This window comes from Gymnoscopelus braueri (genome assembly GCF_963280865.1).
Source record: "Gymnoscopelus braueri genome assembly, chromosome: 17".
Lineage (NCBI taxonomy): Eukaryota > Metazoa > Chordata > Actinopteri > Myctophiformes > Myctophidae > Gymnoscopelus > Gymnoscopelus braueri.
Window position 1 is genome coordinate 16,679,034 of NC_137617.1, and position 67,018 is coordinate 16,746,051.

The window sequence follows — 67,018 nt, forward strand, 5'->3', positions numbered from 1 at the left end:
TTATTATTCTTGAACCCGAAAATATCTGTAGGCCTGGCTATATTCTTCGCATTTAGAAAATTGATGTGACATGGCCTATCTATAATGCTTAATTTCGGGTCGCAAGCTTAAAATAAAAAAGCTAAAACAAGAAAACAAACAATCAGTGGTGGAAAAAGTAGGCTACTCGTAAAAGTATCAATACTGCAGGGTATAAATACTCTGTTACAAGTAGAAGTCCGGTATAAAAAATTTACTTGAGTAAAAGTACAAAAGTATTGATATGAAAATTTACTTAAAGTACCAAAAGTAGAAAGTGCTCATTTTGCAGAATATCCCCATTTCACAAGTTTTCAAATGTATAAAATGTATAATTTTGTTGTTGAAAATAGCAGATCTACAAGCTCACAGTGCCTTGCATGGTGAGGCATTGTGAGCTTGTAGATCGGCTATTTTCAAATGGCCAAAATGTTTATAGGGTTAATGTATGTTTTGTATAATAAAAATCAACAAAGTTGCTAAAGTTTTCAAATAATTATAGTGGAGTAAAAGTATAATATTTGCCTCTGAGATGTAGTGGAGTAGAAGTAAAAGTACAGAAAATTGGAAATACTCCAGTAAAGTGAAAAATACCTCAAAAGTGTACCTAAGTACAGTACTTGAGTGTACTTAGTTACTTTACACCACTGCAAACAATGACAACTTCCTGGCCTGACTGGGTGAAAGTAACGACCACCACACCCACCGCAAGTTTGCTAGAGCTGCAGCTCAGCTGTGCTGCAGCTGATCATTCTTCCTCATATTGAATATACACATGTATACCGGACATTGCACCATGACAGTTCACACAACTGGAACGTTTACTTCAAACGTCGTTGCACTTCCTTGTTAGGGTATTGTTTATTCATGCAATTATGCAAATCAACACATCTAATTAATAAGACTGCTGCACCAAAGGTATTGCATCAAGAGTATCCAAGTGAAAGATGGACCCATTGGACCCCTCTCCTCCGAGTCCGTTTGCTAGAGCTGGGGGAACGGTCTGGTCGGTTTGGGTGAGTTTTTACATTAACTTAGTTTTTCATGGGATAGTCTATTACTTCATGGGGTATTACGGTAACAGGATATGTGGGCACCAAGGGAGAATGGGCACCTCGGTGTTAAATTGGCTATTTTTTTATGTTAAAAAATAAAGTACAATTTCTACAAATTGCTACAAAACCTGTATACCCAGTCATTTTGGGGCATAAAAAAGAAGTTGAAGGATACATTTAAGTCTGATAATGATGTGCGTGTTCACATCATGTTTACTTTACATTACTTAAGACCATTTTTCTAATATTTAATTTATTTGCATTTTGGACAAAATAGCCAATTTTACATAGAGGTTCCCAGATGTCCCTATAGTGCCCACCTATCCTGTATCTGGTATTACTGCCATGTGTGACGTGTGTCATGATCATTTAACATTATGCAGGATGTAAAATAACTGTTTTATTCCTCCCCCTCCCTCTCTCTCTCTCTCTCTCTCTCTCTCTCTCTCTCACCCCGCCCCCCCCCTCTCTCTCTCTCTCTCTCTCTCTCTCTCTCTCTCTCTCTCTCTCTCTCTCTCTCTCTCTCTCTCTCTCTCTCTCTCTCTCTCTCTCTCTCTCTCTCTCTCTCTCTCTCTCTCTCTCTCTCTCTCTCTCTCACACACACACACACACACACACACACACACACACACAGTACTACGTAGCAGAAGCTGTGGGAAGGTTCTTGAGGCCACAAGTTATTGATAATGATGGCCAGGAGCCTGAAGAGAGTAATGTCAGAGTTGAGGGAGCAGAGGAGACACGGACAGATCCTACAACCAGCTCTGTGGAGAACAGACCTCAGTCAACTGTTACCTGGGAAGAGTGTGACAGCAAAAATGGCTTAGGGCCAGCCAAAGAAAATGTACAATACACAGTGCAGTTCACTAGAGGGAGCGATGGACACACATTAGAAAATGATGAGGGTGAGATAGAGGAACAGATTGCAGACACTGGACCGCATGTTGCCAAAGAGATGGCAACAGAAGAAGAGGAAGTAGAGAATGATGGCAAACAGCACTTAATTGTAAAAGTGACCAGGACTCTCAAAACTGATGAGAATGAAGAACTTGATTATTTTGGATCTTCAAATCTTACACATGAGACGTTGAGTGACAACATGGAGGAAACTAACAGAAATAGTGGTCTTGAGGAAATTGGTGGGATAATGGCACACGAAGAAAGGCAGAATGTAGATGAAACCTTGAGAAATGTCCAGGTGAAAGATTGGAACGAGGGAGAGGAAGTCCTCATTGAAGACGAACCACAAGATTTGAAAGATGCATGTACTGCACGTTGCTCAGGGTCCGAAGATTACGCAGGCCAATTGTGTACATCAGTGAGTCCGGAGAAGGACAGTAGCATTTACAGAGAGGACTTGGCATTGGCGAGACAAGAGGAAGGTAGAGGAATGGAACATGAAGCGGATATGAGAAAAGAAACAGAGAGACATACAAGTGTGTCAGAGCAGGCCAGCGCTTTGTCCGACTCAGAGGATGAAAACGACCTCACATCTGACGAGGGATCGGTGGAGCACGGCGGAGCAGGGGTCGAGGAAGCAGTGCTCCTCTGTGAAGAAATATTACATGAGAACAGCGATGTTACTGCTTCAGAGGTTGCTCAAGATGCTCAACTACAAACAACAGGTGCTGTGGAAAACAAAAATACAGAGCTTTCAGGAAAATCTGAGCACATCGACCATCTGACAGTAACTGATGGGAAAGCCCAGTTGACAGGGATAAACATTCCAGTTGATGAGGAAAAGACCAGACCAGATGAAGGAAAGGTAAATAAAAATGAAACTGCACCCATTGAAGTAAAAATTGAAAGCAACAATGGAGGGGAAATAACTGGAAATCTTACACATGTAACGTTGAGTGACGACATGGAGGAAAGTAAAAGAAATAGTGGTCTTGAGGAGGAGATTGGCGAGATAATGGCAAATGATGAAGGGCAGAAAGTAGATGAAACTTTTAGAAATGTCCAGGTGAAGGATGGGAATGAGGGAGAGGAAGTGCTCACTGAAGACGAAGCACAAAGTTTGAAAGATGCATGCACTGTCCATCGCTCGGGGTCAGAAGACAACTCAGGCCAGTTGTATACGTCAGTGAGTCAGGACGATAACATTTACAGGGAGGATGTGGCATTGGTGAGACTGGAGGAAGAGGAAGGTAACCGAATGGAACATGAAGCAGTTGTCAGAAAGGAAACAGAGAGACATACAAGTGTGTCAGAGCAGGCCAGCACTTTGTCAGACTCTGAGGATGAAAACGACCTCACATCTGATGAGGACTTAGTGGAGCACGATGGGGCAGACGTCCAGGAAGCAGTGCTCGTCTGTGAAGAAATATGTGATGAGAACAGCGATGTTACTGCTTCAGAGGCTGCTCAAGACGCTCAACTAAAAATGACCTACAACAAGAGAGCTGAGTCAGATCATGACATAACTGTTGCCGCACAAGTGATGGGTGAGACACTTCTAAAAACTGAAAATGATGCAAATGACCTGGAAGTGACAGAGGACGGGAGCATAGCAGTAGAGAGGGAGAAGGATGTTGAGATTAAATCCCAAATTGATGACAAGGGGAAAGAAATGACAAAGAGCAATATATTAGATTTTGGCTTTGAAGCAGAGGTCATTGCAGAAGATGACATGGGCACAGAACATATTCAAGTCAGTGAGCCCGTCACAGAGAACATGGAAATACAACTTAAGAGAGCTAAGTATGAAGGTGGAAATCAAGACTGTATCGCAGCTCTGCTGGGAACGGTAACTCAAACAACTGAAAATGTTGCTGTGGAAAACCAAAGCATGGAGCCTTCAGTAATGTTTGAGCACATCGACCACCTGACAGTGACTGACGGGAACGCCCAGTTGACAGAGATAAACATTCCTTTTGATGAGGAGAAGACCAGACCAGATGAAGATAAGGTCTCAAGTTCAGAGGAAGATATAGTACATAAAAATAAATCTGCATTTACACCAATTGCAGTAAAAAATGAAAGCAACAATGGAGGGGAAATAACTGGAAATCTTACACATGTGACGTTGAGTGACAACATGGAGGAAACAAACAGAAATATTGGCCTTGAGGAGGAGATTGGCGCGATGATGGCACATGATGAAAGGCAAAATGTAGATGTCCAGGTGAAGGATGGGAATGAGGGAGAGGAAGTGCTCTTTGAAGAGGAAACACAAAGTTTGAAAGATGCATGTACTGTCCTTCGCTCAGGGTTAGAAGAAAACTCAGGCCAGTTGTACATGTCAGTGAGTCCAGAGAAGGACGGTAATATTTACAGAGAGGACGTGGCACTGTTGAGACAGGAGGAAGAGGAAGGTACAGGAATGGAACATGAAACGGATATGAGAAAAGACACAGAGAGAGGTACAAGCGTGTCAGAGCAGGCCAGCACTTTGTCAGACTCTGAGGATGAAAACAACCTCACATCTGATGAGGAATTGGTGGAGCACGGCAGAGCAGACGTCCAGAGAACAATGCTTCTCTGTGAAGAAATATTTGATGAGAACAGCGATGTTACTGCTTCAGAGGTTGCTCAAGACACTCAAATGACCTACAACAAGAGAGTATCTGCATCAGATCATGACATAGCTGTTGGTGTACAAGTGCAGGTGATGGGTGAGAGGCTTCAAAAAACAGAAAACAAGGATGCAAATTACCTGAACGCGACAGAGGACGGGAGCATAGCAGTAGAGAGGGAGCAGGATGTTGAGATTAAAGCACAAATTGATGACAAGGAGAAAGAAATAACAAAGAGCAATATATTAGCTTTTGGCTTTGAAGCAGAGGTCATTGCAAAAGATGACATGGGCACTGACCATATTCAAGTCAGTGAGCCCGTCACAGAGAACATGGAAATACAACTTAATAGAGCTCAGTATGAAGGTGGAAATCAAGACTGTATCGCAGCTCTGCTGGGAAAGGTAACTCAAACAACTAAAAATGTTGCTGTGGAAAACCAAAGCATGGAGCCTTCAGTAATGTTTGAGCACATCGACCACCTGACAGTGACTGACGGGAACGCCCAGTTGACAGAGATAAACATTCCTTTTGATGAGGAGAAGACCAGACCAGATGAAGATAAGGTCTCAAGTTCAGAGGAAGATATAGTACATAAAAAGGAATCTGCAGTTACACCAATTGCGGTAAAAAATGAAAGCAACAATGGAGGTGAAGGAACTGGAAATCTTACACATGTGACGTTGAGTGACAACATGGAGGAAACTAACAGAAATATTGGCCTTGAGGAGGAGATTGGCGCGATGATGGCACATGATGAAAGGCAAAATGTAGATATCCAGGTGAAGGATGGGAATGAGGGAGAGGAAGTGCTCTTTGAAGAGGAAACACAAAGTTTGAAAGATGCATGTACTGTCCTTCGCTCAGGGTCAGAAGAAAACTCAGGCCAGTTGTACATGTCAGTGAGTCCAGAGAAGGACAGTAACATTTACAGAGAGGACGTGGCACTGTTGAGACAGGAGGAAGAGGAAGGTAGAGGAATGGAACATGAAGCGGATATGAGAAAAGACACAGAGAGAGGTACAAGCGTGTCAGAGCAGGCCAGCACTTTGTCAGACTCTGAGGATGAAAACAACCTCATATCTGATGAGGGCTTGGTGGAGCACAGCGGGAGAGATGCACAGGAAGCAATGCTTCTCTGTGAAGAAATATTAGATGAGAACAGCGATGTTACTGCTTCAGAGGTTGCTCAAGACGCTCAACAAAAAATGACCTACTACAACAAGAGAGCAGTGTCAGATCATGACATGACACAACACACTGTTGCCGCACAAGTGACGGGTGAGACACTTCTGAAAACTGAAAATGATGCAAATGACCTGAACGCGACAGAGGACGGGAGCATAGCAGTAGAGAGGGAGCAGGATGTTGAGATTAAAGCACAAATTGATGACAAGGAGAAAGAAATTACAAAGAGCAATATATTAGATTGTGGCTTTGAAGCAGAGGGCAATGCAGAAGAGGATATTGGAACTAAACACATTCAAGTCAGTGAGCCCATCACAGAGAACATGGAAATGCAACTTAATAGAGCTCAGTTTGAAGATGGAAATCAAGACTGTATCACAGCTCTGCTGGGAACGGTAACTCAAACAACTGAAAATGTTGCTGTGGAAAACCAAAGCATGGAGCCTTCAGTAATATCTGAGCACATCGACCACCTGACAGTGACTGATGGGAAAGCCCAGTTGACAGAGATACACATTCCAGTTGATGAGGAGAAGCCCAGACCAGATGAAGATAAGGTCTCAAGTTCAGAGGCAGACATAGTAAATAAAAAAGAAACTGCACCCATTGAAGTAAAAATTGAAAGCAACAATGGAGGTGAAAGAACTGGAAATCTTACACATGTGACATTGAGTGACAACATAGAGGAAACTAGCAGAAATATTGGTCTTGAGGAGGAGATTGGTGCGATGATGGCACATGATGAAAGGCAAAATTTAGATATCGAGGTGAAGGATGGGAATGAGGGAGAGGAAGTGCTCTTTGAAGAGGAAACACAACGTTTGAAAGATGCATGTACTGTCCTTCGCTCAGGGTCAGAAGAAAACTCATGCCAGTTGTACATGTCAGTGAGTCCAGAGAAGAACAGTAACATTTACAGAGAAGACGTGGCACTGTTGAGACAGGAGGAAGAGGAAGGTAGAGTAATGGAACATGAAGCGGATATGAGAAAGGACACAGAGAGAGGTACAAGCGTGTCAGAGCAGGCTAGCACTTTGTCAGACTCTGAGGATGAAAACGACCTCACATCTGACGAGGAATTGGTGGAGCACGGCAGGGCAGACGTCCAGGAAGCAATGCTCCTCTGTGAAGAAATATTATATGAGAACAGCGATGTTACTGCTTCAGAGGCTGCTCAAGGCACTCAACCACAAATGACCTACAACAAGAGAGCAGCTGCATCAGATCATGACCTAACTGTTGGTGTACAAGTGCAGATGATGGGTGAGAGGCTTCAAAAAACTGAAAACAATGATGCAAATGACCTGAACGCGACAGAGGACGGGAGCATAGCAGTAGAGAGGGAGCAGGATGTTGAGATTAAAGCACAAATTGATGACAAGGAGAAAGAAATGACAAAGAGCAATATATTAGATTTTGGCTTTGAAGCAGAGGTCATTGCAGAAGATGACATGGGCACAGAACATATTCAAGTCAGTGAGTCCGTCACAGAGAACATGGAAATACAACTTAATAGAGCTCAGTATGAAGGTGGAAATCAAGACTGTATCACAGCTCTGCTGGGAACGGTAACTCAAACAACTGAAAATGTTGCTGTGGAAAACCAAAGCATGGAGCCTTCAGTAATGTCTGAGCACATCGACCACCTGGCAGTGACTGACGGGAAAGCCCAGTTGACAGAGATAAACATTCCAGTTGATGAGGAGAAGACCAGACCAGATGAAGATAAGGTCTCAAGTTCAGAGGAAGACATAGTACATACAAAAGAATCTGCATTTACACCAATTGCGGTAACAAATGAAAGCAACAATGGAGGTGAAGGAACTGGAAATCTTACACATGTGACATTGAGTGACAACATGGAGGAAACTAACAGAAATAGTGGCCTTGAGGAGGAGATTGGCACGATGATGGCACATGATGAAAGACAAAATGTAGATGTCCAGGTGAAGGATGGGAATGAGGGAGAGGAAGTGCTCTTTGAAGAGGAAACACAAAGTTTGAAAGATGCATGTACTGTCCTTCGCTCAGGGTCAGAAGAAAACTCAGGCCAGTTGTACATGTCAGTGAGTCCAGAGAATGACGGTAATATTTACAGAGAGGACGTGGCACTGTTGAGACAGGAGGAAGAGGAAGGTAGAGGAATGGAACATGAAGCGGATATGATAAAAGACACAGAGAGAGGTACAAGCGTGTCAGAGCAGGCCAGCACTTTGTCAGACTCTGAGGATGAAAACGACCTCACATCTGATGAGGAATTGGTGGAGCACGGCAGGGCAGACGTCCAGAGAACAATGCTTCTCTGTGAAGAAATATTTGATGAGAACAGCGATGTTACTGCTTCAGAGGTTGCTCAAGACACTCAAATGACCTACAACAAGAGAGTATCTGCATCAGATCATGACTTAACTGTTGGTGTACAAGTGCAGATGATGGGTGAGAGGCTTAAAAAAACTGAAAACAATGATGCAAATTACCTGAACGCGACAGAGGACGGGAGCATAGCAGTAGAGAGGGAGCAGGATGTTGATATTAAAGCACAAATTGATGACAAGGAGAAAGAAATGACAAAGAGCAATATATTAGATTTTGGCTTTGAAGCAGAGGTCATTGCAAAAGATGACATGGGCACTGAACATATTCAAGTCAGTAAGCCCGTCACAGAGAACATGGAAATACAACTTAATAGAGCTCAGTATGAAAGTGGAAATCAAGACTGTATCGCAGCTCTGCTGGGAACGGTAACTCAAACAACTGAAAATGTTGCTGTGGAAAACCAAAGCATGGAGCCTTCAGTAATGTTTGAGCACATCGACCACCTGACAGTGACTGACGGGAAAGGCCAGCTGACAGAGATAAACATTCCAGTTGATGAGGAGAAGCCCAGACCAGATGAAGATAAGGTCTCAAGTTCAGAGGAGGATATAGTACATACAAAAGAATCTGCAGTTACACCAATTGCAGTAAAAAATGAAAGCAACAATGGAGGTGAAGGACCTGGAAATCTTACACATGTGATGTTGAGTGACAACATGGAGGAAACTAATAGAAATATTGGCCTTGAGGAGGAGATTGGTGCGATGATGGCACATGATGAAAGGCAAAATGTAGATATCCAGGTGAAGGATGGGAATGAGGGAGAGGAAGTGCTCTTTGAAGAGGAAACACAAAGTTTGAAAGATGTATGTACTGTCCTTCGCTCAGGATCAGAAGAAAACTCAGGCCAGTTGTACATGTCAGTGAGTCCAGAGAATGACGGTAATATTTACAGAGAGGACGTGGCACTGTTGAGACAGGAGGAAGAGGAAGGTAGAGGAATGGAACATGAAGCGGATATGAGAAAAGACACAGAGAGAGGTACAAGCGTGTCAGAGCAGGCCAGCACTTTGTCAGACTCTGAGGATGAAAACGACCTCACATCTGACGAGGAATTGGTGGAGCACGGCAGGGCAGACGTCCAGAAAACAATGCTTCTCCGTGAAGAAATATTTGATGAGAACAGCGATGTTACTGCTTCAGAGGCTGCTCAAGACACTCAACTACAAATGACCTACAACAAGAGAGCAGCTGCATCAGGTCATGACATAACTGTTGGTGTACAAGTGCATATGATGGGTGAGAGGCTTCAAAAAACTGAAAACAATGACGCAAATGACCTGAACGCGACAGAGGACGGGAGCATAGCAGTAGAGAGGGAGCAGGATGTTGAGATTAAAGCACAAATTGATGACAAGGAGAAAGAAATGACGAAGAGCAATATATTAGATTTTGGCTTTGAAGCAGAGGTCATTGTAGAAGATGACATGGGCACAGAACATATTCAAGTCAGTGAGCCCGTCACAGAGAACATGGAAATACAACTTAATAGAGCTCAGTATGAAGGTGGAAATCAAGACTGTATCGCAGCTCTGCTGGGAATGGTAACTCAAACAACTGAAAATGTTGCTGTGGAAAACCAAAGCATGGAGCCTTCAGTAATGTCTGAGCACATCGACCACCTGACAGTGACTGACGGGAAAGCCCAGTTGACAGAGATAAACATTCCAGTTGATGAGGAGAAGCCCAGACCAGATGAAGATAAGGTCTCAAGTTCAGAGGAAGATATAGTACATAAAAAGGAATCTGCAGTTACACCAATTGCAGTAAAAAATGAAAGCAACAATGGAGGGGAAAGAACTGAAAATCTTACACATGTGACGTTGAGTGACAACATGGAGGAAACTAACAGAAATATTGGCCTTGAGGAGGAGATTGGCGCGATGATGGCACATGATGAAAGGCAAAATGTAGATATCCAGGTGAAGGATGGGAATGAGGGAGAGGAAGTTCTCTTTGAAGACGAAACACAAAGTTTGAAAGATGTATGTACTGTCCTTCGCTCAGGGTCAGAAGAAAACTCAGGCCAGTTGTACATGTCAGTGAGTCCAGAGAAGGACAGTAACATTTACAGAGAGGACGTGGCACTGTTGAGACAGGAGGAAGAGGAAGGTACAGGAATGGAACATGAAACGGCTATGAGAAAAGAAACAGAGAGATATACAAGCATGTCAGAGCAGGCCAGCACTTTGTCAGACTCTGAGGATGAAAACGACCTCACATCCGATGAGGGCTTGGTGGAGCACGGTGGGGCAGACGTCCAGGAAGCAATGCTTCTCTGTGAAGAAATATGTGATGAGAACAGCGATGTTACTGCTTCAGAGGTTGCCCAAGACACTCAACTACAAATGACCTACAACAAGAGAGCAGCTGCATCAGGTCATGACATAACTGTTGGTGCACAAGTGATGGATGAAACGCTTCTAAAAACTGAAAACAAGGATGCAAATGACCTGAACACGACAGAGGACGGGAGCATAGAAGTAGAGAGGGAGCAGTGTGTTGAGATTGACTCACAAATTGATGACAAGGGGAAAGAAATTACAAAGGGCAGTATATTAGATTGCCGCTTTGACGCAGAGAGCAGTACAGAAGATGACATGAGAACTGAACATATTCAAGTCAGTGAGCCCATGACAGAGAACATGGAAACACAACTTAATAGAGCTCAATATGAAGGTGGGAACCAATATGCTGTTGCAGCTCTGCTGCAGGGAACGGTAACTCAAACAACCGTTGCTGTGGAAAACCAAAGTACAGAGCTGTCAGGAATCGGCCACCTGACAGTGACTGACGGGAAAGCACATTTGACAGACCTACATTTCCCAGGTGATGAGGAGAAGACTAGACCAGAAGAAAATGTCTCAAATTCAGAGGAAGACATAATAAATAAAAATGAATCTGCACTTGCAGTAAAAACTGAAAGCAACAATGGAGGGGAAATAATGGGAGTGCTCCGAAGTACCTCCCCAGAGATATCTGACAGGCTTGTTGTTGTGCCTCTGAAGCTAAACAGTGTAGTATGTGAGGAAACTCAAGAGGGAGTTCCTCAGTATGACAACAATAGGCATGAGCTATATGAGGATACAACACAAAGGATCCTGGAAGTAGGGGATTATGAAGAAATTCAGTCCACCCAGTTACCAGAAGAGGTGGGAAGCAAAGACTTAGAAAGCTTCATAAAAACTGTTGGTAGCGGTGAGGCTGGACATTTATTTATACACGGAGAAGAACAGGGCTCCAAACTGGAAAACGCTCTGCAAATTGAGAACATGTTTGACATGGTTGCAGAGGGGCATACTGGGACACTGTGCCTCACAGATACTGAACTGCCAAGGGGAAAGGAGGAACCATCCACTGAACCAATGGATGAAACACCAGCTCAAGTATCAGCATACATATCTACAGCTGAGTTCGGACCAGTGGATGCATCACTGACGACCGGGGCCAGACATTCAGAGCGTGTGTCTGAGACAGATGCCAGCTCACAAGATGAGACTCGAGGGACAGACGCAGAACCGTCAGCTCAGACTGCGGAGCTGCTGGCTGAAATAAACAATGAACCAGACATAAAAAATGGACCTGTCATGGACACACAAAATAATACGACAATAGAAGAGAATGTGGATGACTTATCAGCGGAAACGATGGAATTCCCTGAAGCTGAATTAAATAAGGTGAAAGTGACAGGATTTGGTTATGAACCAATTGATCCCACAGTGTTAGAGGAGAATATCAGCCAGACCATTAGTCTAGCAGAGAGCAATGTTGAAACTAGAATGATGGAGCAACCAAGTGCAACTTGGCCTATATTAAATGAGGAGGTACAGTTTATGGCAATGGATGTACAAGATGCGGGGTTAAATATGCAAGAAATTGCAGGCCCTGGAATTAAGAAGACAACAGCGGAAAAAGAAAATTCCTCTGAAATTATAAATCTGCAAAAAATGGAAACAACAACTACATCAAAGACAACAGATGGTGAGGAAAATGCTTTGTTTGAAACAGACATAGATATTAACACAAAGCAACTGCTTGAGTCAATAGAAATAAACCATGAAATGTTTAACAAACAACATTGCACTCGAATGGAAAAGGCCATGGCTGTTGGATTCTATAATGAATCTTTGGACATTAAGTCAGAACCAGAACTTATAACATCAAAGGAAACAGAAATTACAAGACATGGAAAAGCTGACAAAGTGACAGAGTTAGTGGGAGAAGATGTGAGAGGAATGGGTGGGCCACATGAGACAGATGATGAAATACTTGACATGTGGATAGAGACTGTATTATGTAAGGATACAGATAACACAGAACCCCAAATGATAAGAAAACCAACTAAGAGGGAACCAGAAGAAACAGACGATGAAGAGACAGGATCAGGACCGGATGAAGAGATGTCAAAACTCACAGAGAAAGAGCCACAACGGGTGTCAATAAACAATGAGGAACCGGAGACTGAACTTGCATTAGGGGGTGAGACAGAAATATTGGAGACTTCACCACTGGTAGAGTCAGGATACACGGCTGTTGGACAATTCCCATGTGAAGGGGCCTCAGCAGAAAATGAGACTGCAATACTGAAATTAAGTGGTGCTGAAGTATTTCAAGCCATACATGAGACAGCAGACAGCATGTCAGAATTTGGCTTCTCTGCTCTGTCTGTCAAATCATCTGAAATTGAGGATGGAGATATGAAGGGAGCTGATGAGACACAAGACTCATGTGTTCAAGAGGACCCATCCACACATGCAATACACATGCATACTGGATTTCTAAATAATACATATGATGCAACAACTGTTTTGTCTGAGGCCAGGGAGGATGAATTGTCATATCAATCTCAAGAACACAGAGAGACGGACATTGTCGAACTTATGGGGACCGAAACGGGACTACAGGTTATTGATCCCGAGATATCAGACTCTGACCTACAAGAGAAAACTAACTGTGAGATATCTAAAGGAATGGAGGAGAAACCACAGACGACATGTGCTCTTTTTCAAGGTGAGGCTGTAAACACTGAAGACAAACTTTTTGGGGCAATTGCGCTGAGCATTACAGACGAAATGAAAGAGGTTAATTCAGGAAAACCATACAAATCACAGGAAGCAGAGTCTGAGGTTCTTGGCCAAAGAAGTGAGCCATTAGTGGTGTTAGAGGGAAGGATTTTGACAGAATCTGATTTGCACAAGAAGACATGTTTAGAAGGCCAGGATCAACTGTGTGATGTTCTGGACAAAGCACATTCTGGGAGGAAAGCAGCATCTTCACCTGTTGAGTTGAGCACAGCAGACGATGCAGAGGAACTGGCCACGCCTCTACCAACACCCGGTGACCAGCTTGAGGTACCATTACTCTATTAAACAGATGTTTTCAATCAATCATACATGTATAGAGAATGCATTTCCACAATAAACATGTTTTTATTTCTGTTGCCATTGCAGTTTAACACGTTGGACTTCACTCCCCAAAAGACAAGAATTGCCATTAAGAATCGTCATGTAAGACCACCAAAGGACCCCCGTGCTCTTCTACAGATGCCCTCTGCGGAACCCACTCCTCCGAAACCCTCTGGACGTCTTCCTATGAAAGGCCTTACAGCTGTATCCATGGGAGGCTTGGGCATTGGAATAAAACTGCCCGGTAAGTCAGTTGTAGGAAAGGGGTCATGAACTGTGTGTGTGTGTGTGTGTGTGTGTGTGTGTGTGTGTGTGTGTGTGTGTGTGTGTGTGTGTGTGTGTGTGTGTGTGTGTGTGTGTGTGTGTGTGTGTGTGTGTGTGTGTGTGTGTGTGTGAGAGTGAGTGAATTCTTTGATTCTGCTGTGCCAAAAATGTAATTCATAATCTATAAATGATCCCGTGCCACTTTGTGTTTCAGGATTTGGAGCTGGTTTCCCTGTTTTAAAAAAGACAAATGTGTCGAGAGAGGAAAATCGCACAGAAGACTGTCCTCAGGTTTTTATTAACTTTTGGTCTTTCGTGTGAGCAGAAACCCTTTCCATGTCATGTTTTGTATTGAATTATATATGTACTTGTCCATTGCTCAACAGAAAGAGACTGAGACAAAGCTAGAAGTGAATGATGGCTCTCCTGAGCCAGTGGTGCTGTTGGAGGGAAGGATTTCGAGAGAATCTGATTTGCACAAGAAGACATGTTTAGAAGTCCAGGATCAACTGCGTGATGTTCTGGACAAAGCACTTTCTGGGAGGAAAGCAGCATCTTCACCTGTTGAGTTGAGGACAGCAGTCGATGCAGAGGAACTGGCCACGCCTCTACCAACACCCGGTGACCAGCTTGAGGTACCATTACTCTATTGAACAGATGTATTCAATCATACATGTATAGAGAATGCATTTCCACAATAAACATAATGTTTTTATTTCTGTTGCCATTGCAGTTTAACACGTTGGACTTCACTCCCCAAAAGACAAGAATTGCCATTAAGAATCCTTATGTAAGACCACCAAAGGACCCCCGTGCCCTTCTACAGATGCCCTCTGCGGAACCCACTCCTCCAAAACCCTCTGGACGTCTTCCAATGAAAGGCCTTACAGCTGTATCCATGGGAGGCTTGGGCATTGGAATAAAACTGCCTGGTAAGTCAGTTGTAGGAAAGGGGTCATGAACTACCTGGTGGGTGGGTGTGTGTGTGTGTGTGTGTGTGTGTGTGTGTGTGTGTGTGTGTGTGTGTGTGTGTGTGTGTGTGTGTGTGTGTGTGTGTGTGTGTGTGTGTGTGTGTGTGTGTGTGTGTGTGTGTGTGTGTGTGTGTGTGTGTGTGTGTGAATTCTTTGATTCTGCTGTGCCAAAATTTAATTCATAATCTATAAATGATCCCGTGCCACTTTGTGTTTCAGGATTTGGAGCTGCTTTCCCTGTTTTAAAAAAGACAAATGTGTCGAGAGAGGAAAATCTCACAGAAGACTGCCCACAGGTACAGTAACATTTCATCTTGCATGGGGAGCAGAAGAAAGCATTTCAATGGCATGTTTTGTATTGAATTATTTATGTACTTGTCCATTGCTCAACAGAAAGAGACAGAGACAAAGCAAGAAGTGAATGATGGCTCTCCTGAGTCAGTGGTGCTGTTGGAGGGAAGGATTTCGAGAGAATCTGATGTGCACAAGAAGACATGTTTAGAAGGCCAGGATCAACTGCGTGATGTTCTGGACAAAGCACATTCTGGGAGGAAAGCAGCATCTTCACCTGTTGAGTTGAGGACAGCAGTCGATGCAGAGGAACTGGCCACGCCTCTACCAACACCCGGTGACCAGCTTGAGGTACCATTACTCTATTGAACAGATGTTTTCAATCATACATGTATAGAGAATGCATTTCCACAATAAACATAATGTTTTTTATTTCTGTTGCCATTGCAGTTTAACACGTTGGACTTCACTCCCCAAAAGACAAGAATTGCCATTAAGAATCCTCATGTAAGACCACCAAAGGACCCCCGTGCTCTTCTACAGATGCCCTCTGCGGAACCCACTCCTTCAAAACCCTCTGGACGTCTTCCAATGAAACGCCTCGCAGGTGTGCCCATGGCAGGCTTGGGCATTGGAATAAAACTGCCCGGTAAGTCAGTTGTAGGAAAGGGCTCATGAACTACCTGTGTGTGTGTGTGTGTGTGTGTGTGTGTGTGTGTGTGTGTGTGTGTGTGTGTGTGTGTGTGTGTGTGTGTGTGTGTGTGTGTGTGTGTGTGTGTGTGTGTGTGTGTGTGTGTGTGTGTGTGTGTGTGTGTGTGAATTCTTTGATTCTGCTGTGCCAAAATGTAATTCATAATCTATAAATGATCCCATGCCACTTTGTGTTTCAGGATTTGGAGCTGGTTTCCCTGTTTTAAAAAAGACAACTTTGTCGAGAGAGGAAAATCTCACAGAAGACTGCCCACAGGTACAGTAACATTTCATCTTGCATGTGGAGCAGAAGAAAGCATTTCAATGGCATGTTTTGTATTGAATTATATATGTACTTGTCCATTGCTCAACAGAAAGGGACTGAGACAAAGCTAGAAGTGAATGATGCAGAAGGAGCGAGTGCATTCTCCGGCAGCGGCAGCAGCCGTGGAACTGCCGCGGAACTGCCGGTGGAGGAGCGGCAGTTGCCGGCAGTGACTGCCGGCGGTGGACTGCGTTACACAAACGCAGCACACTCCCAAAGCTGGCGCCGCCGGCAGCTCCGCGGCAGCTCCGCGGCAGCAGCCGCTGCCGGAAAATGCACTCGCTATCCCTCGAATGATGGCTCTCCTAGGCAAGACGTGGCCGAACACAAACCTAAATGGATGCCCCCAAGACAGCCAGGGTATAACTTTTGTTTGACACACTGTTTTCCAAATTATTCATATCACTATGATATTATTTGTTTATTTATTAATTTGGCACTTAATCGTTCTTAAATGTTTTGCACTGTTTCAACAGGTTTGGAAATCCACTGATGTCTGAGCTAAAGAATAAATTGAAGAAGACAGCAAAAGAATGAGAGGACAACTATTTATTTGCAATAGCCTACCTTATGTTTATTTCTTGACAATACTACCTACAGTGTTAAAATGAATTATGTAGTTTTCAATCAATTCTTTGTTTAATGCTTATAATGTGTAAAGTTCTGTCTATAAATATTTTGTGTAATGAACTCACTGTTTTTATAGTATATGTGCAAAATAGGAATATCAGGTTTGTCCTGATGTTCGCAATGCATAAGAATGTTTTGAGAGTTGGCAGATTTTGCGCGGGGTAATGTATGTTTTATTTTTCCTTTCACAGTTCAGAAACAAAAGTAGTGTTATACAGCCTGGCCTAGTTGCAATTTACCCACAAAGGCTATCTCACTCAGGAATAAAAATTACAGCCTTAATCCATCAACTGTCAGCCTGTCATGAACTGGAATTTAATAAATCAATACATTTGACTTTGAACTCAACTGTTTTTCTCTTAGCCATTTGTGTGACTTTCCTCTCATCTTGCCAATATAAAAACAAGATTAATTTGCAAGTATAGAAGGTAAATGTCACTTCCTGAACTCAACACAGGACAGGTATTATTCACAAATGTTATATTATCTCAGCAGGCAGAATAGAACAGACGCATGACAGATATAGGCTGCTGAAATTGCTGTTTAAACTGTCAGTTCACATGTTAGATCAGTAGATGGCGATATCACCCTGCATAAATGCTATGTGGTGCTGAGGTTGTCACGAGATAGCCACTCAGGTTAAAGGAGTAGTTCACCCCCAAAATGACTTTTTTCCTATTGATTACTCACCCCATGGAGCCTTGATTTCATGGATATTTTTTTGTTTTTGTCGCATTCCTTCCTTTATTATTTGATTATAATAAATTTAGCCCCATTGATTCCGGTAGGAGACACAAATGCATTTGTGTCTCCTACCGGAATCAATGGGGAAAAATTTATTATAATCAAATTATTGGCTTAGGAATGTGACAAAAACAAAAAAAAATCCATGAATTCAAGGCTCCAGGTGGTGAGGAATCAATAGAAAAAAAGTCATTTTGGGGGTGAACTACCCCTTTAAACAAAAAAATCATTTTCAGGTCGGAATACCAATTTCATCCAATCAGGAGAGAAAACTCATACATGATACATAATACGTAATTAGATATCAAAGTGAAATTAGAAGTTATCAACCAAATAAATGAGACGCACTGTATTGGAACTGGAACACAGACCAAATGTCTGACCCACCTGAATTTTTTTTTTCCTGTTTACCAAAGAGCTGAAGAGACGAGACCCCTTACTGAACAAACACTCATTATAGCTTTACTTTTCTTTTTCTTTTTACCAAATACCAAATAATTTTGTTTTAACAGTTAATTAATAAATACATAGCCTGCTGCCTACATTTACTCCAAGTAGGCTATTATTCTAAGGCTAAGTTTGGCATGAGTTAATGTGTTAAGGACAGGTTGGTGTTAGTAGAGGGCGTTTAGGGTGATCATCAGTGGTGGAAAAAGTACTAAAATGTTTTACTTAAGTAAAAGTATCAACAATGTATAAATACTACACGTAATAGTCTGGTACACGTGGTTTTCATTCAGTTCTAGCTACAAAGCAAATGGCTCAAGTAGTAACTCAGAGGGCAGTGACCTCCCCATGAGTCAATCACCAACGAGCACCAGGTGTGTTTAATTGATTGATAAATGTCAGCACAGGTGTTACTTAAAGCGTTTATGAGCTCAGTACAGCTCAGGGTTCCAGAGAATGTGCACATCTGTAACCACATGTGAGTAGAGATTCATGGTTTATTATGTTTATTGGAGTTTGGTTGAAGTATATTCCACAGTTGACTTATGCTGTATTATTGATGACACATTTGTACTGTTTAAGTTTGCCAAATACTGTGTTGGTATTGATTGTCTGTCTGTTTTATGTTATTTCTCATGTAGAATCACACACTGACCAAACCCTGTAATTGTGCCTGTGCATTTCTAAAGTAAAAACCCTAAAAAGAACTTAATGACAACCGTGTTGTAAATGACATCCCATATTGTTGGCTACTGCACCTGAACCAAACCTTCACGTGTGTGTGTGTGTGTGTGTGTGTGTGTGTGTGTGTGTGTGTGTGTGTGTGTGTGTGTGTGTGTGTGTGTGTGTGTGTGTGTGTGTGTGTGTGTGTGTGTGTGTGTGTGTGTGTGTGTGTGTGTGTGTGTGTGTGTGTGTGTGTGTGTGTGTGTGTGTGTGTGTGTGTGTGTGTGTGTGTGTGTGTGTGTGTGTGTGTGTGTGTGTGTGTGTGTGTGTGTGTGTGTGTGTGTGTGTGGCAATTATTTAATAAAATATTATATATAGTTTTAAGTAAAGTATACATGATTAGAGCATGCTTAAACATTCGACAATTAAGGTCTGATATTTCTACAATCGCTACTATCTCTCTCTCATTGTGGGGCATAAACAAGGATACAATTAAGTCTGATGATGATATTTCTTGCATGGCAACAGAAGCCCTTGATTTTCTTGATTGTATCTGTAAAGAAGAAACCGTCTGAGGCTTTGCAAATAATAATTTAATGTACATTCGCAGGCTGCAGATGAAGACAGGAGAATGTGAGGACTGGAGGTTATTTTTCTGTTGTTGAAGAAGCCAAAGACCAGAAGGAGCAGGAATATCCATACGAAAGAGTCTCATAAACAAGTGAATGCATTTATATGATGGATAAAGGCCGTGAAAACATTCCTCCATCCTGTGTCTGTGATTTAAAAGGCACTTCTAAGCTCACAGGCCAAGTAAGAGATATTGCAGAATGCGCCTCTCCACACCATGATGCTGGGATCCGAAGTCTAGATGGTGCAATCATCTCAAAGTCACTGGCCCGCTGTTTGCCACTCAACTGCACCCCAGTTTCAAAATACTTATTTTTCAGAGGTAGGAGACTGCCATCTCAATCTATGGGGCCTTGGAGTAATTTAGAAGTTCCTATCTCCCCTGTATATGGTGAAGGAATTGCATCTATACAGTGTTCTATCGCAACAGCTTCCAGTAGCACTCCTACCGTTTCTCCTGTGCGTTTCATAGGGGATGAGACTATGCCTTCTCCTGTGAGTTTCATAGTGGATGAGATTATGCCACATGGATGTACATTTGATAGCTCCTTCATGACCGGAATAAATTCCAGCTCTGTTTCTTATATTCGTGTCGCACCCAACTCTCCTGTAGCTGCCATTTTACCATACACGGGTGCGACAAACGTTAAAACTTGTAGCGGTGTAAATGAGACTGATGTTGGCCCTGTTGTTGACCAAGATGGGTCTGCTCCAGAAGAATCATGCAATGATCTCCAGAACAAAACTTTTACTTCCCCTCTCAGCAGTACCTTTGAAACTAAATCTCAGTGTGTGTTCGGCAGCACAAATATTTTGTTTGAAAGCAGTATGAGTATTGTTAACCAGAACACCTTTGAAGTTGACAGTCTGTCTAACATCATTGGCCCTAATAGCTACACATTTGATGTCAACCTCCAGAAAACATTTGACATGGACAGTCCGGCTAACATCATTAACCAGACCACTAGCCCTAAAAACAACACATTTGATGTCCACCAACCTTGCCCCTCAAAGTGTAACAATGCAAAAATGGCTCACTTTCATAACACTTTTGATGCTGAGCCTATTGTAGCGGCAGTATCTGAAGCCAGAGTTGAACCTAATATAGTGACGGTCTCTGAAGCCAGAGCTGGATCTGAAGTAGTGGCAGCCTTTGATGCTGAGCCTGTCGTAGTGGCAGTATCGGAAGCCAGAGCTGAACCTATTATAGTGACGGTCTCTGAAGCCAGAGCTGAACCTAATATAGTGATGGTCTCTGAAGCCAGAGCTGAACCTAATATAGTGACGGTCTCTGAAGCCAGAGATGGATCTGATGTAGAGGCAGCCTTTGATGCCGAGCCTGTTGGAGTAACGGTTACTGAATCTGGAAGCAGCGAATGTAGTGATAAAACGCACTCAAGTACACTAAATCCAGAAGGATTCTCTGACAGCCTCTCTCATCAAAGCCTGGCTGTACAGAATAACGGGGCATGTTATTTGAATGAAACTGTCGATTTTGGGGAAGTGGCGCTTTGCGCAGCATCTACGCCCATGCCTTGCTCCCAAGTAAACAAGTTGATCAGTGGACAAGGGATGGAAAAATCCTCCGTAGTGCCGAAAAATCTGAATGAACCAGACACTCGGTTGGCTCCACCAACAAACGTTGTTGGTAACCGAAAGACATTCCTGACCATCCCCAGTGCAAAGCCCCTGCTGCCTCCTTCATGCACTCCATCAAAGTTATTGAAATGCAACGCAGCCTCAGCGATTCCTGGATATTCAAAGCAACCTCACTTTGGCCTACTTATGATGAGGAGGAGAGCCCAAGAGGAAGCCCCTGGAAATACCGCTGCTACCCCCAAGAAGGTGCGTAAAATACAATTATCAATTTTATATATGATTAAAAACAAAATGACCCTTATGCATGAATGTAAAATAATGTGTGATTTTGTCTCTATATTTGCTTTGACTTTGACTCTCTCAGGCTACAGGAATCCCCAGGTCTATCATGACACCTAGTGCAGATACAGGTAAGCATTAGTTAAAAAAAACATCAAAGTCGGAAATTGCATTATAAAACAAAATGTGTTGTAATTTTACACATAAAGATTTATTTTCTATCATTAAAATTGTAGTGTTAGACAGACCGTGGCAGTAGGTCTGGTATCTACTTGTACAGTTTGTGAACAGTTTTTTTTGGTGTCATAACGTACCCAAACTAGAGCTGTGAAAACCCTGCTACAAAATAAAAACAAACAGGGAATGTGGGGGGGGGGGGATTTTATATTACTCCTTCAGATTTTATCCAAATATCACGCAAATTGGTACAAATTATCTCTATAGTCATGTGATCAAGACGGTCGGTCCCATTTTTCCTATTCCGATTGGGGAATTCCAAACATTGCTGGCCCACAATAATCCACCTGACCTGGTGGAGACCTGTGCTCCGAGGAGCACTGTTTCTAGTTTGACACGTCCTCGGTTTTAACAAAGAAATGTGTTTAATTGCTTATTTAAGTGTATTTGAGCTGAATTTTGGTATGTTGTAGTCAAGTACCACATTGCATTGTGGGACATTCATACCAGTCTAGTGCCAGTATTGCATACTGTAATATACATTTACAGTATTATCCAAATTTAGTTTGCATTTCATGTCCTTTTGAATACAGTAGCTACTAAGCTTTCAAACATGCAAAAAGTCTCATACTAATTTGACATGCCAAATAGTATGCCAGTATGGAATTTCAGACGCAGCCTCAGTCAAATGATCCATCTATATTACATCTTTCCAGTTGTGTCTGCACGGTCCAAGATTCCTGGTGCCGGTTTAAGGAGACAATGTGGACTACCTTCAGAAATGGCACCTCTCAGACCTCCTTTGAAAAGGGCAATGGCAGTAAATACGTCCACTGGAACCACAGGTACACACATTTCCTGTCTTATGTTGTTGCTTTTACAATAGAACAATACTGTAATGCACACTGTTGTATAATTGCATCTAGCTACAGTTTTAAATACTGTACATGCCCTTAGAGCAAGTTGATGCACACATTTGGGGGCTAATCCAAAGGTTCACACTTATAAATTCACAGAATATCATTATTGTGTCGTCCTCAATTCAAACTAATCTCACCCAGATGACATTCATTTATCCAAACATTCCTGCCACTTAAAGACTTTCGTAGTTTGTTTTTTTTGGTTCTCGGAAACTGTTGGTCCGAACAAATTGCTTCTGCTGGGTCATATGAGACACACATGCCGAGATAAGTGTAAATAAGTGTTGTCATCTCTATCTCAATCTCTATCCAGTAGAGTGTATGTAATTTGCTTTTTTTCTGTCTTCAGTTAAAACACACACAGCCACTGCTGTCCCTGCAGTGAGGACTGGCCGAGCACCTAATCATTCTAAGAAGCCCATATTGACCAGTAGGGAGGCTTCGGCAGGAGCAAAAAGGATAAATATAGGTGAGTGAAAGTTGGTGCTTAGTGCTTCTATTAAAGCTAACTTGAAGTTTGCACACAAAACAGCCATTATATCATAGATTCTTCTTGTGGACCATGTGAGCTTAACCCTAACATCCATATTCATACTTTCACACAGACCTCTCGTTTTGTTGTTCACATCTAGTCAAATCTTTCAAACAGGGGATTCATCCAAGTTTTATAATGTGAATGTTTTTGCAGGCTGTGCCAACTGTGCCCAAACACAGACAAAGCTGGTAGACTGTCAACAGCAATTGGTTGCATGTCAACAAAGAAACAGACATCTACAAGAGGGTATGGTTTATTGTAATAATTAACAGTATAGTCAGTTTGTTTCCATAATATTCACAGGTAATTGGTTTTAAAGTCTCAGAGCCCTGAGGGGTCTGAGGCCGTGGTCATAAAGGGTTAATTAAATTAACGAGTTAATATTAGAAATCGGTTTTGCCACCCTCAGCAAAAGACCAGTTTGACTGCTTATTCTGTGTTCTTTGTCCTGATGATGTCTCACCATAAATTATATGGCAGTTAAGTGTTTTGAGTACAGTAGTATCTAGTAAAATGTATGCCAACCTCTGACATAGAAGAATGGCATGATTTCATTTAAGCTAATTCTAACTCATGACAGGCCATGGTACAGTATATTGTCATTACATCACAGCTAATATATAAGGGGATTGTCCTTGAGTGAGTTATTGCTTTTAAAAAAAAGTTACCAAATATGGCAACATGAAAATGTTAACTATATATATTACTTTTTGATTAATCAAAAAATTAATTGATAGAATAATCGTGAAGAAAATAATCGATAGTTGCAGCCATAGTTACGATTTAGAGCCAATAGATCTCCTATTTTCACTATTTGATGTACAAAGCAGTATGTTTACCTTAAAATGCCTTTTCCAGGTATTTTTATTCTTCTCCATGTGTAAATGTTTGACTGTCAATAGTATTATATATTCATGATTAATTGCTTTTTCTTTCTTTCAGAACTGCGAAAGTTGACGGAGGAAAAGGCTGACTGGAGAGGACAACATTAAGCACCATGTTTATGGGCCATTCTGTTAATGGACACAACATGCCATCACTGCAGTATTGTCATCAGATTTTTTTTAAATATTATGTATGCATTATTATTGGCGAAAGATCATCAGCATTGTTTTAAATATTATGTATGTATTATTATTGGCGAAAGATCATGTTTTCTTTTTTAATTAATAAAGTCAATAGACCAACCATGTTTCATGTTTTTGGTAATGGGCAATCCTACACATGTCATTCAGATGCAATGGTGTGTCATTTTAACCACAATAAGGCTAGCCTGGTTCCAGACTACTCTGCCATTGAAAAAAAAGTGCTCTCGGCAGATTCGTATTTATATATTTAAAATCAATGCAGTGATATTAGTCTGGCCATGCCAGGCTACAATAAGGCTATATTGAAAATGTTGTATGACACCTTAACCAGAATGTAAAAATGTTTTTCCATTACAAAGTAATGCCAGTAGGGCAACTGCAGGAGTCTGTACCTAGCATGCGTGTTTTTTTGTGTTGTAGGAAACCAGTGTTCCTCAAGGAAACCTATACAAACACAGGGAGGGAGAACAGGCAAACTACACAGAAAGGCCCCATGCCGGGGTCATCACCTCACTGTGAGAGTGATGTGGGTTTATACTTATAACGTATTCATAAAGCATCCTGATATATTCATTACTAACAGCAATGCTTAATTCATTCCTGTTGAAAATGTAGTTTAGTTTTGTTTAATATCTTGCACAGTAAAGTTCTGTTAAAACTGTACTCCGTAAGTTTCATGTCATGGTATTCAAACCCTGGTCTCCTGCGTAGTAAACCAAACTGCCACCGCTCCAGAGTGATTACCTGCATACTAGGAATCGGTTAACCCCCAACCTGCCTGAAACGGCAGTCTCCGGCTCTGTAGGAACCCACTATAGCTTTGCCAGGGGAGATATTGCACTTAAAGGAATGGTTAACCCAAAAAAATATTTTCATCAATCACACACCCACCCCATGAAGCATTGAATTCATGGAGATTGTTTGTTTTTGGCACAATTTGGTGCCCGCGTGTATTTCCGGTAGGAGACTCAAAAGAGTCTACTTTGAGTCTCCTACAGATACATTAGCATCTTTCCGCTGTAATCAAATTATTGGCTTAGGAATGCGACACAGACTAAAAATTCTCCATGAATTCAGTGCTCATGTGGTATGTAATTGATAGAAAATAAGTCATTATTTGGGTGAACTCCTCCTTTAAGACCTCCAGGCTGTACTACCTGTCAACCAGATGTCCTACTGTACCTGACACCAGGATCTAAATTCCTAGAGTAGGGAGACCACCTCCAACTAGTTTATATAATTAACATACTCTATTCCATACCATACAGATTGGTTAAAATGTTTTATTCATTAATATAAGTTATGTATTGCAGAAGTGTACACAGGATTTTATAGTGCAGTCTTTTCATCCTGGTGGTGGCAGCATATACAGTAGATCAGCTGTATACACATTGCTGTACTAGACCAGTGGTTCTCAAAGTGGGGTCCAGGGACCCTGAGGGGATTCCAGGGGGTCCCCAGCTAAATGAGCTAATATAGCATCATGCATCACATTCAGTTCAACCACTTTAACCCTATTTTAAACTGGCTATTTTTGAAAACTTTGGGAAAATATTGAATAATTGTGGGAAAAGTTGGAATGTGTTTGCAATTTTTAACGCGACATAAAATGATCTCTTTAGGGGACCCTGGCACAACATATTTTCAGATGGGATGGGGGTCCATGGACATATATATATCAATTTTGGGGAAATGTTTGAGAATCACTGATACAGATCAAGCAGTGATGTAAAGTAACTAAGTACATTTACTCAAGCACTGTACTTTTTTAGGTATTTTTACTTTGCTAATTTAACTATTTAACCAGTTTGTTTTGATTGTTATTACAACAATTACAAAACATACATTACCCATCATGATTTTCATCATGATTTGTGTGCATGGGGATCTCATCTTAAACAAGCTCAGTGCTTAATGAGTCTTCCAGTTTAGTAGACCTTGTATTGTGAATTTGTACTTCCATGTACTGATGTTCTCATGTCTTACTAAATAAAGTACATCAATCAATCAATCAAAACCCACTTCACAATTAAAGGTAGTGTAAGTGATTTGCAAAGTTTCAAATAATTGCAAAATGGGTCTATGTTCTGATAGTGCTCGTTACTATAGAGTGTCCTGTCCATATAAAGAGTCTCCATGTCTCTCCAGCTCTTTATAAAACAGAAAATGTATTTTGTAGTTTTTTTTTTTTTTTTTGTAGTTTCATTTCCAATTTTATCCAACCAGGACAGAGAACTCAATCAGGATACAGATTAAACAAGTGAAATTGGAAGTGATGACACTAAGAAATGAGCATGCAAAATTGGAACTGAAAACTATACAAATTAAGCTTAAAAATGGGTACTTTCTCCTGATTGGCTGAGATTTTGACACCTACCGAAAAATGTATTTTCTGTTTATTAAAGAGCTGGAGAGACGGGGAGACTCCTGTTACTGAACAAACACTCTATAGCAATGATTACGATCAGAATATAGTATTTTAACCTTTAAAAAAAATACTTTTTGTTTTAACCAAAAAATATCACTTACCCTACCTTTAATACATTTTATACATTTGAAAACATGTGATATGGGACATTCTGCATAATGAGTATACTTTCTACTTTTGGTACTTTAAGTACATTTTGATACCAATACTTTTGTACTTTTACTGTAACAGAGTATTTCTACATTGCAGTATGATAATTTTAATAAAGCAGATTGACTATTTTCCACCACTGTCAATGAGCTACACACACACACACACACACACACATGCTGTGTGGCTTTCCCACTGACTTCCTTTCCTACCGGAAGTGTCTCTGAGCCGGGTAGCATTCTGCACGCAGCACGTTTCTCTCCTTGTGGTCGCACTAAGTCGCCAAACTGGATTATAAAACAGCCCAAATTGTACCGACACACCACGAGACCATTGTAACAAGGACTTAGGTGAGTTCATGGGAAATGTCGCACTTTTATTTAGCATGTTTTACCGTTCCATGCGAAGTATTTTTTTTGCCGCTAGCAAGCTAGCCACGCGAGCATTAGCATCGTTAGCATAGGAACAACGCCGCGCCATATTATTAATGTCGCAGTGTGTCGTCGGTTGTATAAGGAGAACACGTTCTGTTAACTGTTAACCGGTTGTGTACACTTGCTGTTGATGTGATGTTCCGATAGAGGGACCGTTTGAAACCATGCAGCCCATGTCTTAGATAAGCAGCTGTCACACGGCTAAAGTGGCTAACGTCGTTAGCTCAGTCCTGAATAAAGATACCAGGATGAGATAGAGACGTCATAATTCTAAAGCCTGAAACAGCGCCATCTAGTGGATGTGCTCTAACGGGTTAAACACAGAGTTCAAAATAAGGTTGAACCTTAAACCCAGTGGTGGAAGAAGTACTTTTTTTACTTAAGTAAAAGTATGGAATTAAAAACGTACTTGAGTAAAAGTACAAAAGCAATAAGCATTGGTATCAAAATGTACTTAAAAGTACCAAAAGTAGAAAGTACTCATTGTGTAGAATGTCCCATTTCACAAGTGTTGAAATGTATACAAATCTTTTGAAAGTAGCAGATCTACAAGCCCACAATGCACATTGTGAGCTTGTAGATAGGCTATTTTCAGATGGCTGAAGTGGTTAATGTATGTTTTGCAATACTATCAAAATCTATAAAGTAACTAGTCACTAGTTTTCTAATAATTGTAGTGGCGTAAAAGTACAATATTTACCCCTGAGATATTGTGGAGTAGAAGTAAAAGTATAGAAAATTGGAAACACTCCAGTAAAGTAAAACATAGTGAGTAAATGTACTTCGTTTCTTTACATCACTGGTTAAACCACGCAGTTATAGCTTTCCTTTTGATAAATTCACGTGGAACGACTTTTGTTCGTTTGAAAAACATCTCATTGTTGTCGAGCAACAGACACATTGAGGAGGTGCGTGCAGCATGCCAGGCTACACTACACACACACTTCTGATAGTTTGTTACGTCACTGGCTCATCCTTTTTATCTTTGATATATGTTGCCAGCGCTATGTCAGCTTGAACCACACAGTTCTCTTGTACAGTGGTTCTCAGCTCTTTTAATTTAAAGGACCAAAAGTTTGATATGCCTTAGATTTATCACAATAAAAAGATTACTTTCATAAAACAATCCACATCAATGCCATATCAACTTTTAAATTAGCCTATGCATTTATACAGTATCTTATATTATATGCACCACTCCATAGGTCACTGATCAAACACATTGCATTACGTTATAAATATGGAATCAAGGTTGACTGTTTCACTGTTACATTATAAACATAAAACATTTGAGTACATGTGGATGGAGGAATGCAGATAGTACTCAAATGGTAAATATGAATTACTATTAATTGGAGTCGAGTTACATTTTTTTCTTCTAAAAACCATAAACATACGGCAGCCATTTAGAATGTGCATTATTTGGGGGTCATTTAGTGTTTCTTTGAGGACTCGGCGGGCCGGATTGAGATGGTCAAAGGGCCGGGTCCGGCCCCCGGGCCGTAGGTTGCCCATGTGTGTTTTAGATGGAGACCCTTCTCACCCCCCAGGACTGGGGGTCCCAAGTTTTGCACTCACCTGGGAATTAGAAATAGAATACAACTTTATTAATGATCATGGGCAAGCATTTGCATTGTCTCGTCTCAAGTTATTTGAGACATATGGTTGGCCTCAATTCAATAGGTCAAGTCTATTATCATAATATATTGTAGGCATATAAAATGCTCATCATTTTGAGCTGAAATTAGTTGAACAAATTGACATTAGTCAAATCAATCAGTTTAGAGTTCTCATTTAAAGCAGGAACGTATAAGCATATTGCCTTCAGTAAATGGCTGCATTACCATTCCATTACGTACCGTCTGTCATCACCAGAAAAGTGACCACCGAAAAATAATTTCAGACTTTAACATCACACACATGATTATTTGGAATGATTAAATCAAAATCTGCCTTTCTCCTTCGGACACTGTCACATGTTGTCAACTTGTCATTGCTCCTTCTCTGCAGATTGACAACTTTCATCGGCAATGTCGCGTTTCTTTGCCACCGGGTCTGACAGCGAGTCAGAGGAGTCCTCATCTGCGGATGAGCTCACCTCTAAAGCACCCGGACCTACTTACAAGCAGTAAGCACCAGACAGTTTTCCACAGCACATCTTCACAATACATTCTTTATTTTGTATTAACATAATTGTATTCCATAGGTCGCTGCTGCTTAGTGACGATGAAGAGGACACAAAGAGGATCGTACGCAGCGCCAAAGATAAAAGGTAAGTTTTACTGTTTGGAGAAACCCAAGCGACGGTTACAGTATATCAAAGTAGATCCCAACATTTTTCATTACATGAGCCCCAGTGGAGCAGGTGTATTGTAGTTTGCAAGGTCAAAGTTTAGCCCTATGCTCATAAATTTACATTGTTCGTGTTTAGAATTACTGTAGGTGTATCATCTCTGAGTGCCTTTCTTGCTTCAGCTCTTTTTGAGTCAAACTACCTTATTTAATCATCTCAGGTTTGAGGAGCTCACCAACACCATCAAGACCATCCGCAACGCCATGAAGATCCGGGATATGGCCAAATGTTTGGAGGAGTTTGAGTCGCTATGTCGAGCTTTCCTCAAAAGCAAGACTATAGTGGACAAAGAGGGCGTTCCCCCCTTCTATATCCGTCTTCTGGCCGACTTGGAAGACTATCTCAACCAGGTTAGCATGTTAGATTGCACCACATCATTACAGGGTTTCCCTCAACACCTTATAGTCAATGTGATCACTACAGTATATCAAAGTAGATCCCAAGTTTCTTGGGACAGTTGATGCTTTAGTAATGGACTTCAAAATAAGACTGTGTTTACACAGTATGTTTGAGTAATAATAAACATAATAATATTTTGTAGAATTTTATATTAGTGTTGCAAACAGAAATGCAAGAAAGTGGCCAAATAAAAATGCACCCCCATTAAGAAAAAAAAAAAAGAAGTACTTTCACAGCAGATTTTGAATTATGCTGAATTAGTTGTAATACTATAGAAGCTCCATGAATGTTGTTATAAAGTGTAAGTACTGCATCACAAACACTATCAAGTTGACATTTTGTTGTATAATTTCTCTCTTCCAGATTTGGGAGGACAAAGAAGGAAAGAAAAAGATGAACAAGAACAACGCCAAAGCGCTCAGCACGGTCCGCCAGAAGATCCGCAAGTACAACAGAGACTATGAGACGGAGATTGCTTCTTACAAGGAGGTACTGCACAGCTTATTTAACCTAATTGACCCTTACAGGTCCTTTTTAGTTAAATGTGTACACTCTATACCAGCGGTTCTCAAACTATGGGTCACGACCCAAAGTGGGGTTGCCGGAAGGTGCCGTTGGGGTCGCGCACTGGCAACCAAAAAATATGACTTTTTGTTTTTATCAAGAAATGTTTGAGTGATGTGGTCGCCACAAAAAAAATCCCTCATAATATGGGGTTGTGGTATAAAAAGGTTTGAGAACCCCTGCTCTATACAAATAGATCAATTAACACAGAAGATTAAACTGTGAGGGCCTTCATCACTCTTCATAACAGAGTCATACTCACTAGTAGTTTTGGTGTGAATCAATCATGTCCTTACAAATTCTCCCTCTTTCTCAGAACCCACAAGAGTCTGCAGATGAGGAGGAGGAGAAGGAGCCAGAGGAGTCCGGTTAGCTTGCTTTTTTGTCTTTTTTTAAATATACAGTATATACGTGCCTAATATACATGAGAGACCTTAACCCATTGACTGCAAGAGTTAAAACACAGTCTTTATTTTCCGTCTGTATTTTTCTTTCAGCAGATAAGATGATTACATTTCATAGGACATAATAATTATCACTATGCATTCGGACACCACTACAAGATGGTGTAATCTCTATGTAGTGAGTAGGGAGTGTTTTGCTCACAGCCCATGTATTGATTATTACTCCTACGGATAAACAGAAGACATAGATAAAAGTTAGAAAAATGGTGGAGTTATCCTTTTAATGGTAAATAAATTGTGAAGTGTCCGTAATCATGGTGTAGCCGGCTGTTCATACATTTGATTTTGTGTTTAATTTTTTCTTCAGGTTCATCTTCAGACAGTGATGATGATGATGAAAAAGCCGAATCGTTCTTGAAGAAGAAGCCTCCAGCATCGCCCACCCCAGATGCCAGCCAGTTCCTCAAGACCGCCAAAGGCTCGGGGGTATGAGGCCGCTTCATGTTGATAAGTCAAAACACATGTATACCTTTCCCTTCAACAGCCCCTGTCAACCAAGACTGTACTGTCTAACCCTCTATGGTTTCCCCTCTGTGACAGGATGAGTCATCCTCTAGTAGTGATGATGATGAAGCGTGGGGCTCGGACTCCTCAGGCAGTGGCAGTGAGAGCTCCGATGACGGGGAGGGAGGGACGGCTTCCTTAGCCTTGAACTTCCTCAAGAAGTGAGTCCCTTCTATGTCTGCTTGGCAAATTAACAAACAGTAAAAAAGTACTGAGGAAACATTGCATGAGAATGCTAGCCTGCCTCCTGCCCCTGAATTGCTAGCCTCGCATTCAGGGTTTGTTGACGCGGTAGAAAGGCGGGGTTTTCTCGGTTGAAAATCTAACCGGCGGCCGGCCTGATTGGGATAATCCAGTATGAACCAATCGTCAAAGAGTCCCACTTTGGCCACGCCCCCATCTCAGAAAACTGCTGCACTGAGAGGGCTTTCAGACTGAATAATGGAGTGAAACGAAATGAAAATTCAGAGAATGCAAGAGCAAGCTCATAACGCATTGTGAATTTGTAGATCGGCTATTTTCGCTATTTGTCAAATGGCTCAATTAAGTGTTAAATTAAGTCAGCCTGGATGGCATTCATATCCTCTACTCTCCATCCCCCATGACCCAGGAGGGCAAGAAGTAGGCCTGCATGATTATGGCTAAAATGATCATCCTGAGTATTTTTGCTTAATATTGTAATCATGATTATTAATCACAATTACTGGTGATTGTGGCTTTTGGTAGAAAAGGATGTTCGCATCATTTTCTTAATGCCGTTGTTGCTCATTGTGGTTATTGGTGTCAAATCTTTGGTCAAGTTGTATGTAATGACCTCTGTTAGCCCGATGGATGGAGATGGGTTGTTATTGCCAAGTTTCACAATTTCATAACTGAAATGTGAAGTCACGATTTAATGCCATTTTTCACTTAATTGTGCAGCACTAGTGAGAAGTCTGAGAAGAAGAAAGAAGTGAGGAAGAAGAACAAGAAGAAGGAGAGGCTGGAGGAGGAGGCTGAGGAGGAGGGACCAGAGGGAGAGGGAGAAGGAGGCTGGGAGCAGGTGAAAGGAGGTGTTCCCCTGATCAAGGTGAGGAGGACATGTCCGTAAAACAACCGGTTGACTCATGTATCCACGACAATTTACAATTTAGGCATTTAGAACGTCAATGTGTCTGTGTTAATTATCTGTTACTAGGGATGCGCCGATGTGATACCGATCACATATAATCAACATTGCTGTTTTGGTCGATAACAGATATTTACAGATGCTGATTTTTATCTGTCTAAAAGCAAGTTAAAATTGTGCTCATTCTGAAGAGAATGTAAACAATGAATCTGACTTTGACGCTTTATTCCAACACTAGGGATCCATCCACAAGTTATAAAACGTTATAATAAAATATAATATTGTCTAAAACCAATATATGATATTAAACCAATATTGCCTTTTTAAGGCCGATATTGTCAACACCGATATGATAACCGATATATCGTGCATCCCTATCTGTTGCTGAAAGTGACGAGGTGTTTGTTAATCGTAACGGCATGCATTTTCAGTTCGGCATCATTTCAGAAATCCAGATTGACTCTTTGCCCTGGAATAATGGTGGAATGTTACTCTACAATAAGAATCACATCGACAAATGTTATTTTTTATTATCATCTTCCACCCTACAGGAGAAGCCCAAGATGTTTGCTAAGGGCACAGAGATCAACACAGTAGTTGTGGTGAAGAAGCTGAATGAGATCCTGCAAGCGAGAGGCAAGAAGGGCACAGACAGGTAACGAGCACGAATACAGCTACACTAAGCACAAGCATGGCTGCAAAATTAAAAATATTCTTGGAGCAAGATGTGTTCCAAATGGTATCTGACGCAAAGTGTTTTTGTGATACTCTGTAGAATTCCTTGCTTGAACCATTTAGAGTATACCTTTTTAATAATACATTTTTTTTAGAACAAATGCTAAGCATTAGCACACCTTTTCTCTCCCTCAAACCCATAATTGTCTGGTGAAAAAGATGTGCGGTCCTCAATTGTATGGTGCAAGTGTGTCAATGATTGAACATCCTCAGCAGAAGAACAATACAAATAATGGTCCATGTAATTTTCATCTTTTCACTTTGTTCTTCAACTTCCTTTTCCCCATTTTCCTTCTCTCCATTGCCCCCCTCCTCCTCCGGCAGAGCTGCCCAGATTGAACTGTTCCATGCCCTGGCAGCCATCTCCAATGAGCACAACCTGGGCGAGGGCATCCTGGTCAAGATCAAGTTCAACATTGTCGCCTCCCTTTATGACTACAACCCCAACCTAGCTGCCTTCATGAAGGTAGGACATGCTGGCATTTGGTAAATTAAACATTCTTACACAGGTGTTCATATAAGTCCTGGAGTATGGAAATATTGTTCAATCACAATACACCTAATGACTGCATGTTGCAGATATTATATAGATAGTTTTATATATTATTCAGTATGTGGAGTAATCTCTCACTATGATATGGCCCAATTGATTGTCAGGTTGTATCTTGACTACAGTGTGTTAAAATAAGAAATTACAATGTAGAGATATTATGGAGTTGAGTCTGGAAAAGCATGTAGCCCTGTACATTTTCAGTACCTTATGCTAATGGCCTCCTAGATTAAAGCTCTGTTACAAAGTACAAAAAAAATTCCGCGACAATGAGGAGAGGTGCCCTTTGCTCAGTTTGGTAGCTCATATATATATACACTGTATATGTCACTCTAGCCGGACATGTGGAAGAAGTGTCTGGAGTGCATAGACGAGCTGCTGGACATCCTGTTCGCAAACAACAACATCTTCATTGGGGAGAACATCGCAGAGGATAGCGAGAACCTGGCCGCCGGTGAACAGGTACTGTAGCTCACCCTCTGTTTCATTCCTCAGTCTTCACTAAAAGTACAGTATGTAGCACTCCATAGCCTCTATGAGTTGTGACATCATTCTCTGTTTGTGTCCGTCAGCCCTTCAGGGTGCGTGGCTGTATTCTGACCCTGGTGGAGAGGATGGATGAGGAGTTCACCAAGATCATGCAGAATACTGACCCCCACTCTCAAGGTGAGGCCCCGCCACCAACGCCCAGCTATGTACACGCATACAAACAAAAACACATCCTCCTTCAGCCATCTCAACCAGAAAATTGTCATGGCCGCTGATTAGTTCCATACAAACTGATGTTTCCTCTCTCTCCCTCCCTTCCCTCCTAACTCAGAGTACGTGGACAACCTGAAGGACGAGGGCCATGTTTGTGGCATCATTGACCGCTTGCTGGACTACCTGGAGAACAAGGGAAGCACGGAGGAGGTGTGTCGCGTCTACCTGCGTCGCATCATGCACACCTACTACAAGTTCGACTACAAGGCTCACCGCCGCAGCCTCGGCCTCCAGGGGGAGACCAAGGTAACCGACACTCTTCTTAATTGAAGATCAAATCTTTTCATTCTATTGTCTCACAAACGGAAAAGGGGAATTTGGTTCCAGTCTGACAGCATAAAACGCAAAGCAATAAAAGGGCCTTTCAGATGAATTACTGTAGGGATGCACCAAAGTTTTGGGTACTGAAATAATTTGATATAGGAGGAAGTTTTGGTGTTCAGCCGAATGACTGAAAAAAACTAATAATTATACCGAAACAGGATGTTGAGATGACGCTGTATTGGCCTGTATTTTTACCCTGCGCTACATTGTTAACAGCAAATCCGTGTTCAGTGTAAAGGTAGAACCTGCACACTGAGCTAAGGTAAAATAAGTATTTATTTGCACATAATGAAGACGTTTTTTTTTTCCTTAGCATGGTTTGCGGGTTCTACCTTAAAACTGGACCACAGAGTAACCCAATATTTTACCTGCATTAAGTCAAGTGCATCACTTTCTATGCAATATTATTATGAGGGAGGGACACTAGGGAGGGCAAGAGGAGACAGTGGTGAGAGACAAGGTCAGTAAGCGCACAACAGAGTTGCAGCCATGACGGCAACGGTACAAAAATTGGGGAAATTAAGGAATAAAAACTGCCGGTACAGGTTCAGTATTCGGCTAGCCTCGATCTCCAGGCTTTTATTGCTTAGTTTTGCTAAAAAATAAAAGCCTGGCCCAACTATAGCCTGTACTGGGTATGAGGAAGTGTTTCATTTCCCAACCAACCAGAGTGCAGTGGGCGTCGCTCGTAATGTTGTGTTAACGGGGCGGGGGTTGACGGACAGATCGGTGAACCAATGGGATCAGGCGCCGTCTCTCGCCGGCTCTATACACACGCCCCTTTATACACGAAATCAGGAGGGTTGCAGCAGGCTAGTATTCGGCCAACTTGAGCCAAGGGTTTCCTTATTTTTCTTTTCGGACCAGAATGAACCTTTTTGTGCATCACTATATTACTAGTATAATTACAGATTGTGTCACTCCGATGACTTGTGGTAGGTCACATATTGAGCCATGTTTCTCTGCACACACCCACCCATTTCAGTCGGAGCAGGACCAGGAGGAGAGCGAGGGCGAGGACAGCGCTGTGATCATGGACAAACTCTGCAAGTTCATCTACTCCAAGGATCGCACAGACCGCATCAGAACCTGCGCCATTCTCTGCCACATCTACCACCACGCCCTACACTCGCGCTGGTACCAGGCCCGTGACCTGATGCTCATGAGCCACCTGCAGGACAACATCCAGCACGCCGACCCACCTGTACAGGTAGGCAGGCAGGCAGCAGACACCAGAACGTGTTACGAACTAGGGCTGGTTAATTAGCCAAAAATATATCGAAACCAGGTTTTTGTTTTCCATTGTTTTTTAATACAAAACTAATGGATACGAAACAATTCTTATAGATTTTAACCACTTAATCCTGTTTTATACTTTGTTGTACGATGGTGGTGTAAAACAATTGATGATCTAGAAGCTCACAACGCGTCACATTGTGATGCTTTTTGAGCTTGTAGATCTGCTACTTTCACTACTGGTATATATATATCATGGATATGTTTTTATTGTATTTGCTTTTTATTGTTATAATAGATTATTAATTGTAATCAAGGCAAATTTGAAATAATCGTGATACTGAGATTAGAATTTCATAACAGTTACATAGAAATCGGGTACAATTAGGGACACGTGTGTAGCTGCTCACATAAAACTGTATTTTCAAATGAGAATGTCTGCAGCTTGTTTGTTAATTTCTTCTCTCTCTCTCTCATCCAGATCCTGTATAACAGAACCATGGTGCAACTGGGCATCTGCGCCTTCCGTCAAGGCATGATCAAGGACGCCCACAATGCCTTGCTGGACATCCAGTCATCAGGTCGCGCCAAGGAGCTTCTGGGCCAGGGCCTGCTGATGAGGAACATGCAGGAGAGGAATGCCGAGCAGGAGAAGATCGAGAAGAGGAGACAGGTATGGTCTTCGCCACAAGGCTTCTGACTTTGTGTTGCATGACAGGTTTTTCCTCAATGGTGCCCAGAAGCGTTCTCACCTATAATTGTTACAAACAGCAACTGTGTGGGTCCTATATTACAATTACAGTTCATGCACTTAGCAGACGCTGCCTGCTAAAGTGCAATATCGTAAGTACTTGAACACTGCATGCATGTTGAGCTATGTATAACCCAGTAGCAGAAGCCATAATGTGACTGTGTGTCTGTCCCCATTAGGTGCCATTCCACATGCACATTAACCTGGAGCTGCTGGAGTGTGTGTACCTGGTTTCAGCCATGCTGCTGGAAATCCCTTACATGGCTGCCCATGAGTTTGATGCCCGCCGTAGGATGATCAGCAAACAGTTCCACCACCAGCTGAGGGTGGGAGAGAGGCAGCCACTGCTGGGTACACCAATGCATCACACTGCAACTTCTTATTATCCATTTAAACTCTATATGTTTAGTTGACCGAGTCCCCCAGGGGTCTATACTAGGGTCAATACTTTTTCCCCCTCTACACCAAATATATTCGCTGAAAATACAGATCTACAGATTCATCACGCGGCGCATTGTGAGCATGTTGTTATAGCTATTTCTGCCGAATATTTACCCCAGAATAGGGACGCGGGGGCTCATGTTTTTAAAATGCACCTAGCGTCTTCATATGCCAAGTTGGCACATGGTTTGATGACCTAAGTTTGTGAGATAGTAGAGGAATCTAAGATTTGCTACTCAGCATTATTGGAAAACAGTACCCAAGAGCCATTTTGTTTGGAACAGTTATTCCAACTTTTAAGTCTGTCATAAAGCATGGACTGCAGTACTAGTACACGGTTGAACCGAACGTTGTCTCCCCCCCAGGACCACCTGAGAGCATGAGGGAGCATGTGGTGGCAGCCAGTAAGGCCATGAAGATGGGCGACTGGCGCACCTGCCATTCTTTCATCATCAATGAAAAGATGAACAGCAAGGTTTGGGACCTGTTCCCAGAGACGTCGCGAGTACGCGAGATGCTCGTCAGGTGAGCGTGCACCTCCTTATCACACTTTCACAGATCATTTAATCACAATGCACGTTGCCATTTCCTTCATGCCCCTATTTTTGAGCTATCAATAATAAGTTACTATGTGTGCAGTTTATGAACGAAGCCACAATGCGGTGTTCAGTCAAGTGGTGAAGCCACAATATACAGGCTGGCTGCTTGTGTGCATGGTCTCGTGTAGTGGTCGTCTACACCTCATTTGGCCAAATGGAAATGGCAATCTTTGTATACAGTAGAGTACAAAACTGCTTCACTAGAACAATGTTGGTGTAGCTAAGAGATTAACTGAAAGAAATGTTTTGACATGCATCAATTAGAACTACAATCCAACTTCTAACATTTCTGGTTGTGCAGACTGGTCAAGCTACATTCATTTATGGCCGGAGGAGGTTGTTGTGTGATATCATACATGGGACATACAGACAGACAATGAAGACAAACTGTTCACACACTCCTTATAAATGTTACTTTCAGTAGCGTGCTTGCTAGCAAATACTCAAAATTAAGTACATTTTAAGCATTATCTTGAATTTGTTTCCTTCTGTAGGAAGATCCAAGAGGAATCACTGAGGACCTACCTGTTCACATACAGCAGTGTATACGACTCTATCAGGTGAGCACACTTCCCAGAGAAGTGCTTACAGGGCATGTCTGTCAGTGGTTAAGACTCTCGGGCAGAGAACCTGCACACTTACTGTTATGGTATCATATTTATTTAGAGGCAGTAAAAAAAAGAAATTCAAGCCACTGAAGCCTTCATCACCCATAAAAACACAGAATCTAGCCAGGTGGCATGTACAGTATACTATGCAACAGATCTGTACATGTCACACCGTCATTGGATGATACTTCACCTTTGTATCTTCAGTATACAGACAAAAGATACAATACAAACTATATACAAAATAAACATCCATCATATCCATATTTTATTAGTAGGTAATACATCAACATTTTTAGGTTTACAGTGAGTTATGTCTTGAATGTTCTATTTATGTTTATGTAAAAGATGTGAAATAATTGTCATTATTCTGTTCCCCAGCATGGGGACTCTATCAGAGATGTTTGAACTGGAGTTGCCCATGGTCCACAGCATCATCAGCAAGATGATCATTAATGAAGAGCTCATGGTAAACCACATGCTTTCTCTACCACTGCACTGAATGTTTTAATTTATGAAACATACATGCACACAATATGGATGAGGAGACTGTACATGTGACATGATACTATTTATCTCCGGTGCTGTTATTGAGACGGTTGGTTCAAATAAAGCATTGACACCCGCGTGTTTATGTGATGGTCGCCCACAGGCGTCCCTTGACCAGCCCACCCAGACGGTGGTGATGCACCGCACAGAGCCCACCTCTCTGCAGAACATGGCACTGCAATTGGCCGAGAAGCTAGGCGGCCTGGTTGAGAACAACGAGCGCGTCTTTGACCTCAAGCAGGGAGTGTACGGTGGCTATTTCAACAGGGGTAAGTCCAGAACGATGGTTACGTAGGTAACCACGGTTGATGCCTCCGCCTGCCGCGGAGGGATCTATCATGAGTGATCTCAATATAGCGCTACATAACCCATGACACCCTGAGAGCAAACCCCTTTCCCAGCACCAAGCAGACCTTTTTTGAACGACCGACCTCAGGACACATTGTCTACCTCAGTCGCTCTCTAAGGTCTGTGAGGAGTTGCGTGTCTGTAACTCCGAGAGTGTTACACTCTTGGAGGTAGGATTTTATAGCGTAGATTGGGGTCTCGGCGCTCTCGCAGAACATTTGATCAAATGGTGAGTCTCTGTGGCCTAAATGCATATCAAAGTGGCGGTCCTTGAAATGTAAAGGTTTGAGAACCACTGGTCGTTGTTGTTGAAGGATGCGTCAACCAAAAATATTTGTAGCCTTAAATACCTGACCAAAAACGTCCAAATATGGTAGCCATTTCTGATCAAAGATAACTTTGAACAGCAAAGCAATGGCCCATTTCACCTAGAACACATCATACACTCCAGTCTGTCTAGAATGTTTTTGATGGCTGGTTGTTACTGTAACATTTCTATTGATAGCATTGAATTGGTAGCTGACTTATAAGTGAGGCGGAAGGCTGCCTGTGATTTTTATGTTTTACATTGTTGTATTGTAAAATGTGTGAAGGAGTGGCAGAGCAGTAAATCTAGTACTATGTAGATGTCATCTTTTCTATGTGTGGCAAATTGTGAGGTGATGATAATTAAATGTGTTATGTTGTCTGCATGAATGTTAATGTCAAGTGTGGTGGGTGTGTGTTTAAACTGTTCTTGCTATGTGGTTTTCAGAGCAGAGAGGTGGTTACCAACAGAAGCAAGGTGGTTACCAAGGTGGCTACCAACGAGGTGCTTATGAACTAAAAGCCTATCACAAATTCTCTAACTGCTCTTGTACTTTGTATAATCACAGTCTCAGGTATCTGTGGTATGAGCAGCATATGTCAAACACATCTACTCATGCTCAAATGCTAAATAAGACATTAACACTCAGTCGCCTCCAGCTTCTTCATTGGCCAAGAGTCAAGACTGCGAAGATATTTGAAATATGTCAAATGTAACTGATTACATAGAAATATGAATGGCCCCATCTACTTTGAAGAAGACATGTTTAGATCGCTGGTTCTCAATGTGGTGTCCGGGGGTCCTTGAGGGTGTTCTAGGGGGTTCCCAGCTAAATTATTGATTCTAATAGGACCCAAATGGACCCTTATGTGTCTGTAACTAGTGCATAATGGCCCTGTACTGGTCTGTTTGCTTCCATTTGTACAAATAATACCTAATGCATATCAAACTGGGGGGTCCTTGAAATTAGAAATGTTGAAAATCACTGGTTTATACGGTGCTGATGGTTGACCCTTTGTCTTTCAGAGAACAGAGGTGGCTACCAGAACAAACAAGGTGGCTTTCAGAGAGGTAAGTGTGGCCACCCAGGCCTTTCACCTAGAACACTTAGGAAATGTTTTTAGCATGTTGTCTGATCACATCGTACACTCTCCAGCCAGTCTAGACTTCTATCCACAGCGGAGACAACATTGTGTTTTTGATGCTGGTTGTTACTGTAACATTGCTATTGATGGCAATGAATTGATAGCTGACTATGGAGATGATTGAATGTGTTACGTTGTGTGCATAAATGTTAAGTGTGGCGGTAAGGTGTTTAAACTGTTCTCGCTATGCGGTTTTCAGAGGGCAGAGGTGGTTACCAGAACCGAGGTGGTTTCCAACGAGGTGCTTATGAACAAATTAATTCCTCCATTCACCACTTAACATTGTTTTTTCTTTTCTAATAGATGTCTTCAATTGTTCTGTTTCGTTACAACCATTATTGTTGAGCTGCAATCTTCCTTGTCCACCTCCCTTACCTCACCTCTCTTGCTCCCTCTTAAAGGATGTTTTTTTGTAAAGACAAATATATGTATACATTATGTGTTTGTTTGTATAATATATCCTGCTTCATGTTGTGGCATATTTGAACTTGCACTTCTCATTCTCACCCCCTTGGGCATCAGACTTTAACCATCGGAAAACACTCTTTTAACTTAAATCTTATTCCAGTTCTCATGTAGGAGTTTTGTTTGTATGTACGTGACTCGTGTGTCTGACTCGTGTGTCTTCACTAATATTTACCTCCACCAATAACTCTTCTCCTGCACCCACAGAAGGTCAGAGAGGAGGCTACCAATCGAACAGGGGAGGCTACCAGCGAGGTGGCGGCTACCAGGGAGGTGGTGGCTACCAGGGAGGTGGTGGCTACCAGGGAGGTGGCGGCTACCAGGGAGGTGGCGGCTACCAGGGAGGTGGCGGCTACCAGGGAGGTGGTGGCTACCAGGGAGGTGGTGGCTACCAAGGAGGTGGTGGCTACCAAGGAGGTGGTGGCTACCAAGGAGGTGGTGGCTACCAGGGCGGCTACCAGGGTGGCTACCGAAACCAGAATCAAAGCAGCTATTGAGCTGGGGAAAGTGTGCAGAACTCGATCTTGACGTTTCGTCTATAGCCCTCATTCCATAACAGTGTGTTGGAGTTACCTTGCTTGACAATGCCTGTATCTCTTTTCTGTGGTAATGATGCTAAACTATTTTAGCATAAAACTGAAACGCATTGAAATCACGGTCCGGTCCTCTCTGATACAACTGCATAGTGTGATATTTCACTATTGGCCACTCTTATTTGTTGAGCTGGAAATAACCTTTATAGGTTGTTATTGCTATTGGGTTAGTTTAATTTGCAATGATACTGGAGTACATTAAGGTAAAAGATCGGTCAAGCAGATTGTTTTTTTCTGGTAACGTATTCAATAAAACATTGTTCAATTATTAATATGTCTGGGTATGTTTTTTTGTTTTTGTGTATTTTAATTTGACTTAATGTAATGTTACAATCATTATACCACGTATTCTCCCAGTGATGGGCGTCAGGCGAATTGTAAGCCTTTTGTACAATTTTCAGGGGAAATGATTGAAAGTGGCCATGTGAGTTTGTAATGCGTCATGTCATAATCTAACTCGACCCCCTGTGTAGTCTATAGTTGGTGGTTTTGAAACCGTTGATACATTTAAGTCTTAATGGAGTCTCAAGCTATTAACTAAGATGACCACTTCCAATAATGAACTTCATTCAAGCTACAGCCTCAAGTCAAGTGATCTGACAGGCCCTTATTTACATTACATAATAGTTTTACAGATTTTCTTTAATATTGGGGAATAACTTCAAGCAGCTCACCCACTTAAGAGGTACTATAAAGTAATACACAAGACGTCACTATACTGGACTCATTTCTGTTTTGATAATATGCTGGTATTATCTAAAGAATCTAAGCCTGAAGCTGATTCCCTTGGTTTGCCCTGTAGAGAAGCCAGGAGCCCTCTTTCTTCAATCCAGAAAGAATGAACACGTGACCTTCCTCGCTTCCCCTTCCCTGTAGTGGAACTGAGTGAGGTTATCGAACATGGATGAGGTAACGTATATAGAGAGAAAGTGAAAGAGATAACTAATGATCTCTTCTTTCTTGTGACTTTTTTGCCCATTGCTTGAATTTGTTTCGTAGTCTGTTAGCTCACTTTATATTGGTACCTATTAGACCACCAAAACAGATTGTGTAAGCCCACACAGTCTGTATGAGTGTGTTGACTGTTACTGAAAAGAAGGGAAGGGAATCACACGTCATTGACGGTTGTTTTCTTCTGTTTATATATTTTGACTAAATGAAAATTCCTCATTCCATTAATCTGACCAATCTTCCATCATGGAATACTGGTGGACTGTATTTTGTCATTGCCATGATTGGTATAAAAAGGACAACTAAGGTGGTTAAGACAATGATATCTTGACATTCTAGTTTTTTATTTAGTAACAAGATTATATTATACAATACCCTACTTATATGGTGATAGTAACTTCATCTGGAACATTCTCTGAATGTATTCCATGCATTACATACCGTACATCCAATATCCCTTAACTACCAGGTAAATTCACACCATAAATAAGTATTTAAGATCGATAACAAAGTTCTGTAACTCAGGAGATGCAAGAAATGTATTGAATATTGCTCAAATGTTGCACCAGATAATTCACTTCTCAAATGTCCCTTTACTTCAAGTTACAAAATTGGTTTCTCAATGAACACTTCCTGTTTGGACATTATCCTGACATTCAGTCATGCAGAGCACTATAATCAGCCTATCCCTCATAGTCAGACCTGAATAAAATATTTTCAAATAGTTAATGTCGAGAGTATGTTTTACCCCCTATCCGTCCGTCCGTGTGTCCGTCCGTCCGTCCGTCCGTGTGTCCGTCTGTCTGCGAGCAGCTAATCTCCGGCACCGTTGGCCCGGTCGCTCCGAAACTGCGCACACACTCCCTGGATGCCAATTCAGAACCTCTGCTCCAAAATTTTCACATGGGCCTGTTATAGCGCTACCAGGAGGCCGATATGTGCAAAACCCATTTGCTCTTACAGATTTTATCCAAACGTCATGCAAATCAGTACATAGTATCTCTATAGTCATGTGATCAACACGGATTTGTCCGATTTTCCATATTGCATCCTCATTGGCTAAGGTTGCCTTCCAAAGTTTGCAGGATTGGTCCGTTTTCAACAAAATGCCTCAAATCATGAACGCAGCTTGCAATTTCCGTGAAATTTCACACGCACATTCCCACTAGGCCGAGGAAGAAATGGCACCCTTTTCACATTGGACTGTTATAGCGCCACCAGGAGGCCACAATAACGTACCTGACCTGGCGGAGACCTGTGCTCTGAGGAGCACTTTTTCTGTTTTACTGTTAGTCTTTGTTTTAAACTGCATGGAGAATCACCCATATCACCACCAATATGGGTGGAGTTAAACAGAAGTTATGCCAGGTCAGCAATTGAAAAGTATACCAAGTTGACTTTCAAATACATCACAAGTGTCACTGACTTTGACAATTATGAAACTGATCTTATTTTAAGCTATAGCAGGACATGTGAGACAAATTAAATATTTCATTATTGTTAGTCATAAGCCAATATTCTGTGATTATTAATATTGTGGATACATAAATGTGTGATTTATGATCATATAGAGAAATAGAGTCTGCTCACTGAATCATGCTCGTGTGGATAAGTATGATCCAAAACTTTATTTCTCTATTTTAATGTGTTATTCTGTTCAGCACCTGGTAAATTGTAAACTTTTTTATATATGATTACACTGTTATTCATGCAACACTACAGCAGTGAAATGCTCCAAAAGGGACAAAAACACACTCAGGATTGCAATGTATATGTTACAGGGAAAATGGCATTCCAGGGAAATTGAAAGGGGTACGCTTGTTTTCATGCCCCTCATGCAATTCTGTAGAATCAACGCTAGAGGGCAATGCAAGCCAGACATGAGCCCCACACCACACACGCACGCATGCACAAACCAGCACGCACACACGCATGCGCACACGCGCGCGTGTACACACATACACACACACACACACACACACACACACACACACACACACACACTCTCCAGGGGGCGGGCCTGGCGGGCTATGTTAGTGCAGTGAGTGGCACTTGGGGCAAACGCAGTCCCCACACAACATCATTTACGATTCTGTGCCTATCGGTACATAACTCGGACGGCGCTTAAAGGCAGGTACAGACTGTACGACTTTAAAGTGTTCGGGGAGTCGTCTGATCGTTAAGCATTACACATTGCAGGAGTTTATTTCTTGAAATCGGCTGTCATAATATCGTTGTGGTCTTCACAACAGGATTGATCCCCGACAAGGGCTGACACACTGTAGGATAGTTCACTAGGATGCTATCTCCAGAGTCATACCCAATACATACATTTGAGTTTATTCCAATTCATTTTAATCGACGTATCCCGTGATATGCCTCTCTCCCTCTCCCTCTCTCCCCTCTCTCGCTCTTTCTCTCGCTCTCTCTCTCTCTCCCTCTCTCTCTCTCTCCCTCTCTCGCAGTCAAGTGCGCAGAAGCCGTCAGTGACAGCGTTGCCATGTCCGCTTATTATAAGCGACTTTGGGCTTGTTTTTCTGTAGAGTTGCTTGTAAATATTGGTTGTTGCGGGGTGCATTTTTTGGGCTTATTTGTGTAGTTGCTTATTTGGCCTTGTTTCCTAATGTTGTTTAAACCAGTGGTTTAAACAACACATAATATGTATTTGTCCGCAGACCCCCCTTCTGTAAATATGTTGTGCCATCACTGACCCCCATACAAGATTTGTGTGGATTTGGAAAATATTCCACAATTTTCTCAAGATTTTTATTTGAAAATAGCTGCGACGGGTTGTGAGCTTGTAGATCGGCTATTTTCAAATATCCAATGTATTTGTAAATAGGTTTAAAGTGCTCAAGTGGCCTTTTCTTGGGCTTGTTTTCATAGACCTGGTTGCTTATTTCTCTCGCAACATCTGGCAACGCTGTTCATAACAGCGTGCACATGCTGCACACTCACACACACACACACACACACACACACACAGAGCTCGCTCTTGCTCTCACTCTCTGTCTGTCTGTCTCTCTCTCTCTCTCTCTGTACAATTCCTCTAAAATAAACAGCCCACCACCAGGCTCGCTCACTCTCTCATTTTGTTTTATAATGTTAACTTAATACAGGACTGGACGGTAATATTGCGGTAGGGACTGTTTGTTGTGGTCAGATCCAGCGACGCTCCCCTGGCCACGGTGGCTGTAATGTGCTCTCATTGGCTGTAGCGTGGATCTCCTCGCAGACCCTTTCATAATGTATGATACTGTCCGATCTCCTGTCTGGGACAGAGCTGAATATCTAAGGGCCCGTACACACTGCAGGAGATTGGGTCCGAGATTGCTGTCGCCGACAATTTTTGGCGCTCGCCGACAAAACCTCCCGATCTGACGCAGATCGGCCTTTGATCTGCGAGATAATGCTCGCTCTGTGTGAAAGGTTCCGCGAGACGATGTGGCCGCGATTATCCGCTCTGCGACGGCTTTCCGACCGTTTTCAGATAACTACCATGTTAGATATTCAGCTCTGTCCCAGACAGGAGATCGGACAGTATCATACATTATGAAAGGGTCTGCGAGGAGATCCACGCTACAGCCAATGAGAGCACATTACAGCCACCGTGGCCAGGGGAGCGTCGCTGGATCTGACCACAACAAACAGTCCCTACCGCAATATTACCGTCCAGTCCTGTATTAAGTTAACATTATAAAACAAAATGAGAGAGTGAGCGAGCTTGGTGGGCTGTTTATTTTAGAGGAATTGTACAGAGAGAGAGAGAGAGAGACAGACAGACAGAGAGTGAGAGCAAGAGCGAGCTCTGTGTGTGTGTGTGTGTGTGTGTGTGTGAGATAGTGTGCAGCATGTGCACGCTGTTATGAACAGCGTTGCCAGATGTTGCAAGAGAAATAAGCAACCAGGTCTATGAAAACAAGCCCAAGAAAAGGCCACTTGAGCACTTTAAACCTATTTACAAATACATTGGATATTTGAAAATAGCCGATCTACAAGCTCACAACGCGTCGCAGCTATTTTCAAATAAAAATCTTGAGAAAATTGTGGAATATTTTCCAAATCCACACAAATCTTGTATGGGGGTCAGTGATGGCACAACATATTTACAGAAGGGGGGTCTGCGGACAAATACATATTATGTGTTGTTTAAACCACTGGTTTAAACAACATTAGGAAACAAGGCCAAATAAGCAACTACACAAATAAGCCCAAAAAATGCACCCCGCAACAACCAATATTTACAAGCAACTCTACAGAAAAACAAGCCCAAAGTCGCTTATAATAAGCGGACATGGCAACGCTGTTACTGACGGCTTCTGCGCACTTGACTGCGAGAGAGGGAGCGAGAGAGAGGGAGAGAGAGAGAGAGGGAGAGAGAGAGAGAGAAAGAGCGAGAGAGGGGGGAGAGGGAGAGAGGCATATCACGGGATACGTCGATTAAAATGAATTGGAATAAACTCAAATGTATGTATTGGGTCTGACTCTGGAGATAGCATCCTAGTGAACTATCCTACAGTGTGTCAGCCCTTGTCGGGGATCAATCCTGTTGTGAAGACCACAACGATATTATGACAGCCGATTTCAAGAAATAAACTCCTGCAGTGTGTAATGCTTAACGATCAGATAACCCCCCGAGCACTTTAAGGTCCTGCAATGTGTACCTGCCTTAACATGGTAGTTATCTGAAAACGGTCGGAAAGCCGTCGCAGAGCGGATAATCGCGGCCACATCGTCTCGCGGAACCTTTCACACAGAGCGAGCATTATCTCGCAGATCAAAGGCCGATCTGCGTCAGATCGGGAGGTTTTGTCGGCGAGCGCCAAAAAATGTCGGCGACAGCAATCTCGGACCCAATCTCCTGCAGTGTGTACGGGCCTTTAGTCGACTAGCAGACCATCGGCAGGTCGTCGCGGGCACTCGCGCCTGGAGGCGCTCGGGCGCGACTCCTCTGCCTCAAGGTCTGCTAAGTCGGAGCGCCTTCCGTCATGGTCCAAAACTATACTTTATCAGCGAAAAAAAAGTAGTCCGCGGTTGTTTGAAAAAGTAATGTCCCAAGCTGGAGTCAAACCCCGGCTCCCAGTGGTAGTGGGTGGGGAGTCCAATGATTATCGAAGTGCGCCACTGAGGCTTGTACTAGTGGTGCAAGTAACAAAGTAGATTTACTCAAGTACAATTTTGAGGTATTCGTACTTTACTTGAGTATTTCTCTCATATTATCCATTTTATTTTCAGCGTTTCCCTAGCGTAGCTTCCTGGTTAGTATGTTGTTGTTGTGGTCGTCGTCCTCGCATCAAAGCCCCGCCTCGCAGCACCACCCCGTGCCTATAAAACAAGCGCTCCCCTGTCAATTTCCCTGGAATGCCATTTTCCCTGTGACATATATACTAATAATTACCTTACCTTGTGTCCCAAGTCACAACAGCACTTGAGAAACTAAACTTGTCAACTCAACGAGCTATGTGTGGGCGTATCAAATTGGTCATCTTTTGGACGGATATATAGCTGCTTAATATGTAACCGGTCCACATTTTGAGTAAACATCAAATTGACCCTTGGCTTCAGCACACAAGCATGGCCTGAATTTGGGACAAACTTAAGGTGTATTGCACATATATGGATTTTAAACGTAAAGTTTATGTCGAAGGTGTATTAGAAAAGTTCATTCAAGAATCCATGTGATTATTACACAAATTTGTATTGTGCAGAATAGTGCTGATTGATGCACTAACATTGTAAACACACACTATACATATACATATATTTACATACACATAATATACTTATGAAGAAAAACACTGATCCCTTAGTAAATCAGATATATACAAGACATTTAGCAAGTGTTTGACAAGACTGGGGCTTTTGAAGGGTGAGAGAAACTTTATCCAAACATGAAACAAGGTATTCAGAGAGGGGAATTATTAACCTCTGAGCTGAACTCCAGGGTCATCAACATCACACAACCCTTGTATATTAGTTCTGTGTATACTAGTTCTATGGACGAGGCATTATGTCCCCATGGCTGCTTATTCAACTAGCCAGATTGTGGTTAATTCCTGTGTAAGTTCTCCTGTGGAGATAAACATGTCTTGGAAGTTATGCCAGGTCAGCGATTGAAAAGTATACCAAGATGACTTTCAAATACTAACATCATCACACTGATGATGATGATGATCACACCGTGGATGAACAGATATGCTTCGACACAGGTCTGCTTATAATGTGCATCCCCAATTAAATGTACTGTACAATATATTCTCCCTCTTCTTTTATCTCCTCATTGTCTTTAGCTGCCCCCCTTCGGCCCCAGATGCATCCTCCGACGCAGCTCCTGCCTTAGCAGGTCCCTCTCTTTGCGGATGCCCTGCAGCACGGTGCGATTCTCCTGGGCCCGACGCACCAGGTAGGGAAGTGTGTTCTCCACTGAGCCGTACGGCACGGACTTGTACACCGCATAGCCCTGCTGGGCTGGAGGGGCATAGAGGAGCATGGGGGAAAATCTGAATACATAGTTGACTTGATGATGAGGAAATTATATTGAAAAGGCATACATTTGAATAAATAATCAGAGACGTAGACAGCAGGAGGACTCTTACCCAGTGTAAGCGAGACATGGTCACACATTCCCAGCAGTTGGCCAAAACATACTGAGCCGCCATCTTTGTCTACGCCCCACTCCACCATCCTGTAGCTCAAAGAAACGATGAGAATACATTTTGCACCATGAGTATTCGAGCTTTATCACATGAATAAAGCTGAAACCATGTAATATCAGCATCAAGGTCACTGCTGGTCTTTGCTCTAAGATTGATGGACTTTGGTCCTTTAGTAGCCCATGTTTTATAGTTTCAGAGTAAAAAACGTATAAACCTTACTTGCTTAATGTCCTGCATAGTTAGAATAATAATACTTGATGATGTTTATCTCAGAATATACGGTTATTGACAGTGGTCCAATCTAGACCGCCTCAGATTTCATGTCCTTTAGTGCCAACTGACAGGGTCTAACCGTTTGGCAGCTCGTCTGACTGATTCCTCGTTGTGTGTGGCAACTATGATCCGGTACCGCTGAGGGTTCTGGGAGATGGCCTCCAGCATGACATCCAGGGAGCCGTTGTAACTGAACATACAACAGAGTGCAAAATACTTAAGTTTTAACCACTTGAACCCCAGCATCCATATACTGGAGGGGGGCATTATCCAAAAATAGCAGATCTACAAGCTCACAACGCAACACGACACATTGTGAGCTTGGTGTTGATGGGAAAAAAGCGGTCCAAGTACGGAGCCAACTCAGTTCCAGTTTACAGAGCCTAGGGTTTAAGTGGTCATGTATAGCTCTAGAAATGAGGCATTTCAAGTATTAAACAAACATCTAACTTTGATTCCCAGGAAACCTGAATGACCTTTTAAAGTTAATAAATCATTTCTTGGTGTACAGGACAGATTCTCCCCACATCTGCTTGTGTGTACTCTGATGTTGAGCAACATTCATTTATTGATCATCATCAGGAATTAGTTTTGTGTTCAGAGAAGTTACCCTATAGTGAACATCATTATCATTATTGAATATTATCATTCCCTATTAAGCCTCTTATATGCTTTGTTAGCTGGCGGAGTTGCTCGGCGAAAAGTCAAAGAGAAAAACAAAAACACGATGCATCTCCATCATGCAACAAAATATAAATGAGGCTTTACCCACCTGTTGTTGGTGTCCTCCCAGGACTGATGGATGGGATCCGAACGGCCTTCTTTATTAGCCAGCTTGCTCTCTTTATCCATGTAGGCCCCTCTTACCAGCTTGACCCCCAGACAGAAAGACTCGCTGACAGACAAACGCAGGGCCTCTAGTAAGAGAGACCTTGACTCCTGAGAGATGACACAAACAAAGGAACTTGCTCTATCCTTTTGGCTACAAACCTAGCCTAATTATAGTGTTAAAGATAGGGTGTTAGGTTCATAAATCTGCCTTTGGACTGGCAATTATTATGAATCAATTAGGGACACGGAGGAAGCTAAAGATAGACAGGCTGCAACCTCACAAAATAAATAAAAGATGTCATCTACCTTTAGATAGCACTGGTATGTATTCCAGATCCAAGCACCATCTTGGTTAAACTTCTTCATCATTGCCATGGTGACGAGGGAGAGAGCAGGGTTCATGTAGGTGTACTCTGCATCAACCAGAACTCGGACCTTGTTTACACTGGCCTTAGAACCATGAATGACCATTAAAATGATTATGTGCACTCTATGCGACATTTCAGTTGGATAGAAAATCATTAAAAGTCATTAAAGCACATTCCAGTATAACAAAATTGTAAGATGTTGATTCAAATTTCCCACATGATCCAAATTTCCCACAATGCCTCACACCCATACCTCTGCAATTTTGTTTAGTCTCTGCAGACCACAAAGGAAATGGGCATTCTCGCTCTCCTCCAAGCCAGGGATGGTGATTGGCTGAGAGATGTAGATTTGGGTAAAAGGTCAGGGGTAGTATCTCAACATCAGCATCACTGTCAGATATACAGTACATAAATACTGTTGGCATCTAAAAGTCAAATTCCTTTTTTATGTTATGAACTTACCTCTCCATTCAGAGCTTTGACCAGGAGATCCAGGTCATAGGGTTGTTGTGAGAGTAGCGTGGTGAGTTTTACCTTAATGCAATGACAACAAATACAAACAGTCCAATCAAAGAAAGCAAATTGGAAAAGGCGTCATGTTTGTTCCCATTTATGATGCCATTAATACCTGGGAATTTAATGACTTGTTTTTCAGTCACAAGAAAATAATCTGCAATACTTTATTTTATTTAGTTATTTTTATTATTTATTTCTCAGAATTCACCTGAAATCTCTTAGAAATAGTATTTTCAAGCTATTTCTAAATCTATTCCCAGTGAAGCATTTCCCAAGAGCTTTCTAAAATGAGTGCTCTATCCAAATATTTACATATTTCTTCAAGCAGCATAATTATCTTATAGGTGCTCCAACAGTACGCATTGGCAGTTTTGATTGATAATTGGTAATGTTGACCTTGAGTTTTTAAATATTAATTTAAATGGAACTTTCCACGTTTTGCATGTAACTTTGTGTCCATTGCTCATGAAACACATCTGCATAGTAAAATCCTCAGTGTTGATTTAAGTCAGAGAGTGTACAAATGGTCAAGAATACACTCTCAGACTTAAATTAACACTGGGGATTTTACTGTGTAGTTTCCCAGCGTTTTCTATACCAGTGGTCTATACCAGTGGTCTATACCAGTGGTCTATACCAGTGGTTCACAACCTTTTATGAAAAGTTGCGTTAAGTGGTCAGCGCGCATTTTCAGACCATGTTTAGGCCTATTTTTAGGCCTATTTTTAATTATCAATCAATGTGTTCCGTAGTTCCGTCTTATTTAACAGTATAACGATGAAAACTCATTTCTCAAGATTTTAAAGAAAAAAATACCATGACATTTGTTTTACATTAATTATTTTCATATTAATATTATATTATTATTCAAATCGTTTTTTGGCAATTATTTGGGGGCCCACTTGAAGTATCCTCTCAGCCCACAGAAAGTTGATAATCACTGTTAAACTGTTAACTATATGAATAAAGTTGTAGTGCAGTGGTTCTCAACCTGTGGGTCGGGACCCGCAGGGGGGCCCCCACAGGATTTTTGGGGGGTCCCCAGATGACAGTAAAGTGACAATTTAAGGACTTCTAAATTCAAAGGACTTCAAAAAAAAGGAAAGAAATGAAATGAAAAAAGACCATTACTGCATCAAAAGTAATCAACAAACTATGCTATAAAAACTGGTCAAACATTGGCCAAATAATAAGAAAGAGGCAAACATTTTGAAAATAGTTGATCTACAAGCTCACAACACCTCGCGACGAAAGCATTGTAGATAATACCTATTTTCACATTATTTATCTGTAGAACCGAGTCAAACTAAATTTAATGCCTCAACCAAGTGCTTGTCAGGGTTCAAATATGATTATTTGGGGGGGGGGGGGGGGGGGGGGGGTTGTGGCCTGAAAAGGTTGAGAACCATTGTTGTAGTGAACAGTGACTCACACACAGCTCTGGGTTGAGCAGAGCGGTGATCTTCAGCTGCATCATGGGGTCTTTGCTCCAAGCGTTGCTGTGGGACATTCGTACACATTCCAACATGGCCTCCATGTTCTCATCATATCTCTGCTCGCTGGTGGTGAGAGCCAAGAAAAAACATGATTTTGAACATTTAGATTTTTTGATTCAGAACAGTGATTTGTTTTTAGAGATCTTTCAGTGTGGAATCACTGTGGCATAAGAATTACAGAAGACTTGGATCTGTTAAGTCCCTTTTAGGTTAATGGAAGTGACATCACACAAGAAAGCAGTGGTGTTATTAGCTCAAGTACTTGTACTATCTCAGAGGCAATTGCAATACAATGATATGATGTTGGGCAATTCTGCATAATGAGTACTTATACTGTAAGTACATTTTGATGCCAATACTTTTAATTGAAAACAGGACTTTTATTTGTGACTGAGTATTTCTGCATTGTGGTATTCCAAAAAATCTGAATACTTCTTCTATCTACCACTATAAGAAAGTGATATCACACAGAGTGAGGGTTACATCATGATGATTAAAATTAGTTGTACATAAGCTGTTCTTATGGGCCATAGGGCATGACTTTCCTCGTCAGAATGACATGGTGTGCCTGGTGGCTCACCCAATTAGTGCACAGATCATGACGAACCCCCATCTCGTCTCGCACATCTCTTCTCTCTCTCTGCCCTTGTTTTCCAGTCTCTCTACACTGGCCTGTCTTAAAATAAATATTTAAGAAGGAAAAGAAATGACATGACATGACCAGTATAAAATATTGCCATTACCTCGGATTACACTAGATTACGAAGATTTATCTCATCAGACTGGCCTACTCTGCATGAAAGAACTGAGCGGGCGCAAATTAACGAGAGAATGATTTAACTTGTGGTGATGTCATTACCCAGTGCTCTCTCCCAGGTCTTCCTCTATTGGTACCGCCAACATTGGCCTCAGTCCCAGAGAGCTCATCTTCTCCATGGACTGGCCAATCTCACTCTCGTTCTCCCCGGCCACAAACTGGGCGTACACAGACGGACGCAGGAAGAAGGAGAAGCCTCTCCTCCCTAGAAGGCTCCGTGCCACGGCCATCAACTAAGAGTTGAGTGAGGATATAATGGAGAGGGAAAATAAAAGGTGATGCAGGTGAAGGAGAGGCTGAGTCAGTGAGGAGGAGTGATGAAGAGAGGAACCTTCATAGTCTGTTCTTACTACTTTTGTTTCGCCCCGTCTCTACCTGTTTTTCCCTATACAGTTACATATTTACATATCATATTTGTGGAAATTCTCCCCATACGTTGACACTTTCAGAGTCAAGGCACTGGGACACTTTTGGCACCTTTGGGTGCGTGGACTTAAGTACAATTATACACATCACATCATGCAACACAGCATAATTTGCACATATGAAAGGACCGCAATGGAAATAAGCCGCTGGCTTTTTTTGCGTCTATCCTTTTGATAATGGTTTGAAATGAATATATGTAATTTTACATATGTTTTGTTATCAATAAAGATGTCAAAGTCATCAAGAGTGAGAGAGTCACAATGAATGTGCAGGTACTGTAGGGAGCTCAGTAGTCTTGCACAGCTGCTCTGCTGGGATCTTGTGTGTACATACATGACTCACTACTAGTGGGCTAGTGAGCCACTAGCCCACCATGTCTTATGTCGCTGTACATGTAGCATCTACCATAAAGGTGACAATCAGTCTCACCTTCCCACAGTTGTTAACCAGCACAGGGAAAGAGCAGAGTTGAAAGACCCCCAAGGCACGGAGCAGCTCCCCAAGACTCTTGACCCGGAAGGCACTGGGGTCCTCAAACGTCAAAGCCACTGAGAGAGAGTCGACCGCACCGTCCTGGGCGTGAGGTATTGCCGTCCCTTCTCTATTTGCAGCCAGAGTCCTCGGGGCAGCCGTACCCAGTAGCCTCGACGACAAGTAGTGATGCAGCAAGGGTCGAAGGCGAAGGGATAGCATCATGACAGCTGATATGCTATTTATATAGTATCTTTATTAGAAGGATAAGCCCCTTGAGATGCATCATCTCATTAGCACAAATGTCCTTAGCTCAAATGAACAGGGCATACAATACACAATACACAGGGCATACAATACACAAACAATGCAACAAATACATCCATGCAGGCAGACAGACAAGACAAGAGCTCTCCCAATGCTAGCCAGCTTTTTAGAAGGCTACAGTTGTGTCTGTTTCTCCCACCCTTAAGTATATTCAGCTGTTGATAATACAGAGTGTGTCCAATTTGTTATGCCTTGCCTTCTTATTCAAACAATAGTTTGACTTACACTAACTAGTCCATACCCAGGGATGTGCGCACTCAAAGTACTTACAGACTTTGGGCTATTCGCTGTGTGCACATTGCACAATATATGCTTAGTTAAACGTTTTGAGAGGAGGCTGCTCATTAGATCATAGCTGTGTGATGTGGAGGCTTCTTATTCAATGTTACATGGACATTGCACATACTGTATATACACATTAAGGAACTAAGTAAGATTTGGTTTTCCAAATCTGTTCCAATCTTGACAGAGCCCAATTCGCAAATAAACAAGTGATGAGCTTCTCACATGGGAAGCTACAAGGGAAATGGAATGGTAGTTATAATGCCATAGTTAGCGTTTCACTTAATATTAAAGGTAGGGTAAGTGATTTACTTTGGTTAAAATAAGTGTTAAATAGCTCTATATTCTGATAGTACTCATTGCTATAGAGTGTTTGTTCAGTAAAAGGAGTCTCCCATGTCTCTCCAGCTCTTTATTAAACAGAAAATGCAATTTCAGTGCTCTCTCCTGATTGGCTTAAATGTTGTCACGTACCTGAAAATGTACTATATTCTGTTTACTATAGAGCTGGAGAGACCCCTGTGACCGAACAAACGCTCTGTAGCAACGATTACTATCAGAATATAGTACTTTAACATTAAAAAAAATATATATATATATATATATCACTTACCCTACCTTTAAGTGTCATAGTATTGCATAGTGACAATTATGGAACTGATCTTAACTATGTTAAGCTATAGTAGGACATGAGATAAAAAGGAAATATTTAATTATTTTTAGTCATAAGATAATATTCTGTAATTATTAATTGTGGTAACATAAATTATATATGATCATATAGAGCAGTGGGTCCCAAACTTTTTAGCTCGAGACCCAAAAGAGAAATTAGACGGTTTCCCGGGACCCAAACTAGTGAAAATTGCAGATCTGCAAGCTCGCAACACGGCGCAAAAACACACTCAGGATTACATTGTAATAAAAACAAATAATAACAAATAAAAACCTCTTACCTTCTGTCCCAAGTAACAACGTATGTTTGTATGCCCACACATACGAGCTATGTGTGGGTGTGTCAAATTGGTCATCTTTTGGATGGATATAACTACTTAATATGTAACCGGTCCACATTTTGAGTAAACATCAAATTGACCCTTGGCTTCAGCACACAAGCATGGCCTGAGTTTAGGCCAAACTTAAGGTGTATTGCACATATACATATATAACATATTGTAAACACACTATACATATACATATATTAACATACACATATATACGCATGACATGTACACATACACTTATATACGCAGTGGTGAGAGAGACTTTATCCAAACATGAAACAAGGTATTCAGAAAGGGGAATTATTAACCTCTGAGCTGAACTCCAGGGTCATCAACATCACACAACCAACACTTGTATACTAGTTCTGTGTATACTAGTCCTGTGTATACAAGGCATTATGTCCCCATGGCTGTTTATTCAACTAGCCAGAGTTAATTCCTGTGTAAGTTCCAAATCAAATACCGGCAAACAGAATGCATAATTTCCCCATATATGATATGTAAATATGAAAATGGATGACAATTGAGTTCCAAATGCAACAATCCTCAAAGTTTTATTTTCACACTGGAATGGACTTTGCAAAGAACAAGCTTAAACAACTATTTACACGTCTGGATCAAATGCATTTTGTCCTTTTCTTAAGAATAACATCAAATTCATTAAAAAATATTTCTTAACTAAGCATACAGTAGGTTACATGAAGCTACACATTGCTAAAAGCGCTATTAAAAAAATCCCTTTGCGATCATAACTGATATACTAAATAAACCATCCCTTATTTCCAATTCAAAACAGCAATAAGTCACCAACGACATCAGCTTTGTCATTACCTCTCAGCCTAATCCTAATAAACTATAGCCTGAGTTATACTTCGTTGCGCATGGCTGTCGTGCACCCAAAAAGCCAATCTAACAATGTGTCACGCTGTGACACATTGTGACCTTGTAGATCGGCTATTTTTGTTAGCCTTTGTTAGCCTCTATCATTGGCTCTCCCAATGCTCATAACACACTTCTTGCATTCATATCGAAGTAGTGACCCTGGGGGTGTGTATGGCCATGCGGGTGTTGCCTGTACAGATGCCTGAGCGGAATGGAGAGGGAGGACCGTGGGTCCTGGCGCAGACGTAGAGGGTAAGACTGGAAGGTGTGGTAGAGAGCCGGGGGGGCAGCGGAGGAGGGAAGACAGGACGGAAGAGAGGGGTCCAGTTGAGGAATAAGAGGAGGGTGATGCAGTACCATATCCGGCCGATAGGGGCCACCGGGGTTGAACTGAGCATAGGTGCCCATTTCTGCTGGAGCCACCTGGGGGTAGGCAGAGGGGTTCTGGGGATGAGGGATGGAGTGGTTAGGTAGAGAAGAAGGAGCGATATGAGAAGGTACAGAGGACTGGAAAGAGGGATAGGACCCAGAGTGGCCAGTTGAGCAAGACGATGCTTGGTACGAGGGACGAGGAAGGGCGGACGGCGCGTGAGTGAAAGAGGCGTGCGCATACGGCGGGGCAAGGGCTTGGGTTTGACTGAGATTTGGGAAGGGCAGAGTGTGGTGGGCGGAACCGGGGGCCATGTTTTGGAACGAACGATTCTGAAAGGATGGAGGCAGAGAGAGGACGGGAAAGGGGGCGGCAGCGCCGTGGTTGGGTAAGGAGGAGTACTGCACCGAGGGAGGGGGTTGCGACATCGCATACATCTGGGTTTGACTGGGAAAGGATTGAGGGGCGTGCACCGGACCAGGCTCGGGGTTTGTGTACGGCATAACCGGGAAGGTGAACACGGAGGAGCTTTGCATGTGAGGTGAATTATCCTGGCTGGAAACAGGCTGGTCTTGTAGACCGGGATGGCTGGGCGGCGTCATGATACCGTGGGCAGACATTTGGGGCCCCAGGCCCGGCTGACAAGCGGAAGGCGGCACGGCGGCGGGAAAGGAGGTTTCCCCGGGCGTGTGGGGGCTGATCAGCTCCAGGCCGGACGGAGACATGGAGTGATAGGCGGAGTCGGAGGAGAGGAGGGGCAGCGGGGAGGAAGCGGTGGAAGAGGGCGGAGTCAGCGTGGGATAGGTGAAGGAGGTGTGCTGCATCAACGGAGACGTGGTGGAGGACGGGGAGGAGGAGAGAATGGTGGGGTAGTCGGTCGCGGGGAGGACGGGGGCGTAGCCGGGAGCAGGAGACAGCTGGGTGTCGCCGGACATCTGTGGGACGGAGGTGTCCGAGCAGTCGGGAACAGGGAGGGAAGGATAGCACGATGAAGGCTGAGGAAGAGGAGCAGAGGGGAAGGAGGAGGAGCCGAGTGGAGCGGCAGGGTAGGTGGAGGAGTAAGGGGGGAGATCCATGTTGTCAGATCTGTGGAGGAGAAAAGTGACATGCTCGTATCAGTTTACTGGCACAACAGCGACACGTGTACATTTGAAAACATTTGACATTTGACAACATTTTTTCACCCTGATCATGCATCAGTTATCACATGCATTCACCTGAATAATAATCAACATTTACGTTTTGGAACATTGGTTAATTTCAGCATTATAGGCAGATTAGGCACAAAAGAGAACACCCACCTCTCAATCATAGCGCTCGTCACCTCACTTCCTGGTGTGTGCTGCATCCCATTGGCCAAATTGACAGTGATGTCAGGTATCTGGGAGGCCATGAATGCTTGGCCCACCAGATCAAGCTGCTGCTCCGCGACCGGGGTCTCCTGGTAGGGGGGGCCCTCGCCTGTGTACCCACAGGAGGGGTCAGGGAGCTGGGGCAGGGAGGCCAGAGCCAGGGCATGGAGGTCTGTGGTGCTGGTGGTGGACTGGGCCAAAACCTCACTGGAGTCACATGGATCACAGCTCTCTGAGAGAGAGAGAAAGGGAAAATGCAATGTTTGAGATGCAATGACCAAAAACATACCGGCAATATTTAAAGGAGTTGTCTAAAGAGTTTAATTGATGGTGCTGTTGGTACACAGTAAAATCCTCCGTGTTAATTTAACTCTGAGAGTAGAAATGGAACCTTACGGGTCCATTTTGTTCCATTTGTACACTCAGAGGTAAATTTACGTGGGATTTTACTGTGTATTTGAGAGGTGTAGTTTATTTTTAGCCCATTTACCGATATCCAAGGTTTCTGTGACGTCTGTAATCTTCCGCTTCTGTCTTGCATTTCTCTGTCTGCAGGGAAAAACAAAGACATTACTGTGTGTTCTCCAGAACATTTGTACTGTGTGTGTGTGTGTGTGTGTGTGTGTGTGTGTGTGTGTGTGTGTGTGTGTGTGTGTGTGTGTGTGTGTGTGTGTGTGTGTGTGTGTGTGTGTGCGTGCATTACTTTTTGTTGTTCCTGCCATCCTCTCTGAAGCCCTTAGCAAAGGGGTTGGCATTGATCTTCAATTCTGTGATCTAAAAAAAATGACAACACAAATTAAAACAGGTTTTAAAGAGACTTTACTGTGATATAAAATGCAAAAAACAATATTCTCTCTCTCTCTCTCCCTCTGAGACTAATGTGTATACTTACTTTGCCGTTCTGGTAGGCAGTGACAGTGAGAAACTGGGTCTCGGGAAAGACAAATGAATGTTGCCCCCCTCCCCACCTCAGCACGTCCCTGGCCTCGATCACATGGACCCTGGGCTGGTAGCGGTGCAGTGAGTGGAGAATGATCTGCAGAACAGCAAAAAAAAAAACACAAGACAAAGAGGACATCGTTAATGGCAATTGTCAGTCAGAGTTTTGTGTAATCTCAATATTATAATTTATATGAGATGTTTTTTTTATTGCAATTATATTGTATATACTGTACAGGTGTAAAACTGGTGCCCAAGTACTCACATATCCCTGCATGTCCAGTGTGTTGTTGGTAAGCTTGGCGCGGTGGAACGAGATGCTGCGGCTCTGCCAGTGTGCCCCGGTGGCGGGGGAATCCGGGTGGATGAACACTCTGTCCGGCAGCCGCGCCTCAGCGCTGCCCACCGCCTGCCAGGCGTCCCCCTGGAAGCGGTAGCGGGAGTTGTCCTGCGGCACGATGTCCAGCAGGAGGATGTAGCGGAGGGCCGGGTTCAGGCCCGACACTTTGACACTCAGCCCGGGGAACATGCGTCTGGAGAGAGCAGAGGGAGGAGAAGAAGCTCAAGATTTGTCTTGGTTGACCAGAGTCCCTAGAGGCCTATACTAGTGACTTTTCTGTTTTCATTCTACACTAAATATCTTTTCAGATGAAAATGCTTGTTTTTGGTGAGCGAAAAGTGATTAGTGACAAACTATGTGGCCTTAACTCACCTGCCCTTTTTTGTGATGATCATCTCTGTGCCAACTGTGCTGAACTGTTTCCACAGAGATGAGTTCTCCAGCTCCATCTTGACATTATCCTGAGGCTTGGCGGTCGGCTCACTGGGGACAGGGGGCGGGGCCAGCAGCCTCGGGGGCAGGGCCCTGGCGGCCATGTCACAGGAAGATGGGTACATGGGCATGTGGGGAGGGGCTTCACGCTCTGTGGAGTGAGAGAAATCACCACAATCTAAGCAGAGATCTTGGATTGAACATTTGTAATCCATCATGAATTGTATATGGTTAAATATGGTAGCAGACAGTAAAGGCAGAATAAAAATAGGCTTATTGTGCCTTGTTTTCCGGTTCAGGTTAAAAACTACAGCAGATTAAAAGCATGTTAGGCTGCATATGGCTGACCTGTACCCTGTGTTAGATGTGTGAATGTGCAAGCATTGATCAGTGGCAAACCCATGGCTCTGTGTACACCTAAATCTAACATTATTAATTTGGTTAGCTGCAGCGGCGTTGCTTATTATCCTGCCAAGTTTTTACCCTTCTGACGTTTTTAACTGGAAAACAAACTACAAAATCAGTCTAGGGTGTCATGCACCTTTAAGTGACCTTGTGAAATCCAACCAGCAACTGTGGCCAGCCGGTAAAGTACTCCACCAGCATTTACGCAAGCATTTACTAGAGATCGATTTATGGCTCACATATCAGTTTACTATCTTGTCAATTGTCCTATGTTTATTAATTGTTGCTTATTAACAGTTATCATAATTGTTGTTAAGAAATGAGAGAAACTGATATTTGTACTATTTCAAAACATCACAAGCAATGACAGTCCTTTCAAGGTGGACTACAACATGGTGAACATCTCTTTCTCACACACACACACACACACACACACACACACACACACACACACACACACACACACACACACACACACACACACACACACACTCTCTCTCTCTCTCTCTCTCTCTCTCTCTGTTACTCACCTCTGTAGAAACAGTCTCCTATTCTTTGCGGCCCCAAGGCCAAACTGGGGTACATATCCACGCTCAACATTATTCTTTTTCTTTTCTTCCGTCTACTTGCTTTACTTCTCCTCCTCCACAGTAACCTTTTAGTCCACTGTATCACGTGTTCTTGATTGTTGCCATCAAATGTCTTTTACATTTAGGTGTATGTCCTTTCTGTCTTGTTGCAGTGATTCCTGCCCAGTGCTGCACTGGGATGTTGTCCTGCTATCCCTCTGTTGCTCCTCTCATCAAATGCTTACACTTGGTAGCTTGTGCTGTTATATAGGTGTGTAGGGCTTCACACATAGGGCCAAATGGCTCCATTTTCACACGTTCCTTTATTAGCCTCTTCCACCAACCTACAGTCTTATTACGTTCTCTCCTCTTTCTGTATCCCCCTCTCCCCTGCCTGGAATCAAAATACACGGCAAACAAACATAAACAACATCAAGGATATCAAGGTCTTTCTGGGGACATATAGACTTTTAAGTGATGAAATGTTGACAGTCAACCCCCCACATTGCCAGCCTCAAGCAGTTTGTCATTCATGTTGTTTCGTGTTAGGACAAGGACATACATCCTCAAAGAATCCTATCAGTTATCTTTATTAATTAATCATTTACCTGCTACTGCAATATTTCTCATTTTGTGGATTTGCTTAGACAGAGAATATCTTACATTAGTAAGATGCATGTGCCATCTTTATGCTTTTCAACAGAATAATAAGGAACCAGTGCGTCAGAAAGCCAGTCTGTATCCATTTGTATTACACACACAAATATAATCCTAGATAATGGGGGCTACTGGCAGGTCCCCTGTGGCTATTTGATAGCATGTGTCTTCCTCTCTGGGCTCTGCCTCTCAGCAGGGAACCAGGGCTCGTATGCAGGTGGAAGAGGGAGACAGTTTGGCCTGTGGCTGCAATTTGGTCACTACACAAACATGTAGTTCTAGGAGCTTTGCATTAGAGGGCATCAAGTGTTTTGATGTTTGTTTGGTTTTTAGTTTAGAGGTGGGACAGGTTTCCCCAAAAAATTTGAGCGCAAACATTGGTTCTTTGATTTGCAAAACTGGGATCAAAGGTGATCCCAGGGGTCAGGAGGTATTTTAACCCCATGAACCCTAGAGTCCCTGTTCTGGGGGCGAACATTCGGTGAAAGTAACAGATCTACAAGCTCACAACACGTCACAGCGGAAAACGTTGTGAGCTTGTGGATCGGCTATTTTCTGTGTAGAGGGAAATGCTAGAGAGGATCTCGTATAGAGCCCTGGGGCACCCCGGTCAACAAGTATGTTTTAAGCGGTTAAAATATTTGATACAGACAGACAACAAGAATACCTTTTACAACATTTCAATAGCAACTTGCTATGACCAAGCATGTGTATTGCATTTATGTGTGGTAGATTGTATATCTATATAACTTCTCAGGAGAAACCAACAAATATAAGGTATATTACTACTTGAAAATGTATAATATATCTTCATATCAAGTCATCAGAAACAACTTTATTGTCACATCACACAATTACAGGTGTAAAAGAGATTTTCTTTTCTGTGCCAAACATATCCAGCATATAAAGATAGCAGGTACGTACAATCACAGTTTCATGTGCTTGAATGAATAAAGTGAAATGGTTAAAGAAATGAAAAACAGATCATTGGCTATAAGATCAGATCAAATAGCAGCAGGTATGAAATCACGTTTTCATGTGCATTGTTAATGTGGCATGGTTAAAGAACACATCTTGGCCTCAGAATATAAATGGAATGAGAAACAATATCCTGTCTGTGACAAACAAGGCCTGAAGAAGCAAATCTACCTGCCATTAGGCATTCCTGACAACTCAACGACAGCTGGTGCGAGTTCAGATGAGTGAAGGAAAGTCTAATGTTGTGGTAGTTGTTGTTTTCCTTCCCCATTTGTGTGGTGGTTGGAATGAGGGATGAAAGGCAGCCGGTGGGATAGAGGGGAAGTGGAGGTGTGAACGTCACACCGGTCTTTCCCAGTAGAGAAGGGAGAGGGAGGAGGGGAGAGGTCATTACCTCGATTATGCTGCAGGGGAGCAGCATGCAGCGGGGGTGTGATGTCTCTTAATGCTTTTACGGGCTGACAGGTGTGTTGTAGGCACTATGGCTGCCAGACTCCATTATGACTGGTGATTAAGGCCATTTCTCTTGTTAGTTTTTTATTTATTTATTGGTAGAACAGGGAGGGACAGGTATTGTGTGTTGGCACGGTGTGTGTTTAATGTATTACCACGGGTCCGCTCTTTGACATATGCTAATTGCTTGTGTTTACATGTGGTTTGACTGCAGAGCTCTAAGGTCGGGTGGCTGAGAACAGAAGTCTAGACATTTCATGAAATTGTCTTTTGCCCTAAAAGGGGCTTTATTGAACTTTAGAAAGCGGTTGACTCCCTGTCTGGTCTTATTGACTGATGTTTGTATGTTTATTCGTTGTGGTGGTATATCAGGTCTTTTTATTATTGCAAACCACACTTACATCTTAAAAATGTTAACCACTTAAACCGTAGTTGGCTGCAGTCCCCCAGGGCTCTATACTAGGTCTTCTCCTTTTTCCCCTCAACACCAAATCTCTTAACTGAAAATAGACGATCTACAAGCTCACAACTTGTTGCGTTGCGAGCATGTACTGTAGATCTATTTTCGCCGAATGTTCACTCAGAACAGGGACACCGGTTCAAATGTTGTAAGTCTTGAAATTACTAACTAATGTGTGACAGTTTTCCTGTTTTAAAGGTAGAGTAAGTGATCTTTTTGGTGAAAACGATATGTTTTTTGTTGAAAGGTTAAAGCACTATATTCTGATAGTAATCAATGCTATAGTGATATCAATGCTATATGATATAGAGTGTGACCCTGCAATAGAACGTAAACATTTAGTTCCAATTCCAATTGAGGAGACTGGCTGTGGAAGTGTTAAGATACACCGCTGATGCGCGACAGCGTAAGTGTCCCATTATTTTTAATCATTTATACGTTGCATCAAAGTACACACCGAGGCTAAGGCTGAGGGCACACTGTCAACAGATATCAGGATTAAAAAAACATACTAAGTGTTAGCCATGAATAAATCCCCAGCATACATGAACCGCATGCTTAGGATTGCAGATTACATGCTTTGGCTTAGGCCATCGTTGTGCATTTGTGGGTGCAAGGATGCTGTATGTTTTCTAGCCTAAAATACCAGAAATCCTTTTTCTTGATGTATTTCTTTTTTATTATTAAGGACTTAGCAGTAGTACATTATATAATAAGGAAGCACTTTACATCAAAATATGTACTAGGATTTGACATTTTGAGAAACACTGTCATTGTCTCATAACTGTTACATTACTGTTGCATAACAGCAACGCCCTGCATCAAACCATCAATTATATGGGCGTCTATCACCATATAAGATGATGTCAATCAACTTGTCGATCAAGTGATTGCAGCCTAGGCAGTTGCCCCAGACACTGATCTGGGGTCAGCTTCACATCCCTCAATATTTGACAGGCAAAACTTCATCTTGGAGCCCCAGTCACACCACCTGCAGTGGGTCTCTGTCAGTTTGTGACACAGCCACGGTCACAGAGTCGGGCAGGCGCACTGCGAGCCTCTCCCGGAACACAGCCAGGAATCCCCGCTCGCTGTTGCTATGGTCACTGAGGATGACGCTGGTTCCTTTAGCAACGGCATCCAGCACTTCGTGGTGGGACATCTCACCTGACAGAAAGACATGCTGTTAAGGATTCATGCCACTGATGCCTGCGTAGTCGATGCAGCAGAATGCATGCAGTACCGTGGTTACAGCTGCATTTGTATGAAGATAACGATTTGTCATTGAACTTCCAATGTCGATAAAAGAACATGGGCAGCTGACTATTGCCTACCTGTGATGTAGAGGTCTGCTCTGACACCGTTTAGCACCGAGGCCCCTGACCCAGCGCACACGGCCGCGGTTGACACAGTGGACTCTGTAAAATGTAAACAGAATGTTCACAGACTCACACAAACCGAACGCATTTGCATCACATGACCCTGGTTGCCTACACTGTAAAATCCTGGTGTTAAATGAACTCTGACTGTATATAAATGGAACCAAATGGACCTGTAATGATCCATTTGGTTCCATTTCCAGAGTTACAAATGGATAAATGAACACTGGAGATTTTACTGTGTACTGCCCATCTACAAAAAATAAAGTATAGAAACAGTTTAGCTTGAGATCATCAGGTCAAAACAATTGACAGTTTTGGAGGTTTTCAAAATCAATGTGATGTTTCTAACCCATATCCTATTTCAACCAGCCTCCATAATGTTCAAGTATGTTTAAACACTATGTCTGTGTGCTTCATCTTCCTTACCTAGTGTCTGCCTCACACCGAGAGCCAGGCGGAGATGTTTCATACCCAAATGGGACTTCATTTTCTCAATGGCCGTTGCCACAGTTACTGGCTGGTCCAAAATGCTGAGTCGTCCTTGTCCATGGCCTGGCAGAGGCGGCTGTAGGACGTGACATACATGAGGATCCACACAGACAATGGTGAAAGGCCATCTAATGCCTGAAATACAATCTAAACATTCCATGTCTGGGGGGAAACCTGCTCCATTTGGCAGCAGTTGAGTAAAAAACATCTCACCCCTAATGTGGATTTCAAGTTTATATGTCCCTTAACTCTTTCAGTGCCAATGAAATAAAAAAATTATTGCGAACTGTGCCAACTTTTTTTTTTTTTTTCAAAGTAAAAAAAAAGTGCTTAGGAAGCGAGATACAGCCTTTTTCAGTTATAGGTTAAACAAAGAGTGGATGGAGCTGCAAATCTTCAGATAATGATATCTTGGGTTCTGAACACTTTTTTCAAAAAAACAAAACTGAGGGTATAACCCTAAAACTCGGGATAACTCGGGGCTTGGCACTGAGAGAGTTAGGGGGCCTGACATTTCATGACCATGGGGCTGATAGAATCCAGTGTTATTTAACCCATTTAGACCTGAGGCCAATTTTAGCCTAAGTTTTCAGAAAAACTAAAATGTTTTGGCGATTGGCCATCCGTTCAAACATTGTCAAACATTTTAAAAACATTCCTGTTGCTATATAATATTAACTCATTAAGGCCGGGAAAGCCTATATGTTGTTATATCTTGAAAACCGGGAAAGCATCTGTGTCATTTTAGTTGTTGCTATGTATATAGCAACAGGAATGTTTTTAAAATGTTTGAATAAAAAATAGAAGATTTTCTGAAAACTTAGGTTAGGATTTAGAAGGCGTTTTCAAAATCGGCCACAGGTGTAAATGGGTTAAAAGACCTTGAAAAACATTATCCCAAAAGGTGGATGCAAGTTTTTTTATCCGACAGCAGTGATTACCTTCTGTATTTGTAGAATGCTGAGGGACTGGCTGGGGCTATTGTGTCGTAGCAGAGTCTGTACACTGGGAGTCAATGCTGAGTCACAGCATGTAGCACTGACATGGACACTGCTGCTGTCTGAACTAGGGTTGAATGGAAGACATGAAATACTATTCACCAACACCCCAAAAAAATAATCAAAACCTGATGAAGTTTGTAGTGCAAACACACCTTGTTACTGAATGCTGTATCACGGTTCCACTGTCAACAGCCTTTAGTTCTTCAGTGATGGTATTCAGTTCCACTGCACTCCTGAGAGTGAATTCCAGCTTGTGACTCTGTG

At 42.3% G+C, this 67,018-nt stretch overlaps 5 protein-coding genes across 8 annotated transcripts in view; 2 read left to right on the top strand and 3 right to left on the bottom strand.

Annotated features, from left to right (window-relative positions):
- Positions 1–734: 734 nt before the first annotated feature.
- Positions 735–17,376, top strand: LOC308104450 (uncharacterized protein). 3 transcript variants are annotated; one of them, XM_080454861.1, is made up of 13 exons: positions 735–1,034; positions 1,708–13,506; positions 13,606–13,804; positions 14,039–14,115; positions 14,211–14,459; positions 14,558–14,756; positions 15,015–15,091; positions 15,189–15,437; positions 15,537–15,735; positions 15,977–16,053; positions 16,151–16,176; positions 16,393–16,461; positions 16,578–17,376. In XM_080454861.1, the coding sequence occupies exons 1-13, from the start codon at positions 966–968 to the stop codon at positions 16,636–16,638; spliced, it is 13,350 nt and encodes a 4,449-aa protein (XP_080310987.1). In that variant the 5' UTR covers positions 735–965; the 3' UTR covers positions 16,639–17,376. The 3 variants fall into 3 exon arrangements, with proteins under 3 accessions (XP_080310987.1, XP_080310986.1, XP_080310988.1); XM_080454860.1 differs by having other exon boundaries at positions 16,151–16,461; XM_080454862.1 differs by lacking the exons at positions 15,537–15,735; positions 15,977–16,053; positions 16,151–16,176 and having other exon boundaries at positions 15,189–15,232; positions 16,411–16,461.
- Positions 17,377–26,602: 9,226 nt separating this feature from the next.
- Positions 26,603–41,902, top strand: eif3c (eukaryotic translation initiation factor 3, subunit C). Its single transcript, XM_080456033.1, has 25 exons — positions 26,603–26,741; positions 28,836–28,953; positions 29,032–29,097; positions 29,339–29,528; positions 29,941–30,066; positions 30,458–30,509; positions 30,913–31,031; positions 31,146–31,270; positions 32,031–32,178; positions 32,769–32,872; positions 33,277–33,418; positions 33,839–33,964; positions 34,075–34,168; positions 34,323–34,510; positions 35,574–35,798; positions 36,306–36,497; positions 36,755–36,926; positions 37,382–37,541; positions 38,110–38,175; positions 38,605–38,692; positions 38,876–39,041; positions 39,875–39,931; positions 40,454–40,498; positions 40,772–40,813; positions 41,245–41,902. Exons 2-25 carry the CDS (start codon positions 28,856–28,858, stop codon positions 41,532–41,534), a joined length of 3,081 nt encoding a protein of 1,026 aa, XP_080312159.1. The 5' UTR covers positions 26,603–26,741; positions 28,836–28,855; the 3' UTR covers positions 41,535–41,902.
- Positions 41,903–48,867: 6,965 nt separating this feature from the next.
- prodh2 (proline dehydrogenase 2) lies at positions 48,868–54,660 on the bottom strand (the record flags this gene model as incomplete). The annotated part of the gene is made up of 10 exons (XM_080455270.1): positions 48,868–49,049; positions 49,178–49,266; positions 49,590–49,700; positions 50,283–50,449; positions 50,648–50,791; positions 50,963–51,043; positions 51,172–51,243; positions 52,658–52,784; positions 53,581–53,771; positions 54,394–54,660. The coding sequence occupies 10 exons, from the start codon at positions 54,658–54,660 to the stop codon at positions 48,868–48,870; spliced, it is 1,431 nt and encodes a 476-aa protein (XP_080311396.1).
- Positions 54,661–57,047: 2,387 nt separating this feature from the next.
- tbx6 (T-box transcription factor 6) lies at positions 57,048–61,365 on the bottom strand (the record flags this gene model as incomplete). The annotated part of the gene is made up of 8 exons (XM_080455637.1): positions 57,048–58,383; positions 58,599–58,881; positions 59,140–59,198; positions 59,353–59,423; positions 59,542–59,685; positions 59,854–60,121; positions 60,301–60,511; positions 61,296–61,365. The coding sequence occupies 8 exons, from the start codon at positions 61,363–61,365 to the stop codon at positions 57,048–57,050; spliced, it is 2,442 nt and encodes an 813-aa protein (XP_080311763.1).
- Positions 61,366–64,381: 3,016 nt separating this feature from the next.
- Positions 64,382–67,018, bottom strand: part of nif3l1 (NIF3 NGG1 interacting factor 3-like 1) — a 5,282-nt gene continuing 2,645 nt past the window's right edge. For both annotated transcript variants that reach the window (XM_080454676.1, XM_080454675.1), the window contains exons 3-7: positions 66,907–67,018; positions 66,695–66,818; positions 65,691–65,829; positions 65,217–65,300; positions 64,382–65,049 (exon numbers count right to left, since the gene is read on the bottom strand). The exon at positions 66,907–67,018 is cut by the window's right edge and continues 45 nt beyond it. In XM_080454676.1, the coding sequence (XP_080310802.1) occupies positions 64,865–65,049; positions 65,217–65,300; positions 65,691–65,829; positions 66,695–66,818; positions 66,907–67,018 (644 nt within the window). In that variant the 3' untranslated portion in view covers positions 64,382–64,864. The remainder of the gene's footprint in view (positions 65,050–65,216; positions 65,301–65,690; positions 65,830–66,694; positions 66,819–66,906) is intronic.

Excerpts from the sequence above, each read along its gene's own strand:
- LOC308104450 (XM_080454860.1), top strand. The coding sequence starts at position 966 with ATGGACCCATTGGACCCCTCTCCTCCGAGTCCGTTTGCTAGAGCTGGG. Across the intron at positions 13,805-14,038 it reads CATTGGAATAAAACTGCCCG|GATTTGGAGCTGGTTTCCCT; the intron begins GTAAGTCAGTTG and ends TTTGTGTTTCAG. Across the intron at positions 16,054-16,150 it reads TCACAGAAGACTGCCCACAG|AAAGGGACTGAGACAAAGCT; the intron begins GTACAGTAACAT and ends ATTGCTCAACAG.
- eif3c (XM_080456033.1), top strand. The coding sequence starts at position 28,856 with ATGTCGCGTTTCTTTGCCACCGGGTCTGACAGCGAGTCAGAGGAGTCC. Across the intron at positions 28,954-29,031 it reads CCCGGACCTACTTACAAGCA|GTCGCTGCTGCTTAGTGACG; the intron begins GTAAGCACCAGA and ends TGTATTCCATAG. Across the intron at positions 38,693-38,875 it reads TCATTAATGAAGAGCTCATG|GCGTCCCTTGACCAGCCCAC; the intron begins GTAAACCACATG and ends GGTCGCCCACAG.